Source organism: Eucalyptus grandis, chromosome 2 (assembly GCF_016545825.1).
Source record: "Eucalyptus grandis isolate ANBG69807.140 chromosome 2, ASM1654582v1, whole genome shotgun sequence".
Classification (NCBI taxonomy): Eukaryota; Viridiplantae; Streptophyta; class Magnoliopsida; order Myrtales; family Myrtaceae; genus Eucalyptus; species Eucalyptus grandis.
The window spans coordinates 7,564,303-7,634,377 of NC_052613.1; the positions used below are offsets into that span (position 1 = coordinate 7,564,303).

Genomic DNA, 70,075 nt, shown 5'->3' on the forward strand with positions numbered 1-70,075 from the left:
TCAATCCTTCACCTTTTGCAATAGGAGTGTCTATGGGTTTACAATCCCATATCATTCATTTCAAAGTTGGAAGACAACCAACTTTTGACAGTATTGACAAGCTCCATATTGCTTCTAGCAATTAGTATATCATCAACATATAATGATATGATCACAAATTGATCCTTGGATCTTTTGATATATACACAATGATCCTCATCTATTATTGTAAAGTCATATGCCATTATGGCATTATGAAAACGTATATACTATTGTCTTGACGACTGCTTAAGGCCATATATCGACCCCCAAAGTCGACATACATTTTCTTCTTGGCCTTCTACTATGAAATCAGCAGGTTGTTCCATGTATGTTCATTCCTTTAATTCTCCATTGAGGAGAGCAGTCTTTACATCCATTTGATGTAACTCAAGATCCATACTAAACACTATTGCCAGAATTATGCGAATCAAGGTAAATCTCACTACAGGAGAAAATGTATCTTCATAATCAATATCTTCATGTTGATTATACCCCTTCGCCATAAGGCGAGCCTTATGCTTTTCTATCGAGCCATCAGCCTTTCGCTTTATTTTGAGAACCCACTTGTTCCCAATAGCTCTGCGTCCTTTTGGAAGATCAACCAGTTCCAAAACTTGGTTTGATTTCATCGACTCCATTTCCTCTTCCATTGCATGAATCCATTTTCTTTACTAGGGCATTTCAGAGCCTCATTAATATTTCTTGGCTCATCCTTATCTCGTGGAGCAATTATAAAAGTTTCCTCTTCAATGTCAACGTCGACGGGGAATACTTTGGCGACTTGTTCGCTATATGGGAGAATGTACACTTAGCACATCATTCCCCATTATGCTCCCACTCGAATTAGATAACGACGATAGCATCTCATCATGTGGTTGTAATTTGAGAATGAGTTGAATTCAATTCATCACTTCTCATATTACTCCTACTTGGACGAACTCCACTAATATCATTATCTTGATCTAAGGTTTCAAATATGTAGTAATTCTCACATTTTTCGCCCTTCTTAGGAAATTCATCCTCTTAGAATGTGACATCCCGTGATTCAAATTCAGTTATACTCCCACTTTTCTACTCACCTATGAACACATACCCTTTCGAGTATTCAGAGTATCTCATGAAAATACTCTTATTTCCTTTTGGACCCAATTTCCCAAACTTGTGAGAGGACACATGAGTATAGGCAGCACAACCCCATGGCTTAAGAAAACTTAAGTCCGATTTTCTACTTGTCCATAACTCATATGGAGTGGAACTAACTGATTTGGAAGGCACCTGGTTAAGTATATAGGTAGCGTTAACAACGCATCACTCCAAAAAGTGATATGTAAGTTAGCATGCGCCATCATGGACCTAACCATTTCCAAAGTAGGGTTCTGTTTCTTCTCTCTCGCAACACCATTTTGTTGAGGAGTATATGGAATAGACAACTGTATTTCTATTCCTTTTCATCACATTATTTTCTGAACTCATCAGATAAATATTCTCGACCTCGATCGGACTTCAATGCTTTTATTTTCTTGTCTAATTGATTTTCTACCAAGTTCATTAAACCTTTTGAAACAACTTATTGTTTTAGATTTATGAGAAATCAAATAGACATATTCGAATTGAGTTTAATCATCTATAAAAGTGATGAAATAAACAGCCCCGTGCCTTCTTCTCACAGTCATTTAACCACAGACGTCAGAATGGATTAAATGCAGAAGAAATTCAGTTCTTTTACTTTTCCAAATGGTTTCCTTGTCATTTTCCCTACTAGGCAATGCTCATATATGGGCAAATCGACTTTTTCAATATTGCCCAACAAGCCCTTTTTGGCTAGTCTATTCATACATTATTGGCCAATATGACCAAGTCTAGCATGCCACACATTCACATCATTATCATATGAAGTAGAAGACGTGAAACAAGGGAATAACAAACATTGACATCACCACAGTCAACATTTAGTACAATAAAACCATCCAAAAAGTGATCACAACCATAGTAGTTTGTATCCAAAATACAAATCTACACCGCTATTACGGAAGTTCACACTAAAACCAAGATTAACCAACATCAAAACAGACACTTAAATTTCGACGAATCTCCAGAGCATATAGAACATCATGTAGGAACAATGTGCATCCACCACGCATGTTCAATTGGCAGGTGCCAATCCCTTTAACTTCATCTCTGGAGTTATTTCCTACATAGATCCACTTAGTTCCAGTTGGTACTCGTCGGAATTTCACGAAGGATCATCTATCCTTTGCTACATGGTCTGTCGCTCCTGAATCTATAGTCCACAAAGGATTGGATTCAGCCAATAATTCAAAACTTGACACATAAGAAAAGTTCTCAAATGTACAAGAGGTGTGTACCTTCTTTTGGCTCACGACAGTCGCGAGCATATTGACCCTTCTTGTCACAATTGTAACACCTCACCCTTGATATTTTCTTCACTTGAGGACGTTTTCCTCTCTTGTGTTGGTTAACTCTTGATCTTTTTGCAATAAGGACTTGATCATTTGCATTCCCACATATTGAACGAATCAATACGCTTGCGCTTAGAGCTCGTAGCCATTTATAAGCTAGAACCAGCATTGCAAATGTCTATTCTCAGCTCAAATGCCGTTAGGCGGTCCTCTACTAGCTCAAGGTGGCGCACGGCATCCTCAAGATCTTCCATAATATGGTCAAGAGTTTCTAGTGCTTCTTGCTTTTCCAGCACATATTGAATTTTTATATTCAATATTTCACAATTGTTGCCGTTCATATCAGCAATTACGTTCTTAGTTCCTGAAACCATTAATCTGAACACATCGGATATATATGCACGAATAATTAATGCCTATCATTTATGCATCCACTTTGCATAGACCCATCATATCAATAAACAATTTTAAGTAAGGTTTCAGAATCAAAATGTCACTATATTTCCAATCATTCTCCAAAAATCCTAACTCAAAATTATTATTAATATAATTGTCTTATGCAAAATAGATTTTATGAAATTACAAAAACTTCTATTACTACCCACAGCTAACTACCCACATCAATCAGCAATAACAGAAAGTAACAGATAATTGACATCCAATAAAATAATAATACTTTCAACTAATACAACAATCAATTACACTAAGTAATATATCCAAAAAGAAATATCAACATAGAAAGAGATATTCAACACTCAAAAAACATCTCAAACTAATCTAAGAAATTAATAGGGAAAGTCCATTATAATATATCAGTCAAAGTATCTGAGAAAACTGAAGGCACATTTGCCAACCATGGAAAAACTTTTGGAGAGCTCTCATGTCGCCACCAAGGCGCATTCACTTTGCGCCATGTGGCGCTCAATCTAAGGGTTGAAGTTTTGGCCAACTCAATCCTATAGTACTTTCTTACAAAAGCTTCCACTAGCCCCCTGTAATCCGGGACCACGTTGACCTCCCATAGCCGATCTAACACTGCTTGCCATTTAGGTGGAAGAGTGTTCATCAAGGCTGGCACCTTCTCAAAATCCGGCATAAGATAACCATTCCAGATGATTTCCTATATCATCTGATTGACCCTGACCACGTGTGATACTAAATCATCGTCATGCCACCGATAATCAACTAACTCTTTCATCAGCCTTTTCAGTCTAGCTCTTCCTTCGTCTGTTCTTGGGACTGCAGATATCCGTGCATAACGCATCATAGTTCCTGCAACAAATGTAGAACTAAAATTGATCACTTATAATCCATAATAAACAAAATGGAAAATACATAATTTTCCATGATTCATGCAACAAATGCAGAATAAAAAATGGATTACCTCTAACCCATATAGACATTTTTGAAAAAGAAACAAATCTTTTTTTTTTTTTTTTTTTTTTTTTTTTTTCGGGTCAACGGTTAGCGGTCAACAGTCAATGGTCAACGGGTCAACGGTCAAGTCGTCGGACCGGTCGGGCCGGTCGGGCCGGGTCGGACGAACCGACCGCACGTGTCGCGCGCGTGCCAGGCGTTCGCGGTCGAGTCGAGTCGGGTCGCCGGCCGGTGACCGCCCGCCAACCCGTCGCCGGCACCGACGCCGCCGATGACGTCATCCCAGCGGTTACCGACCGTTGGATGACGTCAGCACGCGTCGGTCTGCCGATCGGCACGTGCCGGTTCGCCGCCGGCGTCGCGCACGTGTCGGTTCGCCGACCGGTGCGTGTGGCGCACGCGCTGGCCGATGCCAGCGCTTCGGGCGCGTCGCACCCACGCGCAGCGGCTTCTGGCCGCGCGGGTGGGCGTGTGCGATGTCGTCCGGCGGCGCACGACATGTCGCCGAACTCGCCTCGACGAGCACTTTCACCCTATGTATTCAGAAATCGATTTCAACTTACGGAAACTTGAAAAAATCGATGAACAGTGCTCGGGTGTCGGGATTTCTTGCCCCGATCCGTGCCGGCCAATTTTCTTCGCGAAAATTCAATCAAAAAACATGAAAAGGGTCGGGAAAACATGAACCTGGCTCTGATACCAATATTGGGAATAACGGATCCCCGAAAACCGGATTCGATACTAAATTGAACCCCTAAAGCAATGCGGAAGACGAAGCCCGGGAAAAAACACGTATCACCAATCGTAAAGCACACCACGGATTCGAGCGTACCTTGTTAGCCACAGATTAGACACCAATGTCAAAAATCGAGGAAGAAATTCTAATCCGATGATGTCAATTCGCCCTGAAAGGGAAACGGCGTCGCCTTAAGCGTTTGGAGGGAAAGAGAGAGTGAGGAACGTACGATAAAGTGACCAAAGGGTGCGTTCTCTCTCTCTCTCATCCCTTTTATACGTTCCCTTATCAACGGGCCCTAATTCCGTGGGCCGGGCTTTTAGGCCCAACATGGGCGGACGGGCCTTAAGCCCATCTCATATAAAACCATCAGAAACAAATGCCTCGAGGCAAAACAATAGTACAGATAAGGCGGCCTTTATTCTTATGGGTATGCTTTGCCAGACGCCATTGGCATTCATTACTTACAGGGAGGGGCCTCTCCGGTTCTGCTGCCAAATGATCGGCCAACTCGCCATCTTTATCCTCAATTGACCTCACATTCCGTTGAAGCTCAGGCGTTGGAACGACACTCTTCCCGGCCTTCTCCTCTGCTTTACTTCCTGTTTGAAGTGGCTTTTACTCTAAAGGGAAAAAACAGGGGAGGATGCAATGCAGGAAACTATAGAAGCTCAGGTATTGGAACGACACTCTCCCTAGCCTTCTCCTCGGCTCTAATCCTGTTTGTGTTTGAAGTGGCTTTCCTGTTCCTGTTCCTGCTTGAAACGGCTCTCCTGTTCCTGTTTGAAGTGGCTTTTAATCAAACTGTAAAGCCTTTATTAAATATTTTAGGCGCTGTTGGAACACACATCTTACTTGGCTGAACACAACCACATGCAAATTCATGTGACACTCAACTCCATCAAGGACATAAGTTACTTCATTAGTGGGTAGGTTTTACATGGAGGAGCTTGTGTACTTGAAATACCTCATTCAGCAAAATTGTTTTGAGTTGTGCAATGAAACTCTGATTCTTTTAGTGCCATATCTTCCCCAGCAGTAATTGCAATATACCAAACTCATCCCCATATTGAATAGCATTGAGTAAGAAATGGACTATATAAGGTGGAGTATATCACGTGAAAAGAAATACACTAAACTAAACAATTCACTTCGTAAAAAATGAAAATAACATTTTAAGAAAAGACTGAGCTATTCTATATGTTTCTTCTAGGCATCGAAGTTTTCCCAATCATTTGTAAAAAAAAAAAAAAATTAACCATATTTCGTAGACTTGCTGCAAATATGGAACTTTCTCATATACAAAAAAAGGAAAGAAAAACTGAAAAAAGAAAAGAAATTGAGAAATATATATAAGTGTGGAGTGGGTATTAAAATAAGCGAGACCAAATTTAATTCATGTCTATTTGATTTTTTTTTCGATTTTCTATAATTATTACAAATCTACCAAAAAGTTGAATTCATATTTGTGGATGGTTGCGTCAAGAAAACCGAAAAGAAAGAGAGAGGGAGAATGGCTCAAACTCACCTTCTTGGTAAAGTTCTATTGATTTCAGCCTTGATTCAATTAGTAAGTTTTCATGTACTTCATACACGATTGAGTAGAAGTATTTTGGGAGTTAAAAAACAAAGAATCATCCTACTTAACAAATAGTTAAATGAGCAGAAGAAAATAACTCTACTTCACCTCACAAACAATGAGCAAAGTGTATTGTGAAACGAGTACATGATTCTTTTGAGTGATAAATACCAACCTTATCTCTATGATAAATAGTATAGGTAAGAATCAAAATTATTTTAAGTGAAAACAAAAACTTATCTGAGCAATTCACTCGTCATATGATGAGAAACTGAATGATGGCGTTTCTTCTGGATTAATGAAGTTCTTTCACTTATTTTGATACCAATTGAACAGATCCCCTAACTTATCTAAATTTTGGAACTTTTAAATGGACGGAGGGAGCAAAAAAAGGGGAGAAAAAGGTGTAGATAACAACAAAAGGAAAATGAGAAAACACGACTAGGAAAATAGAACTTGCAGGTGTGCCAAAATTTAGATCGGCCTTAGAATAAATGAGGTCAGTTCGAACGCATATTCATCTCTCGACGGCATCTTCATTGGTCCGATAGCAATAAGTAAACTAAAGTACCAAAATCTTTGTATTCAGGTAATCGAATGTAAAGTACAGGATAGAGAAAAGGTTCGGCGAGGCTCACGTTATGGTGCTTGTAGTACTCGAGATAGCCCCGAAAGTCTTCCCGGCGGCAACCAGAGGTATGTATGTGGCAGTAATTTGACAATTTCGTGCTTGATACATCAATCAGACTTTCCAACAATCCGCACCCATGAACTTGTAAGTTATCCAAAAACTCTAGCTCGTCAAGGCCCTTGACAACCTGCAGCCGTTCATTGTCCTTGATGTTCAAATCCTTGAGTTTCTTTAAGTTTGATAAACCATCAAGACTTTGCACATAAGGACATTCGAAAAGGCTGAAGTATTCCCATGATTCCGACATACCGACAATTTGTATCTCGAGTATCTTGGGGCAACGCCCCAGGGTGAACCTTCGCAGCTTATTTAAGGCTCTCAACGGAAGGATTAGTCTCCCTTCACAATTAGTCAAATCAGTCGCATACCCATTATCATTGTGCCCGGCTTCTCTCAGATAAGTTAGGCTTCCCAAGGACTCGCACCCTTCAATGAACAGTACCTCTAGTGATTCGAACACCAGAGGACATTGGATCTCAACTAGCTTTGGACAACTCACTAGGACCTCTTTCAACTTCCTCATGCCTGATGGCCTCAATCTCTCGAGATTTACATGGCATCGCACATCCAAATTCCCTGCACGCAGAACTCGAACCACACTGAGTGTCAATTCTTGCAACGGAGTCCTTTTCATTTGTGGCACTAAATCTTGCCATGGAGACCTACGAAGCTTTAATGGTGACAAATTTATTGGGATCAGAGAGAGTGACTCCGTCGAATTGGCATCATGAAGGGCTAGATATTGCAGAGACAAGGGAAGCTGCAGCACGGTTTGCACGTCCAATCCATGCAAATCAAGTTTCTTTAACAGAGGAAGGAAAACCAGCTCAGTAGAAATACGAACATTGCAAAGTCTCAGTCTCAAATTAGTCAATTTGGATAAATTCTCAATCCACCATAAATGATTTCCATAGGCTCGTCCTCTAACATCTAGATCCAGCTCAACCAAATTAGTCAAGTTCCTGAGATTCGAGACATAGTGCAACGATCTAGATGACACAATTAGGTGGGTTAAACTTGTTGGGAGTACCGGCAACTCTTGAATCTTATCACATCGCATCAACTTCAATCTTCGCAAGTGAGGAAGCATGTGAATGGTATTTGGAAGATCTTTTAAATAGCGACTACTAACTTGAAGCACTTTTAGATTTTGAAGTAGTCCAATAGCACTAGGTAATCCATCAAAGTCACCCTCAAAGTGTACCTCAAGTAACGATCTCAACTTCCATATGGATTCTGGGAGTTTTTTCACTTTACACCACAGTATAGAGAGGAGCTTCAACTTCACTAGGTCCCCGATTTGGTTAGGCAAATCTTCAAGACAACCGCAGCTACCAATCCTTAGCTCAGTCAAGCACTTTAACTTCCCAATAGAGCTGTCAATTTTCCTCAATTGGGAACAACATTCTAAAGTAAGCCTCTCTAAATTCAGGCATTCGGAGAAATTTGGTGTTTGGGTTATGTTATTGCAACTTTTAAGAGAGAGAACTTTCAATTTTCTTGCCATCTGTCAAAACGATACAATATTCAAAGGATGAAAAATAAGATATTACTTTAGAAAAAAGAATAAAAAGAAGTAAATTACGTACCTTATTAAGCCCTGCAGTTTGGAATCATCTATGACGTCATTGTCGGTAAATTGAAGAATGACCAAATTCTTTAAGTTCATGATGATTGGCTTAGACGTTTGAGGAGGATGACTCCAAATAAACCATCTTAATTTCGTAAGACAATTCTCTAAGGCTCTGTTTGTTTGTGTTTCTTTTTTTTTTGTTTTTAAACACTTTTTCTACTTTTTGTTCCTGGGAACAAAAAGGAAGAAACGCGTTTGGGTGCGTTTCTGTTTCTTTTGTTCTTTTGTTCTCGAAACAAAAAGAAACAGAAATAAGAAACACAAAATTTGTGTTTCTTATTTCTGAAACACATTCGAGAAACACTTTCTATTTTCTTCTTCTTTTTCTTTCGCCGGTCGCCGGCCTCGGCCATGGCCGGCGACCGGCCGACGAGGGCCGGCGGCCTCGCCCAGCCACGGCGAGGCTCGCCGGCCCCCTCACCGTCCCTCGGCGAGGCCGAGCTCGCCCGGGCGGGTCGGCGAGGCTCGGCCTCGCCGAGCCACCGCCAGTCGAGAGCTCGCCCAGACCAAGGCGAGGCCAACCTCGCGCCGGCCCGGGCGAGCCTGATCTCACCTGATCCGGCGAGGCCAAGCTCGCCCGGTCGGGCGAGGCTCGCCCGCCGGATCCGGGGCGAGTCGGCGTCGCCCGGGCGGTGGCCCGGCGAGGCCGCACTCGCCGTGGCCGGGCGAGGCCGCCGCCCCGTCGTCGCCGGTCGCCGGCCATGGCCGAGGCGGCGACCGGCCAAAAGAAGAAAAAAGAAAAAAAGGAAAAAAAAAAAGAAAAATAAGAAAAAAATAGAAAAAAAATAAAAGAAATAAAAAAATTATACAAATTTACTAAACGTGTTTCTGTTTATTTTTTATTCCCGGAACAAGTTTACCAAACGCGCTTTTTTGTTCAAAAATTGTTCCGAACAGGAAAAACACTTTTTTCTATTTCTGTTCCCTAGAACAATTTTTAAACAGTAAACGCAAACAAACGCACCCTAAGTTACCAACTAAGGTTCCCCCATTTAATTTGAGGTACTTTAGATGATCAAACCTTCCAATATCTTCACATTGAATGGGATTAAGATAACTTCTGCATAGATTAAGATTCAATGCTTGAACTTTCTTCATCTGCAAGTGAGAGCAAGAAATGAGTGGTATTCAGTATTCTATTTCAGAGGAAAATGATTCAAATGGGAAAAAGAAGGAAAAAGAGCATCCAAGTGCAACATAGAGGATTTTCTTGTAGAGGAAATATAAGTTTTTTCCCATGGCATTTTACCTTCTTTGTTGTTATTGTATTGAGAATTTCCTGTTGAATCCATAACCTACTACACTTTCCAGGATTTGTTGGATTTTCTTGACGAACAATTTCTCTTCCAAGATCTCTAAGTTTATCATGCATCCAAAACTTGTGCTTCACAATCTTTACTAAAGACATGTTAATGAGGACCTCAACTCCAGTTTCTACTGAAAACTCACAATCTTTCCACATGTATGTTGGATTCCTCCTATCCTCACCAATGAAAAAGCATGCAATATCAAGAAAAATTTGTTGTTGCTCTAAAGTTAAGGCATCAAAGCTAATCTTTAACTTTCTGAAAACATCCTCATGAGGTGCTTTCCTTAACTTCTTCAATGTCTCATGCCATATTTGTCGCCTTCTGTTGTAGAGGAACGAACCGATTATTTCAAGAGCAAGTGGAAGTCTCCCAGTAGCAAATGTGATGTCCCTTGAAAGATCACTATAATCATCTGAAGGAGAGTCGCTATCAAAAGCATGCCTAATAAAAAGCTCAAGTGCACAATCAATACTCATCACCTCCATTTCATATTCTAAAATATGATACTTTGATTTGTGGATTCGCAAAACGTCTTTATTTCTAGTGGTAATCAATATTCTAGATCCATAATACAAAGTTTTCTCTCCGACTAATTTCTCCACTTGTGTGCCCTTATCAATGTCATCAAGTATAATGAGGACTTTCTTGTTGTGAAGTACTTTTTCAATCCTCTTCATTCCATCATCACTGTTGTCAATGCTCCACATTCCTGTACGATTGCTGATTTCGGACAATAACTTTCTGTGCAACTCAACTAACCCATTCTCATGAGATGAATTTGCTCGAATATCTTCAAGGAAACAACAACACTTTCCAAAATCAGAAGAGAGTTCATTGAAAACGACCTTGGCGAGAGTCGTTTTACCGATACCTCCCATGCCACAAATGCTAATGAGTCGTACATCATGAGAGTTGACGTCTAATAATTTTCTCAGTGCTACTACTCGATCATTGATTCCGACTAAATAGTCGGTCACCTTCCTATGCTTTGTCTTTAGCTTTTTCACGATCGTTTCCACTACCACTTTGATCAATTTGCCATGTCTACCACAATGGAAAACCATCTTAGTCGGCGAGAAATGCAATTTACGGTTGCCTAATTGGAAGTGATGTTATTCAAGCATCGGGTAGACACGATGATCGGACAGATAATAGGAGCCTAGTGATTTAGAGGTGATCTTCTAGGAGTCCATTTTGAGCATTAATATCACTGCAAAGCATACTTTTTAGGCAATTGGCAACTTGTGCACCATGTCAATAGCATTCGTGCGAAATATATGTACAAATATCTATGCCTTTGAAATTGACATGTTATGATTTGGGTTTGAGCAACGATTACAGAAGTTGAACATGGTGTGTTAAAGAGGAGAAATTTTCTAAGTATAAAAAGATCAAATGATTAGACAGGAATATGCATGGCATTTTTGTTACCCCATTCTTTTTCCTCCCACTCCCACAATCACTCATTAATTAAGCTACCTAGCTATTAATATCAATATTCGCCCATTATATAAGATGACAGTGTTAAGCGGTTTCGCTTTTTTTTTTTTTGACAAATATAGCGTAGGTTCATCATTTAGTATTACTATGATAAAAGTCCCACCTCATTAATGGAAACGTCTATGATTAAGCGTTAATGAAATTGGGAAAACAAGTAATCTTGAAAGTCGGTAGCTTACCCTTTATACTTCTTCACTTCCCACCCCTTTATGGCATCGACCTCCATGAGAGCATCTCTCCACTCATCTACTTCTTCATTGCTCAACTTCTTTTTGTGTTTCAATTTTTGTATGGCATTACGATACAACGGAGTTTTCAGCTTGACATCGTCAGGATGCACATCGAAGAAAATAGGTAGGATGTCTTTATTCCCTTTTGATATGGAGGTATTTGCAACGATCTGCAAGAGCTCGCTGAGGCACCATTGGCTCGAAGCGTAGTTCTGAGAAAAGTTTGGTATGTAGATTTTGGAGTTGTGGATCGCCTGCCCAAGCGATCCATCGATCCTTTCACCAACACGAAGCTCTTCATCATCCAAAAAGACAGATTCCAGCATCAATCAAGCTATGAAAGAGGAAGTCGGTGAATCCCTCACGAGTGTCAGGACCTCTAAAGTTTATGAACACTTGATACTCGCTTTCCGATGACGTCCCTGCATCTGATCTCGCCATAACATTAATTTGCCTAGCTTAGAAGCTCTCTCTCTCTCTCTCTCTCTCTCTCTCTCTCTATGCGACCCAATGTTCTCAAGAGAGAAGGAGGCCGATTCAACACGTCAATGGGGAAATGATGGAGTAGGTGTATGAAACCAATCAAACGACAAAAAAAAATGTGGCTAAGTGGACGGCAGCGGAACGGAAGTCAGCAAACACGCAAAAGATGCCCAGCTTTCCAGACGAATGTAGGGTCTAGTCTGTTGAAATCAACACCAACCTTCACCGACAAAATTAAAGGAAAAAAATTTAATAATTGACTCGAACCTTGAAGACTCAGAGAAAGAAAAGTCCAAATTGGAAGCGCGCATAAGTTGCAAGAAGAACGAAGAAGGGAAAGACAAGTTGGCAAGCAACTTGTGAACGCAAGTGCGTTGAGTTTGTCCAGTTGGCCAAGGGAAATAAGGGACGCCATTTTTGACTTTGCTGGACAAATTAAGGAAAAGTATTGATAGACAATGGAGGTCTTTTGGTTGAAGGGTAGCTCCCAGTGCCAAGAGAAGAGGCCGCGCAATGCAGGTAGACATAGATTTGTATAGCAGTTTGGTATAACAAGTGATCTTGAGATGTTTATTATAATTTTCTTGTATTATCACCACAATGCTTTTGCATGCTCGATAATTGGCATCAGAGCCGTCTCTCTGTGCCCAACGCAATCAAGGGAAAATGGGAAAAGAATTCCGATTGTTGGTAGATTTCTGAAGTTATTTGGTAAAATTTCAGTACGGTCGACATAAAGAAACTATCATTGCAAATTTGATCATCAAATAATCCATTAAATTTACCGCCTTTCAATGGGACCGTGGGTTGATACCAATCTACTCACTCTCATCATCATTTCGATTTTTCGCACCATAAGAGTTCCTTATTATTTGAGTGATGGATGAAACACGATCTGCTATCAACTCGAATTAAAGAGAGAAATGGCCAATGGAACGGAAATATGTAGCAAAAGACTAGAAATGAGCCGCTTTTTACAAGTTCCGTCTACTTAGTGCGTTCATTTAGTGAAAAGTGAGTGATTTGGAATACATTTTTTTTTTTAAAAATGATTGTTTATATTGTTTAGAAAAATTAGTCAATGGAAAATATTTTCATTACAATAATAATCCATGTGATAAAATTACCAAAACAGTCCTAAATTTATTGTAATTTTTCCAATTCAATTATAAACCTTTTTTTTTATTAATTCAGTCCTAAATCTTTTGTAATTGTGCTTATTCAGTCAATTTGGCCAATTTTGGTCGGCCGATCGATTGGATAATTTTTAATAATATAATTTTTTTTGAATTTTATTATTATTATTTTTTAATTTTTGCTTCTTCTTTTTCTCATTCTTCTTCCTCCCTCCTCCCTCTAGCCGGCCGGCTAGAGGTGAGTATCGATAAGGTCAGCCTCGCTCGCTCCCATTGGCCACTAGCAAGGGCGAGCCTCACCATGAGGCCCCACCTGCCTTTGGCCTGGGCGAGCCTCAGTGACCATGGGTAGGTCGCAGCTTTGCCGGATCTGGCAAGGTCAGGCATTACCATGGCTAGCAAGGTTTGACCCTCACCACAGCCATTGGCAACCATCGCCAAAGGACGAGCAAGGTTGTGGCCTTCAAACTCGCCAGATTCGGTGAGAGTGAGCCTTGCCAGCCTAGCTTGCGACCTGGGCGACGTCGCCAGCCTAACTAGCAGCCTGGGCGAGGTCACGCAACCATGGCCAGGCTTCCTCGAGGCCAATGGAGGCCTCTGGCTAGTTGTCGTCAACGACCGGCCTGGAGGAAGGAGAAGGAAGTGAATAAAAAAAGAAAGAAAAAAGAAAAATGTAATAAAAATTTGAAAAATATAATATTATTTAAAAATTATCCACGTCAATGTTGGCAAGCCACCAAAGATCCTTGTTAGTGCCAGCCGCCCATTAGTTTTAGGATTGCATTGAAAAAAATCGCAATAAGTTTATGACTATTTTGGTAATTTTACCTAATCTATGCCTAACTATTTTCTCTATTCATTTATTCTTAGAAATAACAGAAGCAATCATTTTTCGAAAAATATCTTTCAAATCACTTATTTTCCACAAAACAAATGCATTAGTGCCTAAAACTAAAATTAGTCCTTTGAGACACATATCTCCGTTTATAGTTTGACCAACTATAATAAAAAAAATTTCAGTTTGCAATGGAATATCTTATCACTTAAAAAAAAAATCAAATCAAAACATTCCTATTAATTATGCTTGACGAGACATAGTTTACTTTCCCCCTATATAGGCTCTTTGTCGTTCATTATAGTCGAACTTCACAAGATTTCTTAAAAATCGTCGTTTATTTACCGTACAGTTTCTCTGTCATAAAAGCTATTAAACCAATACTATTAATGTAACATAATCGAAAAACTTAGATTAACAGAAATTGTTTTGGACTCCAAACTACTGTCAATATTCTCTCTCGATTGTTAATTTAGGCGACGGGAAAGGTAACACTGTGAACAAAATAAGTAATTCGTGCAAAAGTGACATCAGGAATTTAAGATAAGGTTTGGTGGCCGATAAAAGGTGGCTTGGTGGCCGACCCAAGATTGGGTCTTACTCCATAAGATTCTTTACATGAAGACGGACGAATATAAGGGCTAGTGGATTCAAGCCCAACTTTCGTTTTTGGAAGGCTATAAGGACAAATTATGAGAAGGTCATCGAGTGCTTGAAAATAAGAGAAATTAAAGAATATTGAGCATTCTTTAGGTCAATATCTTCGCTACTTCATTGTAATCGATTGCGTGTCGACTCTTAAGAGTTAGCGAAAGCAGCAAACTCATATGAAAGTCCGAGATAAGTGGCTGTGGTTGGAAAATATTGTTTCGAATTTGGGTAGAACAATAAAGTTAGACTTTCAATTATGATAACACTTTCTTTAAAAAAATATTTGCACCATAATATTGTTGATTGTCACTGGCAAATTTCCTCCAGGACACAATAAAATCTCCATTGAAAATACTAGATAGTAGTTCTAGTATTTCTTCAGGGAAACAATTAGAAAATAGTAGTTCTAGTATTACACTCACATCTTTTCGATATGAAACAAGGCACCTCTTAGTTTATTTTAAAAACAAGTTGAACCTTTATAAATCTCGTTTGCAATTTCTCTCTCTAATCTCTTTAATTCCCGTGTTACTCATTTGTAATTCACTTGCGTATAGAAGCAAACTTTTAATAAAGGGGTCAGTGGTGCAAAAATTCATTTTTTACTATTTGAAAAACCAAATCAGAAATCACCCCCTCTTAATCGTGTATTTGAACCTAGCAATTTCCTCACTGGATTTCCTACGTCGACTGCTTTAAGGATAAGGAATTACCGGTCTTGTGGAATAACATCTCTTTCTGAATGCGTAACCGCTCTTTGATAGAGGAACTTCTTGCTCTAAGAACGTGTCAAATTTTGTAATTCTACAATCACACGGCTTGCAAGCTGTGTTAATAACCGAGGAAAATGAAAGAAACATGTATGTGTGTATATATATCATGTAACATTTTTTATGAGTGGTTGGGATGGAGTTCAAGCTATAATTTTTTTTTTTTGGTCGAAACAAGTTTTACATTAAGTTTGCAATAATTGAGTTGAATCGAGTTCAAATCTTAAGTGCATATACTATAGTGAGTTGAGCTTGAGCATGGAGTTGAGAAACCGAATTTAGTCATATTCATAGTTCAAAATCGAACCATCAATTTCAAGTCAAACTTAGCACCAATAAACTACTTCAAATCAATGCATGGCTCGATTGCATCGTCAGCAGATGAATGAGGTCTGTGCCGCAATCATCGGGCAGATCCCTTCGCAGGGCAGGAGGAGTAGATCTGGTGCTAGCAAGTCGAGGAAGAACGGTGTCTGGCTTCGCATTAACCCCTTTAACAGCCCCTTCCCCAGGGTTCCATACGATGTTGCTCCTCCATCTCAAAGCAGGCAATATGCTCCTGAAAACAATTAAGCTCCTTTCTCGGCAACTGGTTTTGTCTCCCCCCCGCCGTTTCAACTCCTGCCCGGCTGCGCTTTTAGTGCTGTCTCTCAGGGGTGTCAACGGTTCGATTTTTTTGAAAAACCGAACCGAACCGAACCGTAAAAAAAATCTCCAAATCGAACCGAATGAGACCCGAACTAAATACAAACCAAACCGAAATTTCGATTCGGTTCGGTTCGGGTCGGTTCATTTTTTCGGTTTTTGATTTTCAGCTTTCGTTTTCGGTTTTTGCATTTGTTTTTTTTTTTTTTTTCGTTTTTTTTTTTCTGTTGTATATATTTTTCATTTCCAAGAAATAAGCTCTTATCAGTTTGTTGATTTGGTTCGGTTTGGTTAACCGATAAAAACCAAATCAATAAAAAAAAAAAAAATTGGTTTTTAATAAGAATTGAACTGAATGAAAACTGAACTAAAAAAAAAAAAAAAACCAATTTTTTTTTGGTTTGGTTCAGTTTTCGGTTCGGTTCGGTTAACAATTTGGTTTTTGACATCCCTACTGTCTCTACGTCGGTTTTTGCTCATGGTCTCTCTCTTTTCCCTCTTCAACTCCTGCCCCTTTCTCATCTCAAAAGCTAACTTAAATGGTGAAATCTTCATTTATATTTATAAACCAACCACCAACCCCTTTCACTATGAATGTGAAACAACCTCAACAATTTTGATATCGAGCCTATCAATGTGAGACAACCTCAACAATTTTGATATCAGAGCACGGGGTGTATTTCACACGGGGGTATTGCTCGAGATGTGTAAGGTGCTAATTATGGTAGAATCTTCAATTGGGCGTAGTCATAATTTAAGGGTGAATTAAGATAAAACTTTGCATCTTGAATTCTCTTTCTTGCTTTTACTCTTCTTTTTTTGTGATTATATGATGAATCCTAACACCTTCACCGACGATGGTGGAATCGGATCCTGCAGTTGTCGTTGCAATGGGCATTTGGAAACGACGAGGGATAGAAACCGCTGCCTCCACCTTTATATATGCCTTGGCCTCTCTTAGAACATGCTATTACTGCTCCCTATCCTATTTTTACAAACCCCCAAAAAAAGGAGTGAATATAAAGAATTTCTGTTTGTCTAATTAAAATTGCTAGTTAAAGTATTATAATGTAGGCTGGCTAAAAAAGAATACAAGAAAGAAAATGTGTAATATATGTAGTTTTAATTCATGTGAGTTCGACATGTGGAGAAACAAGCACATCGAAAGTTTTGCTGGATTTAATTAGATATTTTTTAAATTGGTAATGATATAGTCGAATTCATTATTTGATTCCATGTAGCGAATTATTAATTTTCGAACTTTATAATCTAATTTTCAAGTATCAAAGTAATAAAAGATTGCTATAATCAAATTCCAATAAAAACAAATGAACGATGTCTAAAGCGATGAAAAAAGGCATATTAATTTGTCATGCCCAGAGATAAGAATAGGTCTCAATAAATCTAACACCTAATGAACGCAAAATGAAATTGATCAAATGCAATGAATTTTTCTTTGTCTTTGGTGCTTATTAAGAAAATATTTTTCAAATTATTTATTTTTTGCGAAAAACTAACGAAACGTGGAGAGTAAAGAGTAGGAACCATGTGGGAGGCCCGGTTCGTCATCGTGAACCTGGGAATGCCAGGAGGCCTTGAGCCTGTCGAGCAATAAGACGGAGTCTGCCACTGATGCACTCCAAGAAATAATGGTTTTCTTAGAAGTTTGAGATGCAGAGGACCTTGGTGAATTGGGTTTTTATTGTATGTGGGTATATATATTTTTAAAAACACTTCATAAACCTATTATATTAATGCCAATTTAATCATTAACATTTTATTGATGCTAATTTAGTCTTAAACTTTTTGAGCCAATGTCAATTCAATCATTGCAGCTTAATTTGGTTGGATATTTCTAACGTGGACTCCAACCGGCTCACATGATATGCGACATTGATAACTTTTAATAATATTTTAATATTTTTTTAAATTTTTTTTTTTTTTCTAAATTTCTATTTTTTTCTTTCCCTTCCTTCTTATTAGGTCACCGGCTGAGGGCCAGCAAGGCTCTACCCTCACCACCCTAGCGTGAGGCCACCCTTGCGAATTTTGGCAAGGTTTGACCCTTGCCAAATCTGGCGAGGGCGAGCCTCGCTCAACTAGCGTGAGGCCAACCTCATGGCCTTTGGTGAGAGCTTGAGTCTAGCCTATCTCCGGCAACACTCTTTGTCCCTCACCTCTAGCTGGTTGTCGACTGGCGACTGGCTAGAGGAAGAAAGAAGGGAAGGGGGAAAAAAGAAAGAGGAAAAATAAATAGAAAATTCAAACAATATTAAATATTGTTTATGTCGGTATCGTGCCATGTAGGTCGGTTAGTATCCATGTTAGTAATATCTGGCCAAAATTAACTATAAAAACTGAATTGGTACTAGCTTAAAATGTTTATGATTAAATTGTCACTATCAAAAGATTTATAACTAAATTAATACAAATATAATAAGTTTATGACTTTTCTAACACTTTTCCCTCAATTTCGCATGTGCATCCAGATTAATTATTTTATTTGAACAGTTTTTACAAATATAAGAACATTAGTTTAAGCTGAAAATCAAAAGGGAGGACATGAACAATATTCGATTTGATGGATGGGGAACTTTAGATCAACCTTAAGTTCACGACACAGTGAGAACTCATGCGCTTGTGACAGATAGAGAACTTTGGATCAATCGTGCTATCATACTCCGTGATATTCGTCAATTGGAGTTCATTGCAACATTTTAATTATCGAAATGGATCGCGATAAACAAACAATGTCTAGACAAAATGTCGGGCCGATTCACCTAATAGACAAAATGCATGGGTACGGACAAGCAATTTCTTTCTTGACATATTTATGGAATCATGGGTGATCAGGTTCGATTTTTTAGACCTGATTATCAATTGGGTCATAATTAATGTCCCACATCTAGAACAAGTATCGCATGCACTCGATACTAGTGAGTCTACTCAATATCAACCATCAAATCATGACAGTCTCATGTAAATCTCAGCAATTCGATGGTTGAGATGGACTGGGCTCACGGAGATTGGGCGGACATTAGAATTTCTCCCCACGTTTGGGCTGGGCCTTTAGCCGAGTTGGCTTCTTGCGTGGAATGGGAGCCGCCCAATCGGTGCAGGCCACGTAAGATCGCAAGCTGATCCACGCGATCCCTGGTCTGTTCCCCCTCGTGGGTGGAGGAGCGTCCATCATTCATCGAGGCTGAGGTCCTCAGCTGTTCTTCTGGAAGTGTTTCACCAAAAAGAAGACACTCCCCCATCGCTCAGATCCTCAAACCCCATATAAGATTCTGAATTCTACCTATCGAGAGAGAAGGGAAGATTCCGATGGAAGCCGCGTCGACCGGAATCTCGGCGAGTGTCGCTCTCTCCGGCAATGCAGTCAGGGCAAGAACCGGGCTCGTCCGAGCCATGGCCGCTCAGAAGCCCTTGCCCTCCACCGCCAAGACCGTCGGCTCCAGGAAGGTCAGTCCCGACCCCATTGTTTCTGGAATTCAGCATAGTTTTTCTTCTGTATGGTACTCCAAAACATACATCAATGTCTGAACAGTGAAAAGTTGGTGTTGGCATTTGTTGTTGTGGTGAAATTATCACAGCAAGTTTCTAGACAACATGAATTACATGTCGAACTATGCAAAAAGTTTAGCTAGAGGCAATCGAAGTAGCTTCGTTTAGGTGGAAACGATTGATTAGAGGCGAGAAGAGAGTTGCCCGATGACGCGAATGCGAAGCGCAAGCGATGATGCCTAGCGGCGTTTCGGCTTGCGGTAACTGACCTCAGACGCTTTCGAATATGCAGAATGGAACGGTGGTGTTCCCTCTCGGAGAACCAGGACCGAAGACCATCTCTTCAAACAACAATGGGCCACCAATCAAGCTGCTGACAAGAGTGGAGCAACTGAAGCTGCTCACCAAAGCGGAGAAGGCAGGCCTGCTCTCGGCGGCCGAGAAGTTCGGCCTCTCCCTGTCGTCAATCGAGAAGTTGGGTCTCCTCTCAAAGGCCGAAGAGCTCGGAGTCCTCTCGGCTGCCACCGACCCGGCCACCCCGGGTGCTCTGTTCACGCTCAGCCTCGGCTTGCTGCTGCTCGGCCCTGCTTGCGTGTACCTGGTCCCTGAGGACTACCCCTGGGAAGTAGCTGCTCAGGTTCTTGTAGCTTTGCTTTCTGTGGTAGGCGGGTCTGCCGCCTTCGCCGCATCAAATTTGGTGTCCAACTTGCAAAATTCACAATGATTTCAGTCACCTGGATTTGTAAGCGAAACTAGGGACGTGTTCCCGCGAGTTTAATCAAGAGCGACTGTCTTTGCATCACCATCCCGACCTTCGTCTTTCGCAAAATCGATGTTCAAAAAAAGACATCTCCGTCATCCGGTCACCTTGTGGAGTTGCAACGTGCAACTCAAAAGCCAAAACAAAAGCGAAAGGCAAGTCGGATATGATCAGAAGAAGTTTCCATGTCTGGACAAGCATAGCGGTACAGATGAGCATGTAAATGGCGCCGCATCAAACGTGCAAGGCCAAGGGGGCAACTGACATTGCAAACATGGGAACGAATTCCCTTTCCCCGTGACCGAGTAACAAAGATTATAAAGCAACAGCAGGACAAGGAGTGGGGAAAGAAAAACAAATTAGTGACATGTTGCAGAAGAATATATAATCACAAAATCACCTCTCCTGTCACATAAGCTCTTATGAAATGCCCCAGCCCCAAAATTAGTTCTTATCACAAGCAGTCACAATTACCAAAGGGTAAGCAGGAAAGGGGAAAATAATCGCTTCCACTTAACTCCTCATCTTTTGTACTGCCAAAAAAATTGGTCTCTCAAAATGTGCATCCTAGTCATGTTGAAGGAGGCCCAGAGCTGCGGTTTCCACCGCCTTGACGACCACCTCTGCCTAATCCGTTCTGATTAACCCGTTGATAAGTTTCACCACCACGTCCTCCCGAGCCTCTCGGGCGACCTGAATAGTCACCCTGAGTTCTGAACTCGTTCCTACCGTAGCCCCTACCACCACTGTAGTTTCCGCGCCCCCTAAAGCTGTCACTGCGCAGATATCCGCCTCTATTAGAGTACCTGCCTCTACTGCCGCTGCTATTTCCAGTAACTGCAGAATGAAAGTGGCTTATCAGGGTTGTTTAACTTGGTCTATCACACAGAGAAGCCAAATATTATAATTTGTGGAACAAACACAACTTACCTCGAGTAGTAGTTCTTTTCACTTCAACGACTGCATTATGGTCCCCTATGGCAATTGGAGATGCCTGAAATTATTTTGATCGTATGCAATCAGTATCATAGTACACAAACCAAATACAGGCTCTAACAGGCGAGAAAAAGACCCCATGACTTTTTCTCTTAAGTATTATATGAAAAACCATTTTTTTACATGCTGTTGCTTCAGACGCTTTCAGTGTGCAACAAAACAAGTAAAGGAACCTCTAGTGCTCCTCAATTTGACTTCTCATCTATTTTCTCGCTCGTCTTTGAGGGGAAGAAAGGAGCTTCTTATACAATGACAAAAGAAACACCCACCTTCAAAAGGGGGGAAAAGAGGCATTACACAATCACCCAACCTAGCTGAGCAAGCTCAGGAAAGCAAATGGATCTTCAAAAAGAAGGTTTACACAAAACGAGTTTTTCGCAGTCCCTCTAGAAATCTATGATGGCAAAAGGGTAACATCACTGACCTTTAAAGTACAAATATTGCAGCCATCGTTTCTCACAAGCTCAGAAACAAAGATGGAAGGAAAAGAATCTTAACCAAGGAGTTAGACTATTGATCTGCAAGTAGATGCCAGCAATTTGGATGCTGCACACTTACAATTGATAAAGTTCGTGTAGAAGACAAACCATGTATTTCTAATCCATGAAATTGTCATGACCCAACTCATCCAGATGTAGGCATCGCTATCAGATTGGCAGGATATATCTCTCCTATCTCTCAAAGTTTATATGCCAGAAGTATTCGTTAGTTTAGGTCCAACAATCTTACAATGGCTCAAATGAACAGCCCTTCCATATCAAATCCTTTTTATCTTAATGCATAGAGATCTCTGTAAGCCAAGAATCTCTCTGTGTCACATTATTTTTTTTTCTTGATGAAATCAGCTAAGACAGAAACATATCACACTAAATCATAAAACAGAGAAAAACTATGCGGAGAAATCAGTAAAATATGAAACTAACAGAAAGCCATATCAAGTACCTGAAGTGCACTATGCATGGAACTCAATGCTTCAAACTCAACAAAACCAAAGCATGAACCCTGCTGTTAAAATACGGAACACAACAGGAGCCATGTAAGAACAATAGAATACTCAAAAGCACTGCATAAAACAGTTATATGAAGCATACCTTAGCACTACGGACTTGGATGCCATTAGGTTTTATGGACCCAAATTTTCTGAACTCTTCCTCAAGTAGTTCAACTGTTGCATTGTAAGGCAAGTTCCGTATATATATCGAGTGGCCTTCAACTGTTAATGCAAAGAAAACGTATTGGTTAATAACATAACTGGAGAAGGTAAAGTATACTGGACCAGGTTCTCTTTTAACAAGAGCTTCTAAGTTAATACACTGAGCAAAAGCAATAGATACCTTCTTCATTATGGTTGCTGCTTTCAGGAGCATTATCACTAACCGGAGCCGATGTGACGGGAGCACTGGGTTTTGCAGGTGCAGAAACAGTCAACTGCTGCACATTGCTTGTAGCTCCAACAGCCGCTCTACTGGGAGGTACATGAACAGAGCGAGATGCTGCATTACTTTGTATTGCTTTAAGCTACATAGATACAGCATTCAGCGTTAAACTTTAAAAAGGACACGCTTCTGAACAGTGTAAAAAAAGAACTTCAGAACCAACTCACAATGGCGGCATATGTCTTTGGAGTATCATCCTCAGCTGCAGGAGTGGATTCTGCAGCTTTATGAACTGGGGATTCGATGGTCTCTTCTTCAATCACAGAGCCTTCATTATCTGAGGGATCACAGACTTCAGCAACATTATCAAGATCTTCCTCCTCAATGGCAATCTCAGGCTCAGCAGCAACTTGATCTGGAGCATTTATGGTCCCTGAACACCACAAAGGAAATATACCATTAAAGATGAAAAGAACTTCTACCAAGAAATAAATCATACAAAGAGGAAAGAAACCCACCAAGTTCAGGGGTCAACGCAACAGCTGGAGCATTTTCAGTTGTGCCATTGGCCAATAATTCAGTTTCCCCAACATACCTAAAAACATCATTCAGGACAAAGTAACCTTTATCTTGAGGAGCTAAAAAGAATGTCTGAGTAAACTTCCTTTTGGCATTATCCCTTCCAGTCAGACACCCGGTGACAAGAACAATCACCCCATTTGCATGAGACTCTTGTGCATCAGCAGTTTTTATCTCCACTGTATAGTCTTTGTAATTCAGGGACAAAATCTTCTCATTGATAGCCTGCTCCATAAAGAACATTGCAGTCTATTAATCCACATGTTAACTCCTTTATAAACTGCCAGTACTAACTAAAGTTAATGTTCAAGTAATGACTAGAATGAACATTTTGCAAAAGCTCAGGAACTCCTGGTGCCTTTACCCAAAAGAATATTGACGAATAACATCCACCTACCCATATTCGGTGGTTCATGAGTGATGAAGAATTTGAGTAATTAAAACATCCATTTGGGTCCAAACCGATGGTTAAGAAAAAAATGAAACTATTGCATTCAAGAACGCTTAAACTACTTGGGTTTACTGTCTCTTTCACTATCACCTAGAACCTTTTCATTTTAAATTACTTGAATGCACTTGTAAATTGTTTACACCTTCTTCAATTTTGAAAAGAGCTTGGTCATGCAGCAGGAATAGTAGCATTGTATGTATGTTAACTCCGTGCCTATAACTTATGCAGAAAATAGAATATATCAGCATTCAAAATAATCCATAATCCAAATGAGCTAACATGTCAAGGGACAATGTAGACTATGCATTTGGCAGAAAAAAGTGAGGTAAGTTCACACTCCAATCCTAACTAACAGCAATTAGTTTCTCACACAGTGGAAGCTGGAATTTTAAACAAAAAGAGATCAACCCCAAAAGAGCATACTTATACAAGCAATTAAAAACGCCACTTATATACAACCCTGAGTGAAATTAACATACAAATTTAGAATAACACCAGGAACTTAGAGGTAGTAGTTTCATACAGCCTGTACATGTTACTGATTTACAACCCTGGTGAAAATAACAAGCAACTAGCAGATAACAACAGAAACTTAGGTGCAATGGTTTCACACAGCATTTCACAAGACTAAACTTTTCTATATCAATGACTTACAAAAATCTGATCAACAAAAACAGGATGCGCAGCAATGACTGTCAATGAACAGTTGATTTTGGTAAACAAGCAGCAGGAAAAAACAAAAGTTTCAGTCATTTGTGGGCATACTTGCATTGTTGTGACTTTAGTCATCACACCGTTAGCATCTGGTCGGCTCAGCAAACTTGAATCCTGGTAAAATCTATGCACCATTTCAGGGGACTGGTGAAGGATATGATAATATTGCTCCACAAAAGCATTGCCGACTACCTCCGCACTAGGCGGAGCAGCAGGAGTTGGTTCCTGTATTGCCATCTACACCAAAAATGAAATGTTAGAAGCAGAAAACATCAGTTTGACATATATGAATTTTTTATCAGCCATCCATGTCAACTCTTCTCATATAATGCCGGCTGCCACATCTATTCAGTATGTGTCACAATGCAAACTTATTTGAGCTGACTACAACAGCAGGACTTGCTTCCTGCATTGACACCCTCCTTTCTTACAACACTCGGTTATCAATTATCAAATTGTTCGTGATCTTTTCTGTTTTTCATACAAAACCATCACATAGTGATCATGGTGTTCCTCTCAATTAAACCTTCATTCTGTTCTAGTTTCAGCTAAGTTGCAGGATATGCGGCCGTAGATGAATAGCTCGTACTTTTGGCATCGTTAGACTGGGCCTAAGGTACCCCTACCCCATTTGAATTAGGATCTTGGCTTTATTTTATTTTATTTTGTTTATAGTTGAGCCGAAGTGTTCCTCTCCCTTTGCCATGTGACAATGGTCGGATAGAATTTCTCCTCGGATTTAACCACTTGCACAAAGCAGAGCTCCAAATTTCAGTTTCATCACGCGGCAATGGTTTTGAAAACAAATAGGTCTAAGATAGCGTGAAATTCAATTGTAACCTAGAATAGAGAGACTAATTCAGGATTCTCAAACAAGCGCACGATCCCCCACCTCCATTCCCACATAAAGAAATGGAACTGATGAGTTCACAGCTGTGAAATTCCCGAACTGCAACATGATGATTGATAAGAAAACAAAGAGACATCAAGAGGGCATTTTTTTTCATTCATTTTAAGAAGAAAGCCAACAGGGCCTTTTGGTCCGGCTTAAAGCCAAGCCAGACACTGCCTAAACATGCTTAAACAAAATGCAATTCCATATTCGGATCACTAATATGACTTGTTAATGAATGATCAAAGAATCAACATGGAAAGGGTACACAGGAGAAACTAAGAAAAATTAGACCAGCACAATGTAAAAAAAAAAAAAAACTGGCCATATCAACTTATTCAAACAATTTCTAGCTTCATCCCAAAAATGTGGATGTCCGGATGAATAGCAACTCAAAACAGCACTTCAATTTCTAGCTTTATCCCAAAAATGTGGGTATAAGTATGAATAGCTACTGAAAACAGCACTTTCCAGCCTATACTTAAGAACTATATGTGTGGGCAGTCACAATTATGAACAACCAGGCAATTAGATGTAATGAGCACAAACATTCACTGCTCTATGTCATTGGTTATGTATGAGGATAACCCAGAGTTTGTGAAGATCGCGCAAAATCAGAAGACCTTTCATTCTAAAAGACAATTCGTCAGGGATGAAACACAAACCTCCATCAAACATACCTTACAAAGCCAAGATAATAATCATAGAATAGCAAACAAAACAAAAACAACAAAAGTAGACTGCTAAAGCTACATGGGCCATGCAAACATTCAAAGGAAAATCCTTTCCCTCAATTGCTGTTCATGATGTCGCAGTCTGCTTACATCTTATGTTGTGCGGTTTACTAGGAACAAGAGCTCGCAAGACTCTTCTTTTTCTGTTAACACCGATACTATCGCAATGATGATCAAAAGGGCAGTTAGAAGGATCAGCACTTTGTGCGGAGAACAGGATGGAAATATATATAGAAAGACACGGAACCCTGTAGAGGTACTCCTAAATCCTCCATAAGCACGTAGCAGGTTTTCCTCTCCTGCATTTCTTGTGAATACAATTCCAGCCTATCGAATAAAAAAAAAGAAGAAGAAGAAAGAAACAGCCAAAGTTCAAACCTTTTCCCATCAACCCAACTCGCCAACACGATCCGTCGATCACCCAATACACGCTGGCGCAAACCGAACCCGGAATCGAAGCTAAATTCAGGCGCGCCGCATTCGCGCAACCAAGAATCGGCGCGCGGCTCTAGGGATCGGGGTACGGATCCTAACTCTAGCCGCGCGAACGAACCCTAAACCGCGAATCGGCCGTGAACCCGCGAAAACCCTCGAACGATACCGGCGAAAGGGACCGGCTCCGACCCCCCTGCATCGACCGATCAAGATTCCGATCCGGCGGGATCACGGACCGCAATGAGATCGAGTCGGACCGGGGAAGCGAGACGGGAACCTCGGCAAACCAAAGGAAGAAATGGGGATCTAGAGCTCGCGAAAGGGTACCTGGTTCGGCGATCCGGCTGAGATTTGGAGCGAGCGAGGAAGCGAACGAGCTAGAGAGAGAAAGAGAGAGAGAGAGAGAGAGAGAGAGAGTTGCTTTGGTTTGAAGAGGGCAGGCAGAGAGCAAAGGGACAGAACAGCGATCAAGCTTTGAGGAGAATGGAAATTTTGTCAAGAAAAGGGACAAAAGCAATTAGCAAGTGCCTAGAGAAATCATTTTAATGATTTTTTTAATGATTTTGATCGAATTCATTTTTCTTAATAAAATTGGATCTTTTTTCCTTCTATTTTTTCCAATAATAAAATTGGATGTTTTGCTTTGGGTCGCATAATAAAATTGGATGTCGAAAGTGGGGTTAGACCGAGGGGATTATTTATGGGAAGTTTGCTTTTTGGGCCTCTCGTTTATTTTTTTTATTTTTGTTTCTATTAAGGATTGATTCTCACAACTTGCGCATCGTGTTGCCTTTCCTTTTTTGCCTACGCAAAAATGGGCAAGAAAGGAAAGGGTTGCCTTACCTAAATAAAGAATGAGAAAGAAAAAAGATGAAACATTGTGTTTTCTAAGCAGACAAAAGATGAACTTTTCGAGTGGGATTAGCACTAAATGATTGCTCAAGATCCGCACATTTTAAGCAATTTCCTTTTCCTCACATGTTGGATTCTCGTTGGCAAGAGAATTGAATGGATTTACATTGTTTCCTTTTTTAAAAAGATAACCATTTTTGTTTTTATCGATTTTGCTCCGAAAATTGCGCACAACCACCTCAGTTTTTGAGTTGGAAATCTTTATGGAGTTTGTAATAGATCGGATGATTGAGTAATTTCATCATGGGTGTGGTATCCAATAATTTCCTCATGCACAAAATTACAATTGAGTATTTCTCACTCGACACTTGCTTTTGTGACTTTTTCACATACACACTAGGAGCTTTGTTTGACAAAACTAATAAGCAAGTACTGAAGAATTTAAGTATTGACTTTTAAGTGTTGGTAATAAAAACAAAATACCGTTTGATGCTATTTAAGAATTGATAAGTGAGAGATTATGGGTTTCGTACTATAAATGAACTTGCAATCATTAGGTAGGTGACAACAGTTTAATTGGCATCAATTGCTCTTTTCTCCTACTAACTGAATTATGTAGTCCCCTTCCTTACTTACCTCACTAAGTGTCGTTTTAACATTAATTGAATCCTTTAAGTCAATGTTAGTTATAGTAATCAAACAAGCTTAATCTTAGTGAGTGCTGATTTTGTAATTTTCGGCAATTATTGGATTATCAAATAACCCTACATCTTTCCTATATTATTATAAGAAGAGATAATGCAAATTACTAGATATTGAGTCATCGTGGGCATGCTACATGACATGGTCAACAATGAAATGTGGACAATTTTAGGCAAACAAATTGATGTCGTTTTGCTTTAAATTTTGAATTTGCTTTTTTTCCTTTATTTTTTTACTTTTCATCTTCACCTTCTTCAAATGAACATTACCACTATCTTCATGTTCCTATTAAAATACTGATCGGGTAATTTTCCTTCTCACATTCTTCCAATTAAGTATTGCTTCATTAATTTGTAATGTCCAAACTTTCAACTCTTATTATGTTAACTTTCAAAGAGAATAAATAAAAATGAATATCATGAATTTATTAATGACAATAGTTTTAATTCAAGTAAAACTATATCCTCGAATGATGCAAATCTATCTTCAAATGGTATGGTGTATTTAAGTCAACAGGATGTATCTAACATACAATGAAGGAAGTGGTAATAGTTTATTTGATTTAGCAAAACCTCAAATTTACATATTTATGTTTTATACATATGAAATTGAATTATTCTAACATGTTTTGCTTTCAATCTTACATGCCAGATAGTATTTAAACGAGGAATGAGGAGAGATGGTCTCGAGTGTTAACTAGCGAGATTGAATTACAATGTCTTTTAGAGAATCTAATATTTTATTAAATTCACATACTGTAAAATTAAAATACAATTGGATTCATCAAGAAGCTAGCATTATTCAAACTCTACTTTTCTGATTTTTCAATGACAAGTCCATTGTAGTCAGTCTCAAGTTTAAAATTTCATGACACATTTTATATGGCTGATTCTAAAATGTCTTTCCTTAGTAATTTTTATTAGGAGTGTGCATGGTCTAAGTGGGCAGTTCCCGATTTAGTGGCTAAGGACTAGTTCCGAAAAATTGAAACTATAATCCACTCATTAGTTGCATGGATCCACTTAGAAATCGGATCGTCGGTCTGGTCCGGTTCCCGAGTGGATTCATGGAACCAGTCTCATCAATAATAATATCATTTTTAAAATCCCGTCACGAGTATTCTAGCCCGAGGGGGTTCCTAGGTTTCTCGAAAGCTCGATTTTGATGTAAAACAACTTTGGTTTTCCACTAAAATTGCCGGTTCTTTGCCTAACCTATTCTTCTTCTCCTCTTCTTGCTTCTTTGCGTGCTTGCTTTTTGCCCACTAACTGCTTGGCATTTTGTCAAGGTGTGTGCTTTGGACTTTTCAGCTTTAGGATTAGGACCTCTCCATCTAGTTTGACTGGCATGATATTAGATTACCCACTTTAATTACTTTTTTAAATTATTTGATTTGGGTTAATTATTTAATTTGGTTTGTTAATTAGTAATTTTATTTTTTTAATATTAAAAATTAATATATTATTATTATATAATCGTCCGGTCCGAGTGGGCGGGTAGATGGATCCGCTCATGGAACAGGGAACTGGACTAGTACCCACCAGTTCTCATAAATTAGAACCAGGAACTGGATTGGTTCCCTAAAAAACCATCAGTTCCGAGCGGTTTTAGTCTGATTTCGGATAGTTCCAGTCCGGTTTCGGGTGGTCTGAGTGGGTTGTTCTTTTGCACACCCCTAATTTTTATGCTTAGTAGATAACAACCCAATAATTATACATATTCAACAATTATTTTTGTTAATAACAACAATGAGTGCAAATATATATGCACTGGTAACGTAATTAGTTTATAAAAATAACACTATATCCTTTATTTTGATTTTGATGAATTTTCTCCTTTTCGATTTTTATTAACTCCATAGTTGATGGATCCAATACCAAAATTTGATCTTCAAAGCCTAATAGTGGCCCAAAGGCCCACTCATTGAAGCCCATAACCAACAAATAAAAAATAAATTCAAGAAACAAATAAAAGGAGAAAATGATAGAAATTGTTTATGAATTTTGGTTCAATATATAATATTGCATTTGAACTTTTAACTCATTCAATATGATTCCTTAACTTTGATTAAATATGTAATATTATTTTCTGAATTTTTAATTTATTTGACATGATCAAATGATTAATGAAGTCCTTAAACTACATGAAATTGCTTAAAAGTTCATAAACTATATCAAATATTTACTAATAATTTATGAATCATATTGAATAAATTAAACATTTAAGAGCGATATTACACACTGAATTATAGTTTATGGATCATATTACAAAAATTGAAAATTTAAGGACGGTATTATTTATTGGGCAATGGAGCAGGTCAACTAGAGTAGCATATTGGGCCACAGCTTAACGACCATATCACAAATATTAAAAATTTATGGACAATATTTTATATTTGAATAATAAATAAAAACTCCAACCGATACATCAGAACAAATTTATCCATAATTAATTTTTTTACTACAAAAAATCACAAACTAATATACATTTGACAAATTTACAAAAACTAGTATACTTATAACAAATTTACTCTCTATTATATTAATTTTCATGAAATTTTATAATTATTAATTTGAATAACACATGAAAATTGATTGGTGTATCCGTTTAGGATTTTACTTTTCGTTTGTTGCGGTTATGCAATTTTTATGATTTAACGAATAATATATTTATCGCGGATGTATCAATTTAACGTATAATATATTTGTCACAGATGTATCAATTTATGATTTTTTTATGATGGAATAAATTAGTTTGGGATAAATACATCACAAATGTATCAGTTTGAGATTTTTATGGTTAGTTGGAATAAATTTATCAGATATATACCAATTTGATATTTTTCATGATCAAAGAATTAATTTGAAATAAAATTGTCATACCTATATAACTTAGAATTTTTAAGGGTATTAATCCTTTTATATTAGACCAATGTACAGGGACTTCTGTGCGATTATCCCAAAAATAAACAATGCGCATCGTCACTGTCAGTCAGTGGAGCCGCTCGGTCCAGGTCGTACCTCTCGGCCATGGTGGATTCCAGTCTTCGCGCTTCCGATGAACCCGCCGGACGTCGTTGACCGGCGACGCCTCCAGTGCTTCCTCGAGCGCGCCCCCGTCTAAGAAAGGTACAGAAAACTGCGAAATCTCTCAACTTTTTTCCCGTTTCGGGTCTCCTTGTAGCTCGCTCGTTGCGTGGTCGGAATTCCCGCCTGTCGCGCCGTATCGAGGAGCCACGCTCGATCAATGCCGCATCTTTTTCGGACCCAGATGGCGATCATAAGCAATGTGGAGTTTCGCCGCGTCCTGGTCTGAGTCGTTGTCTGCCGAATCGTGGGTCGTTTGGTTCTTGCGGTTTCGTGGGCTTCCGATGGTCTGGGATGCTTTGAATTCCGTACGTTAAAGGATCGAGCGGGACCAACCCGCGTCGATCCGGGGTCTCGACATTGCCTGGATGTTCATACAGAGGTCATGAGCATGAGGAGTAAACCTTAACCCGAGTCGCGGAGTCGCGGAATTCAATGTATAGTGATTTCCGTGGCTTGTGTCGGAGGACGGATTGCCATGATTGGTAACAATTAATGGTGCCGGAAAGTATGGAATGCCATACCAAAATGATGCTGGGAATGTTTCAAATGAGTGGATAAATAAAGGGTTTGGATACGGGGAATACGAAGAAAGAGACTAGGTGATCTGGGTCTCCCTTTGCCGAATCGCCACCTTAGTAGGATGACAAGGAGACGATTCCTATTGCCATGAAGGAACTTTATTCATTTACTCGAAAGATTCAGGGGTCTTACAGTTTTGTAAAGATAAAAGCATTGCAAAAAATAAAAATACACTTGCAGATCAAGAAAATATATTCTATTCCTTGAGATCAATCTCGAAATCTTCAATTAAGGAATTGTAATGTTCTTGCTCTGCGTCAATATTAATATTGTCTTGTTATGATTTGGACTTCTTTTTTTTTTTGTGTGTCTGCTCAACGGTTGTCATGGAGTTCACTTGATACGATTGTTCAATAATATGTTGACTACACAACTCTGTTCCTCCGCACCATCCTTTTTTCCCAGCCACCATTGTTTTCACACATCTTGACCATCTAATTTTGCTGGTACCGTTTCGAAATATCTGTAGTGGGGAGCATACACTGTTTCTGTTCCTTTTTTCATTTGGCCATATGTTTGTATGACCTGACCGTATTGATTTCCATAGACGATTGGCACACAGTCTTGTGTGAATTATGTTGTCTTATGTGAAGGTATCGCAAGTACTGTCAATATTGCAAATAGAATTTGTCTATGCAACAGTGGGTTTGGCAAGTCTGGAAGGATGGACTTTGATTTTGAAGGTTAAGGATGCTAGTCTTGCAGTGCAATTGAGAGGAAAGTGGCAGGTACTGCTGAACCCTTATAAGTCTGAATGGCTCATTGGTGAAATTTCTTGGTGTAGCTTGTGGACCACATAGATCAATTTGTTGATTCATCCTTTTAGTGGCATTCTCAGCCCAGTCTGTGTGGCTGGTTCCAGCTGAGTTATTTCTGAACAACTCTTCTTGAAATTTTGATTAGGAGGATGATGACATCAGAAAATACAAAGACAAGACCATACCCCATGCGTATTAATGAGACTAAGGCATGTGCTTGATAGACTGTTTACTCGGTTCCTTGTCTAAAACCTCTGAACTTACTGGAAAAAGTTCATTTGAAATTTCACGAGATTGCAGTGATATGTCTTTCGTTTTGCCATATTAAAGTCCTTTATTATGGCCTCCTAAAGCGTGGACAGCCTGGCAATGCAGTTGCCAACTTGTCAACTCTTTTATGATGGACCATCTTCAATTCTTCCCTGTTTTGCCTTTGAGTGACTTGGGTTCAGATAGTAAAGCCTTGCATTGTGTCGGCAGGAAATTGGGGTTGCAGGCTTTGTCTGTGCTGGTTTTCATCTTCCGTAATGGATACAGTTATCAGCTTACATAATATGGAATTATGATAATGGTCTATATCATGGGAATGGGACAATATCAAAACTAATCCCTAAGTTGCAGAGAAGTTCTCTTCACAGTCATGCTTATTATAAGAAGTTGAATTTGATGTAAGTTACTTGTCTTAACCATGGCACGTTACTTTTTTTCATTTTGATTTTTGAAGTTGTGCACTAGCCACTTTTTGATGCTAAGAAATGTAGCTGTTCAGCTTAAGTGCAGAAGTTATGGCAAAAAATTTGTGCTGCCTACATTTTCTGACGCAAATGATTTCAACCTCAGCCTCATGGCCAGTCCTTCAAGTTCTGTTGTACTACCTTATCTGCCTAAGAGTTATTGTCCTTCTCACATCGCATTGCCAAAAAAGCCCACCACTTTTCTTTCGCATGGCCTATTGATGGGATACTTCTGTAACAAGCTTAAATTTACTCTTGCCTCTTTGTTCTTGGGGTTACATGTTCATGTTTAAAGAAAAGCTCAAGGACAGTCATTGCGAACTTTTGAACTATGCTTGAGTGCCAACTCTTGACTGCATGGCACATCAAACCCCACAGTAGGAACCATACTTCTTGCTTTTTCCAAAACTTACAACTAATGATGCTTGCAAGCACACAAGATATCTCCATGCTAGTTCTACAAATGTGCTGAAAGTGCTCATTGGCTCTAATGTCTGCTTAAGAGAGGGATATTATTGTAATCTGCTGTCATCCATCCCTGGAATATATCTACTTCATTAGTAGTATCTGGAGGTTAACTACAAGAGTTTATCTTATTCAATTTCTTCAGTTCTTCTTACACAGTGCATCGCTAAAGTTTAGTAAGAGCAGTTTAAGTTCCCTCTCTGAGGATGATGCATTAATGATTTTGTGCAGGAGACTAAGACAGGTCCGAGGCCTGTTTCTTTCATCTACTAGAAGATAAAATGACGAAAGGCAGGGAGGACACATGGGGAGCAGAACCCATCAAAATGGATGAGCAGGACAGTGCAGCAAGCGACAGCATTTGTTACTTCTGGACCTCATTCTGATTGATCATTGACTTATGCTATATATGCAGCATATTGGGGCCTTAGCAACCGTCAGTGACTTAAAAGTCTTTTCTGAGCACATTGATTATATATGTACATCCTTGTGTACATTTTTACTTTTGTACATAGACATATATTTTTACTTTTCCTTCTCTGTTGATGAAAGAGTGCCAAATGAAAGCAACACTCGTGTTTTGAAGAAAAGTTTACCTGGCAGCAGCAGGAGTTCGAGCATTTCAGTCAGCTGTTTCACTGTGATTGACAATTTGTAAACTGGAAGTTAGCAGCTGGTGAAAGAGGGGTCCTTCTCCTGTTCATATAGAATTGACTGATGAACATGTAAAAGAGTCGACGTATTCCATAAGGGTTAAATCCTGATCATGTGGAATATGCTTAATTTTTTATTTTTCACTTTGCTCTGTATGGTGGGATATGCCGTTATCTTGCTGGGCATGCTTGTGTCGCTTAGAGTGAAGGTAAATGGTTGCAGCAAATCACGCCAATTGCCAATACTGGAAGATTATGTTGATCGATGATTCGATGATTGCCATCGTCATTATGTACTACGAGGAGAGAAGAGCATGGCGAGATGCGAAAAGTAATGCGACCTAGTTTCTCAATTTGTGTTCAGGAGAAAACAAAAGTTAATCAAGAATACTAAACTTTGTGCGTGACATTATGTCACTTTAGATATCCCAAGCGGGGCCGTCTAGGGTTTTTCAAGAAACTGATTCCGGTCGTTTGTAACTAAAATGCAAGGAGCAGTAGCACGCACACAGCAGAAAAGTTCTCAAAATGAATGATTCGGATCCATTTTTTTATGATCCAACGGCTATCATCTTACGGTTTATGGGGAGATATTAGAAGCACCTATTCTCTAAGCGTTTATACAATGGGTATCTGCGCATTTCTATGGGTAGCGACTTCTGATTGTCAAGTCTTTTTAGCAGAGGGAAATTTAGTAGCTTTGGAGGTAAACTGCAGAGAGGAAAGAGGTAATTCTGTTGTTTGTCTCCTCTGCTCCATCTGTGTAAGTATTTATGATCTGAACGCATTTGTCTTGCGCTAGATCACTGCTGGTTTACTCCTTGTTCTTTTCTGAGCTTTACCTGTCATTTTCTTGGGCATGTCATAGTAATGGCCATCAGAGAAGATGGGGACAGAAAGAGAGTAGGAAAAGCCAGAATCCACGGATGCTCCTTGAATTAGCAAACACCATGTACACATAAATACTTTAATGTATAAATACTTTTTTTTCCCCTTTTTTTATGCCATACCCTATGATTCTTTCATCATTTTGTTATTCCATATCCCAGTATCTATCCACCCCATTATTCCCTTCCAAGAGACAACTAGACTCTGGCTCTCTCTCTCCCTCTCGCTCTCCCCCTCTGATGCAACGATGAGTCATGATGATGACAGTGATGATGGTGACAGTAAGTTACGGGTAGAAGCATCTTGAGGTCCACACTTGCTGAACTTGATTTAACAAACATCTTTCTGTTTGAAAGGCTCGATATCAGCACCTATGTATGAGAGTTTCTAGGTGGTGTAGATTCTAGGTGGTGTTCTACAAGGAGATCTTGCTTTCACTTAGATGAGAAGGGTCAAATTTAATCGCTGGGTAAGTACAATATTAGTGCCAAAAGTTATGTACGGTGTTCATTTTGATGCCAAAAGTTTCCGTTTGATCATTTAAGTGTCAAATCGGATAAAAAACGATCACTTTAGTGCCATCGGCAAGAGATTTCGATCAGATTAATTACGTGACTTTTATATTAAAAAAAAAAAAATTGCGATGGCTTTTAAACAATGATGTTTTCTATTCTCCTCAAGAAACATTGTCATTTTGCCATCATATATGGACATCCTTGCAAAAATGACGCCGTATAGCTCATATGTGGATTGAAATTAAGGTTTCTTTATCTTCGCCACTCGACCACCGTTGTTCGCCCGCCATTGCTTAGCCACCGTCGCTCGGCCACCATCGTAATTGCTCAACCAGGTGAGTGAGGGGAGACTGAGATTTTTGCTCAAGTAAGAAGTGGCTCAAGCAAGAAGTGGCAGGAAGAATAGGAGGTAAGGGCGGAGGAGGAGGAGGAAGAAGAGGGGTCGAAGGTGTCACTGCTGGTGTGCTGGTGGTGGTGGCGGTGTCGTTGCTAGTGCCGTTGCTGGTGTTGTTGCTGGTGCCATTCGCTACTGTTGTTGCTCTTCAGGGAAGAAGACGACATGCCTTCTCTCTCCCCCTCTCTCTCAATTTGGGGATTTAGGATTCTAAGTTGGGGGAAAGACACCAAACGGCGTCATTTTGTTGTTTGGATACTGACTCAACTCTTCGACGAGCCACGTTAGCTTAAAACCAAATTGATTAGCGTTGGCACTAAAATGATCGTTTTTCAAATTTGTTGGTACTTAAAGTGATCCAAAATAAACTTTTGGTACAAAAGTGAGCGCCGTACATGACTTTTGGCATTGACAATGTACTTATCCCAAGAATAGCCTGAGGGGTTCATCTCATTTAGTTTTAACTACCAAGGGAAAGAATTTTTGCTAAGCTTTAAGCTAGTCAAAGATATATATACTAAAGTTCCGTTTCCAAAATAATTCCTTGCCAATTGGTCGGTTTGAAAGGCTGAACTCCCTTCCATCAGTTATAACTGAGAATGGTTCGTTTGATTGGAACTACACTATTCCTTGAAGCCCTCTTTCAAGGGTTGTGGATTATTGGTTCAAGAATTCAAGAAGAAGCGAGAAGTCTCTGCATTAGAAATAACATTTCTTGAAATTAAATGGACATCATCCTTTGCCCCATTAACTTCTGCAGATTAAATAAATAATTGATCAGTCAGCATCGTTTTTCAAATTCTTTTCTGGCTTGAAAAGGCAAGAAAAATTGGGAGAACTCATGATTGAGGGGAAGATTAATGTCATTATTTTGTCATTTGCAAAGCAGCATGCCTGCTTCGGGATCTGCCAATGTAGGGACCATGTCTCTGTGGTGCCTTTGTAGACAACAGCACGGAAAAATGATTTTAGGTGCAATGAAAGCAAATTCACTCATAGTTCTTGGAGAGAATTATATGTTAGAATAGACAATCTGTGAACATTAGCTAGCTAAACTCATTTAGATCAAACTGATGATGATGTACATAGTGGCAAGTAACGATTGAGTCCTTTCGATGGAATATGCAAATATTAACCATCTGCACTAAAATCAAATCTCATAAAATGAAGCTTAGGGAATGTGGTTTACTGTATTTAAGAGAGAGAGAGTAGCCAAAAACAGAAAAATGGAAGTGTCACCCAAATCTTGCCAGTGTGCATGTCTTGGATCACTATTAAAGACAGAGGTCCAGTTTTTTTTTTTTTTCCTCTTTTTGGTCGCCTGTTATAAGACTGAGAATAGAAACAAGAATCATTTCTGATTGCTTCCTAAAAGCTGCAAATGGCACAGATCTTAGGGTTTTTCTAGGGCTTTCAAACTTTACAAGATCACTACGGCTCCTTATTTCAAAGGAAAAAAAAAGTACTGGGCAAATAAAAGTCGACCGCAGCTTTTGACTGGAACGACTGCAACTATGCGTGCAAATCTCTCAGCTTTTCAATTATTTCGGCGAAGATTCCATTTTTTTCCCTTTCTTTTACTTCCAGATTATTAAGGTTTGCTCTGAAACATCTCTCTATGCATAACAAAAGCAATTCTTTAAGTTTTCTCTTAGGGCTTAGCTGAGATCTTTCCATTACTCCCTGAACTTTATAATTTGGGTTCTCACCTCTCTATGAAGGAGCACTGCACATGTATTGAACCTGAAAAAGCCATGTTCCCATACTCAAGAAGCTATAAGAGAATTTGCTTCTCCATCTGTAATTTAATTAGAGTGACTTACTTACCGTAAAAGAAAGAAAAAAGAACTTTTGTATCAAGAACCATATTTGCAGTCAGATCTACAACAATAAAAAATCCGTTTAACTTAGCAGTATATGCTAGGAAAGCATGGAGAGAAACAAAAACAAGGCACAAGAAGATATACAGCCGCAGTTTTCTTGGGTGTAGTTAGAATTAATCAGGTTTGAGATCTCTGCGTATATGGACAATATGCGTATCTCACTGCCAAAACGTGTGGTCCATCTCTCTCTCTCTCTCTCTCTCTCTTTCTCTCTCTCTGCACACTGAGTGGATGCTTTAAAGAACCCATTTTTCTTTTGGTCCCTCCCCTACAATGTAGACAGAGCTAGAAATCCATCATCTAAATCCAAGCAGTTTTGATGAAAAACTTCTAGTTCTGCTCACACCACAACTTCGGAAGCCACAAGACGATTATGTCCCATCTCTTCTCTGACTTTTAATTCACTTCACGCACACTTTCTTTAAAAGAAAACCACTCTCTTTCAATTGATAGCAGTCACGTTCTCTCATTCATTCTGAAAGCGCGCAAACTATCTTGCTTCAGCTAAAAACAAGATTCCATGTGTGCGTTTTTGCTCTCTTATCTATAAATATTTTCCAAGATCACACAAGATAACAGAATTATAATTCTGTGGCATGATGATTTTCACTATCTTGCTATCTTTTTCACTTAGCTACGCATGCATTTATCATATCATGCTATATGGAGTGCACCCCATAAAGCTATTCTCTTCTCTTGTTGCGTCAAATAAAGTGTTGGTCTCCCTCCCTCCTCTCTCTCTCTCTCTCTCTCTCTCTCTCTCTCTCTCTCTCTCTCTATCTCTCCCCTCTTTCCTTTTCAATTATGTCTTTGCAATGGTCCCCTGCGAGTTTATAACCTACCCTTTTGATGGGTTTGTTTCAATTTTTAACTGATCTCTTAATGACAGGAAAAAGAAGAGAAACAACTAAGTTGTATTAATACCAACTAATCTTGACCTATATAATTGCAATTCGGTATACATGATAAATAATAATTGTTATCATTTACAGAATCATCTGGCTGACGTGGCGACTTCAGCAGATGACACATGGAAGCAAGATATGCCATACCTCTTTTCACATCTTTCCCATGCAAAATATACGCAACATGCCATGGTTAAATATTCGGCATCTTTCTGTTAACCATTCTCCAGCAAGGAGTGAATATTTCTTCAATTATACTTATATTGTGAAAGTACAGTTTACTGTCTGTAGATTGATACTCTCTCTCTCTCTTGCTCGCTCGCTCACTTCCACTATCTCCTCGGACTCGTCATCCTCTCAGGCAACACATATTGTTCTCGTTGGCAGTTCTGGGGAAGTGAAGGGACTGATCTTGATCTGCTATCAAGATGGTTAATGCTCTCTAGCTGAAGTAAGTTCATGATCGAGTGATTTACATATTTTCTTGAGAATTTTTGTTGAGTTTATATATGCTAAAACATTCTTTTCAAAAGAGGATGTGCAGACACTAGCTCATTATGTTGCCTCAAAGTAGGTTTCCTTCTTCAGAATCAGATAATTGAACTCAAGATCTGTTGACAGATCCAAGATTCTTTCCTCTTTGGCCAAAATTAGGTTCTACTTTCACTTCAAGATGCTCAAGGATCGTTCATTAGGTTTTCAAATTGAGAAACCATGCATTTAGCAATCAGGAGATTGTCTTTTAACCAAATTAAATGGTTGTTTGTTGAGTACTCGATTAAAGAATTCTTGAGTCATCGGAAAACAAAAGTCGCTTTCTACACCAATTCTTGATTTGGGAAAGCATACTTGTCATAGGGTTCTTCTTTCAGTTGCTTCAGGTCTTAAGAAGAAAGAACATGCTCGTTTGGTGATATGTTTCAAGCTGTTATCTTTTCTTTTTCACTCTTGTTAATTAATCTGTAGTTATTGCATACTGCTGCAAATCAATGCATGGCAACCTAAATCAGCTATCTTGTGCTTGAGATTATATAGAGGAAAGGAGGTGACTTTACAGGTTAACAATTTGACAATTCTTATCTCAGCCAATCTCTAGCATCCTAATGATCATGAGAGGAGTAAGATGAACCCAATTCCAAGAGGAGGAGGAGGAGGAGGAGGAGGAGGAGGAGGAGGAGGTTTTCAATCAGCGAAGCAAGAGGAAGAAAAGAATGAGACCAGCAGGAGTCTGTCCCGCTTGGCACCACCATCAACTTCCAGGCACTGGTCAGGTTTCCGAAACCCGAGGATTGTGCGTGTCTCGCGCTCCTTTGGAGGTAAAGATAGGCACAGCAAGGTCTGCACCATTAGGGGTCTGAGGGATAGGAGGATTAGGCTCTCCGTGCCCACAGCAATTCAACTGTATGATCTTCAAGACAAGCTAGGGCTCAGCCAACCCAGCAAAGTCATCGATTGGTTGCTAGATGCCTCTAAACAAGACATCGACAGGTTGCCGCCACTCCAGTTGCCTCCGAATTTCGGCCAATTCCACCAGCAAATCCTATTCCCACATGAATCATCAAGTGCCAACTCTCAACCTTCCTTGATCTCTCCGTTTCTCCCCACAAGCTCAACAACATTCTTGAAGCATGGGATCAAGATCACTGAGAACAGTGTTGATCACAGGGTTAATGATAGCGAATCTTCGGCAATGGCAAGGTCAAAGTTTTGGAACATTGATACTTATAACACACTGAGAACAAAGGACAAGGAAGTTGAAACAGATGATCACAATGGTCAGCCTCTTTCTGAGAAGGGCAAGTGGATTGAGAATGATGCAGTGCATGGCCATTTGGGATCATCAGTCAACTCTCACCATGGACAAGTATCTGCTCAGAACTTCTTCCCAATCGTTAGTTATTCCTTGAGTGGCAGCACCTTGCCGTACTCCTATAATAATCAATGGGAGCCTTCGAATTTGTCATTGTCTCAACTTGGGACTCACGGCTTTCAATTGCTACCGGATCAAAATCCCCTAAATTCCGTGTCAGTTGCTTCCTCTTCGGCTCTTCCATCCGCCACTCCCCAGTTATACTTCTGCCCATCTGCGGCAATGACGCCAATTTTTCCTTCCTACCCTTCGTATCTTACCCCTACTGTTGAGACAGATGCGAGACAACTGAACCATCTCCATCTATTGAGCTCGAGTTCGCAGCAACACATCTTGCCTACTTCCCTCCTGCCATCGCTTCAATTGATCAGCTCGCCGATGGGATTGCCATTCCAAACGAGCACTAGTGCCAAATTTCTTCATCGGCAAGATGATGATGAGAGCGAAGAAGATGTGGATGGAAACGGTTCTTGAATCTCCAAATATGAGGAACACCCTCTCGCATGAAGATCACTTTGGACGATGATCCCCCCAAGATCTTTTAATGAGGGTTTATAATTCAATAATCTCTGTGAGAGATTGCTGCTTTTAGGAAATGGTATGAACAAGAAGTTGCATTTTTCTTGAAAAAAGTACATGGACTAAAAAAGCAGCAACATCGTCAAGGTGGCGACATTTTTTCTACTGCAGATTTGTCTCCCACAAGCACATAAGTGCCTCGTCATCATCAAATTCTGCAACAGAGTAAGGTGCTTCTATTTAATGCTTCTTTTGTACCTGGTATTTTTTAGAGCAGCATCTCAGTCATATATCATGGCCAAATTATTTGAAGAAAATGCAACAATGACTCATACAGAAACATAGTATTTCCGTTTGTTCTCTTTTTTCCTTTTTTGGCCTTGTATTCGAGCGATTATCATGCATAAGATACCTTATACACGGGATGTTATAGCCGAAAACTCCATATGTTAAGTTATGCACATTTATTCGACATGCGCCGTGTGCATCATAGTGTAAACTTACTTATGTCTTAAATTATCCGAAGATTGATATCGTTTTTTCTTCCTCTCTTGGATCCCGCTTAATTATACTTTAATTTAAGTGTCAACTTTTGGACATGCTTATCATGTTGTCAATTCTGGGGCACGCTTATTAAGTAGCTGTCTTAATGCTACTATGCGATTAGCAAATTTTTATAACATTTCCTTGCGAATTAAAACATTTACAGCTTAATGTTGTCATAGATTAAGCAGTATGTTAGGAAAAAGCAGCACTCATAAACAGTGTGAAAAAAATTAACGCATCTATTTTATTTTTGTGGTACATCCAGTAATGTCTAACGATCATATACCTCATATAATAATCATACAACAGGAGGTCCATATACAAGTGAAAAGTGCATCAGCATGAAGCAAAACCAGAATAATAATGAACGGGAAAGCTACTTTATACATCATTTAAATTTGACAAGAACGAGTTAAAAATCAGTATTTCAGCTATAACTCGTAGCGTGTCACCTCCTGTTTCTTTGGTTACAATTTAGTTTATTAATAGCGACAATACTTCCCCCACTAAACCCGGCATGCTTGTTATCATGTCTTGAAATCTACAGCAATTCGATCACAGTTACCTAATTTAGAAAAATTTCTTCCATGAGTCAACCCCATTTTGCATCACATTATGTCGAGTTGTTTTTCGATGGTGATCTCTAGTTCATAGAGAGTTTCTCTTCGTGTGTTGCTTTCCAAACTCAGGTTAGGATACCGTGATGAGTCTGATATGCTTGCATGGTGTATGTTAGCCAACATGGAATTTTCTGTCCTTTAGCAATTCGCAACCAGTAAAGTTAAAGCTGAATCACTATGCAAAGCTATTTACGTTCTCTTTGACTTCGGTCCATCTACCTCCAATTAATCACAGCTACGGCATATAATGAACCAACCCTAGCTAACTGTCTCGAAAAGAAGAAAAAAATCAGAAGAAAGGAAACAGCCCTAGCTCGTTTTTACTGTTGAGTCTGACAATTCATCAACCCCTTCTTCCTTTCTTTTGGGGGGGGTGACTTTTGCTTTGTTATTAATCCTTGATTACATTGAGATTATTCAACCTCACCTTTCGACTAATCTTGAATTCCTTCAATTTCTTTTTCGGGACATACGTGATAATGAACTCATTTTCAGTATCTTGATACTTCTTTTGATATCTACTTATGTTATAATGTTTCTTGCTCACTTCATTATCTATTCTTTAATTTCGCGTGACTTTTTATTTGATCAGCACATAAAAACAGATGTTAAAGCGATCCCTCATCACTTGATCATAGAAAATTATAACAAACATCAAGCTTTGAACTCAAATGCTTCGGCTTGATCATAAGCGTTTCATGAAACATATATATGAGTGGAGGCTATATATAAAACTTACCCTATGTTGCTATATTCCCAAGGATGAACCTCAAGGGGTTGCAATGGATTGCTAGGCCTGAGTGTAAACCTCTCTTTTGAGGTGGCGTTTACATTTCGCATGGACTCTCTTAAATCTTATTGATCCCAACTTGATTTCTTGTTTTTTTTTTTTTTTTAAATTAATCGAATGAGGTTATAGTCAATACTAACCTTTTCTAGACCATGAATAAGAGTGCAAGCAATCAAACTAACTCACTAAACATATAGTTAAAGGAAATGTAAACAACCCGAGCCGTATTGAGGGGAAAAAAATACATGCCCTTGTTCTAATGCTCTAGGACAGGCCCTGTGAGTTTATGAATGGAAAATCTTAAATATACTGATTTCTCATGAAACTAAGATTAAACATATGCCTAGGATGGAATGCAACTATTCTTAAACATGTGCAAATGCATCCAAGCTAAAAAGTGTATAGTAGTTTTTTAATCCTTTTAGATGTTCGAATTGTGCATTAAGAAACTGGGAAAATTACCTAATCAGTCCTAACCTATTGTACGGATGCTAATTTAGTTCTAAACCCTTAAATTTTACCAATTTGGTCTAAACCTTTGTGTGAAATTCCAATAAATCATTTCATTCAATTTTCATCAGAAATCACTAACGTGACGGTTCAGTTAATGCCAGCTATCCTACTTGGCATACCACCACATCAACGATTTCAAGCAAAAATTGACTGAAGGTACCACATTGGAAACCGACACAAAGGTTCAGGATTAAATCGGCAAAGTTAAGAAGTTTAGGATTAAGTTGGCATTCGTACAATAAGTTTATAATTGATTGGACAATTTTCCCAAAGAAACTTGTGCAACTAGGACTTCGAATTCATGGATACCTAAAATATCACGTGAGGAATTCCATATGCTTCAGGTGATGCTCGTGTAGACCTAGCTGCCGATGAGACTAGCTCACGATCAGGTGCATTAGGCCGAGCATGAGGCTGTTTAGTCAGTGTTCATATCGAAACTAAGTCAGAATAGTGAGCGAAAATGCCTTAACTTTGGTCCATGAATCGCTTCCCAAGCCACTCGGTCCATGGTCATCGAAATGACTTAAAACTGGGGTTGCATAGTCACTGTTCAGGTCAAGAATCACACGAGAATGTCTCTTCGCCCCTTCTTATGTTCTCCTTTCAAATTGCCAAAAAGCACCCCTCCAATCATGGAGATGGCATCATGCGAATGCCTTTTTATCCAAGAATTCTTTCCAAAACTAACGAAGAAGCTGTCCCATTTCTACGGTGGTGCTGCTCGATGATTCCAAGAATGGAATCCTCTCTCTCTCTCTCTCTCTCTCTCTCTCTCTCTCTCTCTCTCTCTCTCTCTCCCACCCTATCAGAAGCGATTCTAGTTTTTGTAACATGAAAACTACTCTATTTGAAACTTACCTTATTTTCCAAATCAGGATCTACTCGAAAACTTGTTTCTCTTATGTTCCTTTTTTAGGTTTCATTTTTCACAGCCAAATAATATAAGTAACAAGACAGTTCAAAGTAAAAGATAAATAAGTGCAAACCACGAGCAAGCGAGTAGGAGGGTGAGTTGAGAGAGACGGTTCAAAATAAAAGATGAATAAGTGCGAGCCACAAGCAAGCGAGTAGGAGGGTGAGTTGAGAGAGAGAGAGAGATTGGAAAGAACAAACAAAAAGAGAGAAAAAAAAATAGGGTTTTAAAATTTTATGAAATTGACTCCAAATTCGATTTGGTCGATTCGATTTTCAAGTGGTTCTTCAATCAGAGTTGAGAACTAAACCAGTTCCCACCACTTCCAAAATTTTAGAACCGGAAATTGAATCGATTCCAACAAGAACTTGGAACCGAACCGATTTTGGGGATGGTTCACTTTAGTTTGCGCATAGAACCGATTCGATTGCACAGCCTTAATGGCATCTAGCACTATTTTTTGCTATTGAGAGAGGGGGGGAGGGGGTTCCAGTTGAAAATGGATATGGGTTGTGTGGATGAGAGAGATCGAGGTTCCACTGAGTTTTGCATGTCCACGGCAAGCTTCGAGCTAGTTTAAATTCGGTGCAAAAAAAGATTCATGACGGGTCGTATTTTAAGCCAGCCCATGAAATCTCACTGTCTTATTGAAAAAAAGTTCCCAATTTCTAGATGTGGAAAAATGCATTAAAGAGTGAGGACATGGGACTATAGATGGTTTTTTTCAAGGATCAAATTACTAGCAGATTTGATACCTAATTTTCATGAAATTTGAAAGAGACTTTTGGGACGGAAAACTTAAATGTCAACATCCTAGTTAGCTCTTTATTATTGGTGTGTCTCTTGATAATTTTTTTTTTTTTTGTGATATATGTACGACAACGTAATTAATCGAGTGAATGCTCTGCCATGAAAGAAAGTCAACTGCCGAGGGCCAGCCCTTTTTTTCCATGTCCTTTTGCGGCCGGTCTATCAAAATACCTAACTGATTGCAGACGTCTAATTAATTTTTTTAAAACAGAAACAAGAGGAAAAATAAAATAAAAGAAACAAGCATGTTGAAGTAGTGCAACCAAACCCTAACTAAATCTGGTAGAAATCGTTGATTTTGGCCCTTCAAATGTTATAGAACCATGTTTTAAAACCCTAGCTATTTGGCTAATATTTCTACAAGTCTTGCAATAGCTAGGCTCTTAGAGGAAGGTTGAAACTTATTAAATCTCTACCCCCACACAACACTATAAGGCCAAATTACTCTCTATGTTTGGTCTAACGTCTTTAGTCATCACTTATTTCCGCCCGCAAAAAAGAACACACTATATAATGCACATGCGACTCGAACGAAACTTTATGGCACGCCATACGATCGATTGGCCCAATGATACAGCAGATTGAGAATATGTTCCTCGATATATTACAAAATGGTCTAATCTTTTCTACTTTTTTTTATGTACCCGTGATTTATAATTGAAGGCTTGATGTTGACAAAGGTGTGAAAATGGAAAAGAAGAAGAAAAAGAAGAAGACGAACAGAACGCAATTTTAACCTATTTGTATAGCTACCGACATCAGTCCCCTCTTCACACATGCATAGCACAAGAGCATAAAAACCATGCGCATGCAACGAAGCACGCCGAGCTAGTGCATGTGATCACGTCATTGTATAAAGTAGGGCTGCATTATTTCACATTGCCAAGGACAGTCGGTCTATGGAGCCCCCCATGTAGATCCCACAAAAGCCCTACATTTACTTGCGTGAGAGCGAGAGCGAGAGAGAGAGAGAAAGAGAGAGAGAGAGAGAGAGAGTGACCCCCTGCAACATTTAGAAACCCTAGAACATGACAAGAGGCCTCCCTCTATATATTGTGTAGACTACAGAGAAACAAATTTAACTTCATGATGGTTAGTCATAGTCTAAGGAGAACAATCTCGTGTTAGAACTGAACAAGAGGTTAATATATTATACACACGTTGCTGGAATAATAATAAAAAAATCGCATGTAGATCCGCATAGTGATTGCCCATATAATAAGAGCGATTCGCGATACCACTTAGTGCAAACAACATCATATTTTGGCCATTTTACCCGAGTGTTTAGCTCAAGCCTTACCTAACTTACAAGGTTAATGAGGCGTTTCATGGGCTCGAATTTATTTATCCAAGTATCTAGCTAGCCAAGTGGCAATCTTCCTCACCATCATAATAGAAAAATTATCATCCTAAAAAATATGTTAGGACATGTACTTTTTGAGAGGTCTAGTTTCAATGGGTCCATAGTCTTCTCGAGATATGATTTGATTTAATCTAGTAAAATCAATAAACAAGATAAGAGATCACAATGTACATTCCAATTGTCCTATGACAACTGAAGTTTTTTTTTTTTTTAATACGTGGTTGTACATAGAACTCTAAGTGGTACCAAAGTCAGGAGGTCTCAAATTTGATTCCTCATATTGTCCGGAGTTACTTTTCATAATGCATGGTGGGTTCAACAAATCTTTCGCCGGCCCGACCATTGGATTCTCGCGCGCTGAAGACCTTCATCGCCAAATCAATCTTTGTCGAAGAGAGTTAAGATATGAAATCGACGTCACGCTCAAGCGGTTTGATTAAAAGAAACACAGTTGCACCCTCAACCTCAAAATCAAGGGATGACTTATCTGCTCACTCTTTTTGTCTGTGAGGACGCATAAAAAAGGCCTTATGTGTCATTTTCTTTGGGACGCTTTACTCCAATCCAACGGAAGATAAGCATTTGGCATGAAAGAATTCACAGCCAAGGAAAAAGGGGCTTGTGGGGCTGTAGAACATGCCATTCTCTCCCCAGACTGGGACAGATGAAAAGGATAGGAGGGAGAGAACGAGCGAGAGCTGCAGATAGGGACTGAATTCTGAAGCAGTATACATCCTCATCTCTCTCTCTCTCTCTCTCTCTCTCGTGTGACAGGGTCACAAGATCCAAGAAGAACATTAAAGGATTCCCCAGTGGCAAGTTGGGTTTAAAGTTGGCTTCAAAGAAAAGGTTTCTTGTGGTGGTCCTAAAGTTAAAAGGATAGGGTAATACTTACTCATATCCACCTCCAGAACAAGATAGGGCAATACACGCATGTATATATGCATCTGCATATACGTATTCCTGTCGAGTGAATGAAACGGAGCGTCGCAATGCCACGATGCCGGGGTACAATCCTGAGCCGTTCGTCCTTCATTGTGTCGGTCGGGGGAATCTACAGTAGTGTCCTACCGTCGGGAACCTGTACATTGCGGTCTTTTAACTTGGGACCAAATTCAGCCTGACATATTTATTTGCAGGGATGCAGAGTGCATTAGGTATTTTAATGGCCGACTAAGTAGGACTCGCTTTCGTATCCACGAGTTACTCGGATTATATCTTGGTATCACCGATAATCTGAACTAGATGTGTCCTTCATTGACATTATTTTTGAGCGGGGCCAAGCCTAGCAGTCCCATCATACAATGTAGACAGGCAGATGTACTATATCAGTGAGATTTTCTGCTGCATAGTATCTATAGGTGTGGTCCTATTTACGAATAAATTGCTACGTACACCGGAGGAACACGTGTGAGGTATTTGTCTCCGTCATTAGGCATTTGAAAAGGAATTCCATCAGGGGCAAATGGAACTCCCAAGCAACTCAATGTTGCTTGGGTGCGAGAAGCGCGAGATTTAGACCTATGCTATCTAACAACAGACGAACAAAAGATTTTCTATCTGTTTTTTTTTTTTTTAGAACGAAAGTGTATGTCAAAGATATAGCAAAATCCCTCCTCAAACTCGAAGCGAGAGCCTGAACATAACCCCCGACCGAGCACCCACTTGAGTTCGCAATGCTTGGTTTCGATCCAATGACCCATTTACGGCGGTTTCGAGCGGCAAAGATGCCCTGCTGCTCATCACAGACTTTGCAACTGATCTTCATTATGGTCATCCGAACGCAAACGGTCCCGAGTCAAGCCATTGCCTTTGCCAATCCAATGACATTGGGACTGACTCGACGAGAACAGAAGGACAACTGTCCGACAGCTGAGAGAAAGGAATGAGGAGGCTGCAAAAATCATGTGGAGGCCCATGTTGGTTGGTGGGTCGACCCAAGAACCTTTGTCAAAGGGCTCTATGTTCTCACCGAGACCAGACCCAATGCAAGACGTCGCAAAATAGGGCACGAGAAGCGATGGTTTCTGCGCGAGGGGATGGGAAAAACCAGAGGAGCTTGATCTGGGGGGCCAATGCAATTTCCATTTTCTCAGCAGAGATGAAGAAGACGAGGAGGAGGAGGGTAAAGAATATTATATTAGAAATTTAAAAAAAAAAAGTCGAATGAAAATGAAAATGAAAACGTTTAGTGAAGATAGCCCCCGGCGAGGATCGAACTCGCGACCTTTCGCTTACGAAGCGAACGCACTACCACTATGCTACGGAGGCCCTGTTGATGTTTCTTACCTAATAAAATTATTAAAAACTTTCTCCTCATGTTGCAGTTACCAACTAGAGTTCGTTTGCTTTTAAAGCTCGCGCTCTCTCTCTCTCTCTAAATATATACCCTTTTTTTTGTTATTTATTTATTGGGAAAATGTCACAAATGGTCCCTATACTATTACTTAATGTGTAATTTGGTCCCTAAACTTTCGATTGGCTCAATTTGATCCTTAAACTATTAATAAATATCCGATTTGGTCCCTGAACTTTCAATCGGCTCAATTTGGTCCCTGAACTATTTGATAAATGTCTGATTTGGTCCCTGAACTTTTGATCGGCTCAATTTAGTCCCTAAATTATTGATAAATATTCGATTTAGTCCTTAGTTACTGTTTTTCCTATTTTATTTTTTATTTTTAATTTTTTTTGCTTATTCTCTCTTCCCTCCGCCGACTCCGGCGGAGGGAAGCCGGCTCCGGCGAGGCTCGCCCTCGCCGGACGCAGGCGAGGGCGGCCCTCGCCGGCGTCGAGCGAGGGCTCCCTCGCAGATCTGGCGAGGCCCCTCCCGGCGTCGGGCGAGGGAGCTCCTCGCCCGCCCCTCGCCGGCGTCGGGCGAGGAGCTCCTCGCCCGCCCCTCGCCGGTGTCGGGCGAGGGCTCCCTCGCAGATCTGGCGAGCGAGCCCCTCGCTCGATGCCAAGCTGCGAGGGCCCCTCGCCCGACGCCGGCGAGGGGCTCCCTCGCCCGACTCCGGGGAGGGCTCCCTCGCCAGATCTGCGAGGGAGCCTCTCGCTCGATGCCGGCGAGGGCCGCCCTCGCAGATCTGGCGAGGGGTGCTCCTCGCCCGACGCCGACGAGGGCTCCCTCGCAGCCCGGCGTCGGGCGAGGGCTCCCTCGCAGCCTGGCGTCGGGAGAGGGGCTCGCTCTCTAGATCTGCGGGGAGCCCCTCGCCCGACGCCGGCGAGGGCTCCCTCGCTCGACGCCGGCGAGGGCCGCCCTTGCCTGCGTCCGGCGAGGGCGACCCTCGCCGGAGCCGGCTTCCCTCCGCCGGAGCCAGCGGAGGGAAGAGAGAATAAGCAAAAAAAAATTAAAAAATTAAAAAATTAAAAAATAAAAATTAAAAAATGAAAAAATAAATAAAAATAAAAATAAAAAAAGGAAAAACAGTAACTAAGGACTAAATCGAATATTTATTAATAATTCGGGGATTAAATTGAGCCAATCAGTTTAGGGACCAAATCAGACATTTATCAAATAATTCAGGGATCAAGTGGTAATTGAAAGTTCGGGGACCAAAATCGGATTTATCGATAGTTCAAGGACCAAAGTGGCCGTGAAAGTTCGTGGACCAAATTGCACGTTAGGTAATAGTATAGGACCATTTGACGTTTTTGTTATTTATTTATCAAGGCCTGAAGGGATTTTTTTCCCTTTTTTTTTTTTTTTTTTTTTTTGAGTCTTCATCGGATTGGGGCTCTTTGTGGCCACACCTGAAATGGGTGTTTTTGAGCCACTGATGAGAAGTCAAATTCAGTATCAACGCTAACCTCTGCATCATCCCTTTCACCATCAAAGATGCCCTGTCAATTGGGTCATTCTAACGTCCTCTCCTTTCCCCTCCTATAGTGTCGGTCCAAAAATGTAACCTCCTAGTCCTAGGCTTCCCTGGTCCCGTCCTATTCGCGCCCCGCCGGAGCTGCAATGGCCACGCTCATTCGACTCCGCGTCTCGGATTCACGTGCTTCGCGGTTTGCTCGTTGCCAGAGCCCTCGCGACGAGGGAGTTCTACCTATCTATGCTATCCGGCCATGTTGAACGTTTCAGGTTCACATCATCTTTCATGCAACAGACTAAATATGCGTGTTCGGCAGATTGGTAGACGTCAAACTTCCTCCAGTTACGGGCCAAGAAACGGCTTTTACAACCTGTGGAGTGTTTCAGGAATCTCATGGATGACTTGCCATTGAGAAGACATGGATCAGAGCCTCCAGTGAATGATGCAATCCTGAAGTTCAGAGTTAAACAGTGGATTGTATATTGCTCATTTTACAAAGATGTATGACATAATGTTCCAAGACAATCACGGATTTCTTGATCATCCATGGATAAGAACTTTCTCACACCAAATATTATGCTTTCAAAACAAACATCCAAAAGGAAAATCAGAAAAGAAAAGGAGGGAAGAAAAAGGATTTGCCAAAAAGAATGAGAACCCAAGATATCAGCAGCCAAACAATTCCCGGCGCCTACTTGGCCTGGCTCTGGATCCCCCTGTTTCGCCTATCACGACCTCATTGATCAGGTCTTTGAAGATGGAGCGCTCGATGTCTAATACCATCCCAGATGTCTCGCTGTTGAACTCCGTCCAGCTCTCGGACCGGTGCAGCACATCCTCCCACAAGATGCTCTTTAGACCATCGTCCTCTTCCTGAAAATCGTGCGATGGTTTTTTGGCCTCGAGCTGCTCGACCTCCATGCACAACTCTTTCAAAAGCTTCTGTGCAGTGAAGGTCTTACGTGCTAGCTTCTCTGATTTCAACCATGGGTCGTGAGAAACGCCCAAAAACGATAGCTTTCCAACAAGAATCTCATTTACGGCATCGAAGATGAATTTCCTGTGAATTTTCTCCTGGTTCAGCTTCAAAGTTGCAGCCTTGCCACAGGTGGGGTCTTCTCTTGTTATAGCCCTTGATTTCGTTTGTTCTAAAACCGAGAACAACTCGGGGTTTATGGGGTGGCCTGATGGGTGCAGCTGAAATGCAGTCATACTCGATCCAAGGTCTCTGAGCAAGAGGCCTGAAGCTAGCAATATCTCAGAAACATATCGGTGGTCAGGGTTCGTGTTCTCACAAAGAGAGGCAATGTAATCTATTCTTTCTTCGTCATGGCTCGAGTTGAGTCTTCTAAGCTTCTGAACCAACTGCTCAACGTTCTGCAACTTCCTGCGATTAACCTCGGAGGTAGCAATGGTGCCCGAGCCATTTGGCTGGAGGCTCTCTGTCGTGTTCCACTGATCATGGACACGATTGTAGTCAGACTCATAAGCAACATTATCTGCACCATGGACAGTATTCCAAATGAGATACACAATACAATGTTGGTGCAACAATCACAGTTGCAAACCTATAAACAGCTAATGGTAGCTATTATAATCATTCAAATTGAATTAACAGTTCAAAAATCTAGATAATAAGCTCACTTGTACTTGAATGTTTTGAGTGTAGAAGCTTTACCTTCGAAAGAATTTACCATCTGCTTTATAGGAATTGGGGCATCTTCTGTGCGTACCAATGAGTCAAGGACTGATACTGGACTGTGATATTCTGCAGCTGCTGTATTAAGTTCCGCCAATGTTTCATCTTCATCCACTATGAGAATTGACTTCTTTAATCCATATGGCAAAGTAAGATGCTATTAGTCAATCAGCGATTACTACAATGTGATAATCGTTTTAGGGATGGAAGTAACAACTGGATGCACAGGCACCTACCTTTTGCTTTGGCTCAGTGTCTGAGTAGCTAGAGGTCTCCATGCATGGACTCTGGCTGCTCTTCTCCAGAGTCAGCAGTTCACTGTTTAAGACTTCTGTATCAATTGTCGACTCAAAGATGAAACTACTGTCTGAATGAACAGACACGTCATCTCCTTGATAACTTGGCGTTCTTGAATCGTTACTAATTTCACTCAGTTGGTCATCAGTAGAATGCAGATTGGAAGATCTGTGCCTGTGTCTTCCACCTGGCGAACTAAATTCAGTACTCTGCCGGTTGGACAGCTTTCTGGGTTTATTTGGATCAGGTGGAGGAGTGGGTGGACGAGATCGTCTCTCCAAGTCCAGCTTCTTCTGCTGCAATCTGGGGCTCACTGAACCTGAGCTTTTTGCAGAACTTGCGGGGTTCTCTTTAGAAACTTGCTGAGGCCTTGATGATGTTCGTGTAGATTTTGTATTCCTGCCACTGGCTTTCTTATCAGCAGAGCTGCTAGTGGACTCTAAGCGACCAGTCTTTCGAGACGGATCTTTAGCTGGCCGGCTAGAAGTTGGATAGTTTCTAGAATCTGCGTTGCTCTGGATTTTATGCAGACTGGAGAGTGTGTCCAATGGGATCATTGAGGAAGCATTGAACCCATGTTTCTCAACAAGTTTTGCAGGTTTCATAATCACGATTGGGGATTCAAAAGACCTTGAACTTTCGGATCCCTCAATGTCTGGAGCAGTTCCACAGTTGCTCGGTGGATTCTGTTGCCTTTGCAATCTCGAGTTCTGGTTGAGATTTCTAGATTTTCCCATGGGGTCCTTTTGGGTTCCAAAATGTGAAGCTTGCTCTTCTTTCCTGGTCTCCAAAAGTCCCTTAGCCTGGATTGCTTCCAGAATTTGCTTCAGAGCTCTGAGATCCTTCCCAGACTGTTTAAATTCAAGATCTTTCAACCTTTTCTCGATTTCACCATAAACCGAAGGATAGGGGTCAATGGGCTTTTGAGGAGCTTTGGTAGGTTTAAATGGAAGTTTTTGAGAAGTTCGATTGCCATCCATCTGCCTCCAAGGCGCTGGTTCATTCGGAGACCTTGAAATGGGTTTCATGACAGCATCATGATTTCTCCACCGTGGCGACTCAGGCTCTTTACTTGAATTTCTTGACGACTCGAAATTTCTGATAGGTCTGCCTAGTCCGTTTTCTTTCAATGTTCTTGACAATGAATCCGCAAGTTCAGATGAGCTGGATTTGATGGAGCCAACCAGAGCATCAGCAGCCGAGGCAGAATCTGGCAATGCCTCCAAGCCCATCAACTTTGCTACAACACTAGGTGGGCGCTTCTGAGACTCACATGATTGTGGTGGATTTTGGGCTCTCTCGTGTGAGTTTCTGCTACCCTTCGACACACTTCGTACAAGATTGGCTTTTGAATTAGAGTTGGAGCTCAGGACTGAACTCTCCCTACTGTCAAGTGAAAGTCTGGGTCGCTCTTTCAGCTTCTGGGTGGATTTAATTGTCTCCCGTGATTCAAAGGACAAACGATTTAGCTCTCTTCCATCGTAAGACAATCGAGCTGCATCCTTTGATATCAGATGCACAGCCCCATCTCTTGCTTCATACGTCGGTCTCGAAGGCTCCCGAACATCGTTGAAGTACCAAGGTGCTTGTCGGAGTTTTGTAAGAACCTTCAGAGATTCATTAAGATCTGCAGGCACATTCTGCTTCACCTTGAAACCATCTACTGAAGAACCTTCAGCAGGTTTCGGTGGTTGTAATGGCTTCAGTGAGTCTCTATATCTCGCTTTGCGTCCGGTTACTTCCTCTCTAGCCATAGAATTAACTGGTAGACTTCGAGCTTCCCTATACATTGAATCTTTGACTACATCCCGTAGATCCAACGACTTGCGGCGTAAATTAGGAGAGGAGCTTGATTGGCTCACCATAGCATCCCTTGAGGGAGCTTCAGGAAACGTGATTCGATCAAAGGAAGAGGTTTCGGGTTGAACTGCTCTGCCACATTCCAGGGAGGACATGGAAGATGAACAAGTGGACGAAAAAGAAGCTCTGGATGATTCAGTGGAAAATCTCTGTTTCTCAGTCCCAGTTTTATAAAAATTTACTTCCTGCCATAAAGAACGTCAATCAATTCTTAATACCACTGTCCAAACCACAAAATGAGCTGAACACCAAACTGTGTGGAAGGCCAAATTGGAGCCAGACTACTATGTCAAAGAAAAAAGAGAAAAAGAAGATAGAATCAAGAAATCTAAAGAACAATGCCATTTCTTGGGTTTATTTACAACATTGCATATAAACACGCAAGAAACCTAAAATAAAGAACTTATACTTGCAAAGATAATTGACGTAGTGAATTTTCATGAGCCATTGGATATATAGTTAATGCATGAAACTGTGACCAGGGAAACAAATATTTGATGGACATAACATTGTTTGAATATCCAAACTCAAATTTCCCTTGTCTTAATCAATTTGAACAATGAAGTAGCAGTTGCAAGTCCTTTACGGAAATGGGATGAAACAGATATAGAGAGCTTACATCAGGTGCTTGCCGAAGGTACATATTCGCAGATTCTCTATCCATGCCGAGATCATTGGATTGAGAATTTCCTGGTAGGAAGAGATACATTAGATTGCAAGTGTGTGAGTTCCAACGGATCTTGGGTAATTAGTACTTGCAAGTTTTAAGCATTCAGAAAAAGGCAAACATTTATCAACAGTTGATACATAAACATAGCAAGATACATGGAAAGAGTATATATATACACCACTGGCATGAATAGATGTTGACTTGCATGATAAAATTGCATTACAAGTCAGTAATTTCGAATGGCAAAATCTTTTGGCTAGCTCCATACCGGGCACAATCAACAAAAAAACTATATTTTACGACTCTATAAAGAAGAAGAGGACTATTATCATTCTATGAGAAGCTCTCTCTTGTGCCAAATTAAATTGTACATCGGCCTCTTGAGCATAGAGTCCAGTCGAGTACTATTAAAGTTAATCAGAACATAATAAACAGCCAAATTTGAAACAGTAAGTGAGGATGCTAACTTTTCAAAAAAGGCATCGCAAAAGATTGATCAAAGTACTAATCAGGATAAGCTCAGAGAGTTTCCCAGCAAAGGGTCGGAAATTACCAGGAAGAAGCCTTTTGTGGCTATAGCGCCTACCAGCAACCATTTGGTGACGATCGAAAATCTGGAAAATCCCGGTCATGCATCCGATTTGTTTCTGCAAATCTGGGTTGTCGTCCGCCAATGTTTGCAGAAGCTTCGCAGCCATTTCCACCACCTCTCTTTTACTTCACAGAAAAAGATGATAAAATTGATCTCTCTCGATCTCAGGAACAACCTATCTCCTGTTCAAAGTTGCAACATTCACACTCCAATTCCAAAAGAATCTGACCATATGCTCTCCGACAATTTGGGCATTGTTATGAACAAAACAATACTTGGAGAATATATCGGATATTCAAGTCTGAAAGCCAAAAGAGCAATGCTGTGCCTCTCACACTCTTCAGCAAAAGTAGCTAGAAGCAAGAAAGGACCATGAAAGAGGCATTCATGCATTTGCTTGAACCACAAAAGAGGAGAGCACTTTCCACACTCATGTAGCTCCCGAGATGGGGACCGCCAAATATAGAAATTTCCACAAAATCAAGTCATTTTTGCTTCAGAACACATACAAAAGAAAGCCACCCGAATTTCTCTCTTGAAGCTCCACTCTGTTCCAGCTGATTACGGCTTAAAGGCAGATTTAGTCTCCTCTTGCAATGAGAAGTCCATTTTCTCCTGCAATTGGACAACCACCCTCAATGGCATTCCCACAAATTCCTCCCAAAAATTCAGTCTTTATCAGATACAAGGGAAATTCAAGCTCGAGAGTGCTATACAAATCAAAAGGAACGAGACTACTTGAATCTGATATCACAGGACCAATGATAAAACTCTTTTTTTTTCCTGAGAGGGTTGAAGATAAGGAGATTCACCCAAGAACCGATACAATGTGCAGATAAAAATCACCAATTGTTTTTTGGCAGTATTACCTCCAACAAACACCACCAACATAAATGCAGACCCAGAGGCGAGAACATGTAGGAATCTTTGCAGATCCAAGAAAGGAGATGTTTTTAGTATTTATCCTTAGCAGAGGAACAAAAGGGAGAGACCAAGCAGAAGAGATGAGACAGGGAGAGTTTGTCTGTTATACCAAGGAAAATGTGATAAAGTAAGCCAATCTGGTGAGAGAGAGAGAGAGAGAGAGTTGGCAAAAGGATATATTTTAATGTGGGGGTGTGGATTTTCGTGGGTCAAAATGCAGATGTACTCACACATTGCACTCTTTGGCTCAAACATCCATGTGGGTTGAGTTTGTGAGTGGGTCTCAGGCTGTCCGCGTCTACATGTGATCTTGTCACAGAGAGAGAGAGAGAGAGAGAGAGAGTTCATAGGGTGGACATGGAGCAAGCAGTTTCTTTATCTGGTGTTTATCCACCATAGAACCCATCAAGGAGGGCATTTGATGGGCGAAAGTTCTGGTTTTTCTTTCCTTCTGGTAGAAAAGATCAAAGTCGATCATAAGTGGAATTAAAATTATTTGTGGCGCAGTACGAAAATCCCCTACTTTTTTTATAATTTGATGTTTCATTCTTGAATTTATCGTGATTTTGATTTTTTATTGACATTTTATAATATAACATTAATCATTATACAACCCAAATTGCGATGTTATGACAAAGTTCAATGATATTATATAGGAAGAATCTTTATTATAATGTATCAATTCGCGACTTCCCTTTCGCTATAAATGAGACTTAATTTTTGTTAATCTATCGTACTATTATTATCATTCTTTTATACACAAGCCAATTTGGTACATTTCATGCATGTTGATGTGGGATGTGACAGCCCATTATGATATTCGCCATAAATCTTTTGAAGCCACACACTTTAGGTTAATGCGAGACTTGATTCTTCTTGAACAACATGGCAATATCGAAATAAAAGATAGACCCGTTTCGCCCCCCACTCTTTCCTTCTTTTTCTTTTTTCCCAAATTGAATATGAATGAAGAGTTAGGCTTAAAATCTTGAGCTTGGTTTGATGGATCCGGTTCTGCTTTTGTCTCACGTAGCAACCTATTCCTATGTCTTTCATGTGATGTTACGAGTTCACGTGCAGATAGTATCGCTTTAGAGCCCTAATTGTCAAGCAGAGTATAATGTCTCTATCTATATGTCCTGGACCATAAGATATGGCCGAATGAAAAAAAAGACAGATTAATATTCGTGGTTGCTACATATTTACCCCTATATTCAATGTGAATGCCAACTTGCACAAGTTGGGAAAATGAAACCACTTGACCCAAAAAAAAAAAGGGGGGCTTTGAAACTTTTCACTTAATAATCTGAGAAAAAATGAATTTAGGATTAGACAAACTTGATGGTAAGTATTTGATTTCAGTAATGTGTATATCACAAGGACAACCCACGAATTTGAGAATTAAAACATGACCCCACTTTTTCATGTGACAAGATTTTACCAGTTTGGCAGATAGGTTGATGAATTATAGCTTTAATGATGAAGGGCGATACTCAATCGTCCATGCGAGAAATTGGAGAATTAGAAAGCTTTTTTTGTTGTTGAATTGAGCCTATTTTTCCACTCATAGGACATAGTGGCCGACACGTAATTGAGAAGCAGTTGGACTATATTGTTAATTCCAATAATTATCTAATTATTGGGACCACTCAGCCAAATTATTATTATATTTTTTAGAAAGAAGCATTTAGTGCGATCCGTAAACAAATCCTTAAAGAGAGGTCACTGCTGACAAGAGAAGTGCAAAAGTATTTACAGAGAAATATATGATAGTTCAGCTCTTTGTTTTCCCGTTAGAGGCATTATAATAATTTTTCGAGACGGATATTAATTATCTAAATCGCCTTTTACATAAGGACACTTTGATCTACCTGAAAAATTCAGAAGAATAATTCTCTGCATGTTCACTTCTATATGACTGCTCGGTCCTTCCAATTTCTTCTGTACTATTGCTTATACCTATATCTATATTAAAAAAAAATGTTTTTTTATAGATCGAGGAAAAAAAATAAAAAGTGACAAAGAGTGGTATTTTTTTTGTTTTTGTCATAAAAGAGTGGTATTTCAAATGCCTGTCTTTTATTTTTTATTTTTTTATTTCTGGCCCAAGAAAAGGGCTTGTGGAGATTCCCAAGGCATGTGGCCGCTCTTGTCTTCTACCCTTCACCTTTTACCGTCAAATATCAAGATTCTCTCTCTCTCTCTCTCTCTCTATACATGGAGTTCAATTACTCATTGATAATATATGGATCCATTATAAGCTATATATTAATTTGATATGATCTGGAAGACTTAGACTAGCATATGCATGTCGAATTTTATATACAGTCAACCTTTGCAGCTTGAGAATGGAGGAAATTCTTTAACTTGCACATGATCTGATTCGATTTCATTTAAATTCGACAATTCATAACCTAACAAAATTAAAAATCTAATTGACTACTTGGAGTCTTAAGTGTGATCCATCTAGATGGGGCTTCACAAAATGACCTGCCCCCATCAACCCCACTTCCCCAAGAAAGAAAAAAAAATGCAAGTTCAATTATGATCGAAAAGGAAGAAAAGAGAGAACAGAGAAAGGATTTGCTTGAAGATGATGAGGCAATAATAACTAAACCCTGTCCCAGAATTGCCTAAAAAGGCCAAGGTTTTGGGAGGCATAAAAGAGAATTTGCTTCCTTTAATTGGAACAATGATGCCTTACTATCCAAGGATCTAAAACCCCACCAAAATCATTCTATCCATTGGTCACATCATCGTGAGGGAGAATCAATATCTGTACATTTTGCATGGAATCACACCCTACATCATCTATCCAATCAATTATTTGCAAATTTCCTTTGTTGCGTGCGCGTCTACACGTGCATTTTGGCAAAAGAAGATGAAGTAAATATGCAAAATTAAATGAATTGACATACATTAAAACATCATGTAAACAAATCAATAACCTTCGAGTGAAATCGATACACTAAGATTTATAGGCTGATTTAAAAGAACATGGATAAAAACATGAGGATGAACCATAAGGAAAGTAAGAGCTGAATAGAAGAAGTTCCAAGCCTTCTTGAATATCATCCAAAGGATTTGTAATTAAATGCAATGCAAATAACAGTTGACATATATATGTATTGACACATACGTGTCAGTATATGTGTTATTTAAATAGTCAGGGGACTTGATTGTTTAAAAAAAATGAAAAGCAATTCGAGGATTAGATTATTCACTTAGGGCACTTTTGGTAACGTTACTATTTTTGGAACAATTTCTAATTAAAAATGATTTTTTTATTCTATTCCCAAGAACAATTTCTAAGTATTTTAAACCGTTTGATAATTGTCCAAAATTTCAATTCCCGTAATAGAATTATGTTTAGTATTGTACTCAAAATTTCTACTCCAAATCATTTTCTTTTAATTTTCAAATAATTTTATTACTTTTTCCTTTTTTCTTTTTTTTCATTTCTTTCTCTTCTTCTTCAAATCACCAGTCGCCGGCCTTGGGATGACTAGCGATCAGCTAGACAAGGGTCGACGACCTCACCAAAGCAGCACCGGCCCTCGGTGAGGTTGGCCCTTGTCGGCCAAGCCATGGTTGGGTGAGCAGCCTCGCCCAGATCTGGCGAGGTCAAGCCCCACCAGTGGCTAGGCGAGCCTCACCAAGGCTGGGTGAGTGTCATTCAGTCAGGCGAGCCTCATTCGGTCAAGCGAGCCTCGCCGGTGACTAGGCTTACCTTTAGTGAGCTCACCGGATCAATTGTTGACGATCGCCGACGATTGCCGACGATTTCGCCGGCGGTGGCGGCGGATAGTGGACGGTGGCGGATGGCAACCGTGGCGGTGGCAACATATGAAGAAGAAGAACAAGAGAAAAGAAAAGAAAAAGAGAAAATAGGTGCTTGATTCTAGAATTGTTTTCGGGAACAAGAATTTTTTTTTTTTATTCTTGATTTTACTCCAAATCTGTTCTCAAAAATAAAAATTTTACCAAACGCAATTCTGTTCCAAAACTACTCATGGGAACAAAATAATAGAAATAAACACTGTTTGACAAGTTAACAAACATGCCCTTAGTAAGACTTACGAGATCAAAATTAACTTACTCCGATTGACTTCAATAAAAGTTATTCTTCAATTAATCTGCAGTTGAATGTACCGAGTGACGCTTTAAAGGGGGAAAAATCATATAAGTATTTCTTCACTTAGCTATGTATTTTTCTACCATAAATTTCCTAAGTATTCTGGTACTGATTTCTTTTTTCTTTTTCATTAGATTTCCCTTTCGTGTTTCTGCCTTCTTCTTTCTTCTTTTTTCTTTCTTCTTTCTTCTTTCTTTTGTTTCTTTTTTCTTTTTGCCCGGATTTTCAGGTTGGCTTGTGGATTAATTAAAGAAGTTAGATGAGCTCAATTAGTGGCGACAACTGATCATGTGCCTGCAAGCGTGTACATGCACCAACGACCAAGTGTTTGGTTGAACTTTAAGACCAACATGATGGCCTCTCCCTGATGACCATCGCTGTCTCTTTTATTAGCGTCCCTTTCAACTGCTTCATTAGGGAAATGATAGGTCCACTCCGGAGAGGGAGACTATGCAATTAATCTTTAAGACTAGCCTCGACGACAGTGAATTTACTGACTTTCTAATCATATCGCCTGATATGCTGACTTGATATCAATAGGCCAATTGAGTACCCTCGATTCGAAGCATCCTCAATTGTTATCATCCCGAGAAAACAACATTCGATTGTTTTAAGATATCGACTTTTGATAGAAGAGTTGCTTTATGTGATATACTTTTGATACGAGCATCACTTTATGTGATGTACTTTCTCCTGGCCCGAGGGTCCACCTCCTCGTGTCATGTGAAGTTATTGCCTTTTCAAGTAGGGGGCTGTGCCCTAATAAAGGTCATGACCTAGCTTTAGGGCAACTCCAAGTCACGAAGTTGAGTTGCCAGATCACTGGAATCAGAAACCCCCCATCTGATTGCACATGACCAAGTTGATGGAAGTCACCGACCATTATATTAATAAGTTGGTTGGGCATGAACATACGAATGCATGAAACAAAACACTTACTATCAAACTAAACAAACCAGATGTCCATTTTGCCTTCTGGGAGTTTCTCCACCTGCCTTCATGGGCCCAACACTTAACAAAGGGTCCATTTTGTAAGCCAATGATGGTGGGCCTCACCTGTGGGCCCAACAAATATTCACAAATATCTTACTCCTCCTTACCCAAATAACTTATGGCGAAATACATTTTAAATCTGTTCATTTGTTTGGTATTTCTTTCCCTTGTACCATAGGTATGACGTGAAATGACAGATATCATGATACATGTGGATGAGGTTGGAGAATACTCTGGCAAATTCAGATGACACTTCACGCATGAATGCTCAGAGCATGTGAAATCTTACATGTTATGGTGGTTGGGCACAGGATTGCAGAAAGATGCACACCAACTACCTTCTCCAAGAAGATGTTGACACAGGCGAGTTTGGTACTACATTATATTTTCCAAAAGCCAAACAGGTCACATGATCCTCCCAACTGAACAGTTCCAGGTCATTAACATACCATGTAGGACTGAGCAATCCAAAGTCAAGACCTAAAATTAGAAGATGATGCAGGAAGAAAAGGCAAAAATGACTATGCAAGAGAAGCTTTCCTTCCATTCCCACTGAATCATGGAACAGACGATGCAATTGCATCAATTTAGTGTAGGGAACATTCTTTTCTTATGTCAGTACAGAAATAGGCTGAATTACAAAGACTAAAGTTTATTGTACACAAGCAACTGGCTTGAAGTATCCAAAAAATTTTCATCGCCTATAAGATAGACACCATCTATAACTTGACTGTCAAAACAAAAAGTTTTTCTCACCCTAAAAGCCAAAAGATTGTCGATATGACAACAGCTACAACTATTCTAGGTGAACTTAACACTTCCAGGGGCTGTTACGCAACATGTACATGCTTGTTTAATTCTTAAAAAAGCTTGAACAAAAAAGATGTTCAAGTTGTCAGAAATAAGCTGTCATCCAAGCGAAGGACGAGAAATGTGCTCACTTCAATATAGAATTAGCATCTTCAGATGGGTCTGAAGCTAAAACCCTCTTATAATAGTTCCAGGATGGATTTGAATTTGTGATTGCTCTTTGACCAAATGGATTCTGCTCCACATACTTCCTAACATCGTCAGCCAAAGCTAAGCTTTCTAGGTAGACCCGCAGGTCACCTCCAGGTCCTGCATAAAGGATTAATTTGCGAACGAAATAGTTAGAGCACTGATGAAAAACTGCAACAACTGAGAGAATGAGAGCATTATCAGCTACTGGATGATCTTTTTCCAAGAAAGATATAAAAAGCCTAACGATACAGTAAACAGATAAGAGGTAGCAAAATAATGCACAAGGTGACCTGTTGACTTGCCAAATTTGCAAGTATTACGATAGGCCAGAGAAAGTTTGATCTATAGCTTACTCAGCTGTGATCATAAGATTCCATGAGCTTGGGGAAATCTGGAAATTTTAGGGACAACAGTAATAACAAATTTATGGGCAGACAACCGAGTAGATTTGCACGTCTGCTGACAAACAAAACTTTCAACAGATCAAAAGGCGATATCTCATACCTCTGGCACAGTAAAATAAACAAAGTGCCAACTATATGAATGTCCAGGATGATGAACTCAACAGGGTAAGAACTTGACCAAGTTTATGTCTCTAAGCTATTCCCGGTCAGATTATACATCAAAAAACTAAATGAAAGCATCCGCCATCGATTCAGCTATCTATTGCACCCTTTTAGAATGCACAACAGAATAGAAATTAGAGCATTTTCAAAAAAAACTGTCATCTATTTAGCCACCTGCTATGGCTTCTTCATGAGATCATTCATGATCCATGCATCCTAAATAAAACATAAAAAAAAAGAGATCCATGCAGAGGTGCCTTAAGAAATAATGTTGTCGATATTTGTAATTTCTAAAACAGAGAAAATACATGCATATTTTAACATCTCTCACCTAAAGAATTGTCTTTGGCATCTGTATAGCGGTATGAGTAGGGAAATATTCCAGTGTTTGCCTGGATGAGGATAGGTCCAACAGGGATAAAGCGATGTCAGTCATACTGTTTGAATATGAAAGAAATCAGCTGTAAAGACGAGAATGCTTATCTCACTAACCGGATTGCGAAGGGCTTTGTACGGAGAATCATCCAACAACAAAGTGTTTGACTCATTATACACTCCCTTCTCCCATGGAAGATTAGGCTCGAGCTTATCCCACAATTTCCTAAGTTCCTTCAAAACCAGGGGCTTATCCCTGTTCTCGATGGTAGTGAACTTTGTTATGGTACAGTGAGACTGATCCTGTACTAAATCAATCTCCATTATAATATGACTGAAATAAACTAGAATCTAATAACAAAAAATGACTGCAATAAACTAAAAATAAAACTGATATGATGTCATAAGATGCATAGAGGTTGAGACATTTACTTTTTAACTAGAAACAAATAGCTACTATAGGTACAATTACTCGCAATAGTTTAAATATATACTTTTACTAATTAGGCATTGTAAGCAAAACTTTAATGTAATTATGCAACTTAAACCAAGGATCTAAGGGAAACTACAATAAGGGAAAGGGGACATATCATGGGTACAAAGTCAATTTCCAACTTAACCAGGGATGTTATGGATTCTTATTAATGTGAAAGACTAAAATATCATAAAGTTGAAACAAACGGGTGAAATGTGGCTCGCTTCCAAGGATATACCCATATATTCTCAGGATGGAGCAAGGCAATCGCAAAATTGAAAGAGAAAACTTATTCATCTAATTTACTACTTGACAAAGTATATAATCACAGGATAAAATGGACAACTTGAAACATCAAGAGAATATAATCAGTTGGAAAATAAATACTTTCCATTTGAAAAAACAGGAGGCCACAGGATAATGGAAGCAAACATAGAAAAATTTTCATGCACTCTTCGGCTGAAATTAGAGAGGCAGATCCTACACTTAGGCTCTTAGTCCCATTAAGCTTCAGAGATCAATCTTACACCAAACTGATGAGGAACTGAAAAGTAGCCCTTATACTTTCTTAATGGTCTGCAGTCAGTCCCCATCCATGCAAGATGAGCAATGGGACAAAATGGACACCAACATAGAAAAGAAAAGCTCCATGCGAGAGCTGCTTACCCAACAGAAAAGCAATTTCCCTTTGGAGTCGCCCATAAGAAAGTCTACAACTGGATCCACATTTCTCCTGTAAAATGAATAACAAAGACCATATAATGCACAGTGAATATTAAAGCTGGGCAACCTTTATCGTGAAGTGACACACACCCACCCACAGAACACTAGGTTGTCAGGATTGGGATCCCAAGTAGGATCCTTTTGCAATCTTCAATGATCAGATCAAAAATCGTAAGATCCTACAACTTTATTGAAATGACCCCTAAAATGTGAAATTCTTAGTTAACTCCCTGTAATTAGATGCATATTAACTTTAGAAGGAGATACTGAAGCTCAAAGGTAGGGTTCCCCTGTGAGAGAACACTTGGGTATAAATTCTTGGTTGCCAGTTTTTCAACTAACAGTTAAAGTCAGACCAAAAAAAAAAAAGTTACAGCACTATGTCAAGAAAATTAAGAAAATGTAAAAGAATGAAATCTCCTTCCCCTAGTTTTTCTCTTATGTTTTTCCCCAATTGCCATTTGTCCATCAGCTTCACTTGAGGTGGATTAAATAGGATCACAGCAATCTCCATGACAATCAATAAAAAGGCTGCATAAAAATAACTTTCCTGCAATTTCCTCATATTTAATCCTTCATTTTGTCCTCCTCTCTGGCGAAACACATACCTTCTTGCAGGATAAAATTAATCTCGGACCCACACTCTCTGATTTACCTCTTTCTTTTATCCTCTGTAGCATACCTCACTTTCACTTGCTATTCTAGGGTTTTCAGTTCTTTAGCCTTTAGCTTAAGAGGTCTAATCAGTAAACATCCAAAGAAATTACACTACTTCGCCAAGTAAGATCATGTGCCCATTTCTTATGGATGTTCCAGAGTTTATATCTCTCATCTGGTTGCATAAGGATGGAAGCCTTGTCTCTCTTGTCTCCAAAGGACGGTACAATTCAGAGAGCCAGAGGTAGTTGAAACCCGTCTCATCATTGACTCAAGAATGAAGAAGAACAAGAAGAAGTAGAAGAAGGAGATGGGTGTATCTGCTCTGCTTTGTTTTCTACTGTGCCTTTATCTCCATCCTTTTTTCTTAGATCTCCGAGCCGTATATTTTCCAAATGGGGATTGAAAACATTATTTAAGAAGAAAGTGGCCCACATGGGCTAGGAGGAAGGAGGTCCAATTTCATGTTTGCTCCACCTGAAAAGACAGAATTGCCTTCTAAAGCTGGATAAGTGGAATTGTAGTTGGGATGGCAATCCTAACCAATCCTACAATCAGGATCACGATCCCAACAGACTACAATTTTTCCTAAGATCTGGATTGTACGACCATGATCCTACGATCTAAATCGCAATCCTGACAAACATACGCACACACACACAGAGAGAAGAGTCTTGTGATAGTGCTAAAGTTATTACAAGTACAAGGAGACTGCAGGTCATAGACTGAACGACATACTTTGTCCTTGAAGACCAAACCCCAACAGCAAATTTCTCAAAGCAAAACTGTACAAAATCATCAACAAAGGGCCTTTTGAATACTGCAAGAATAGAAAAAAATGAGTTAGAATCGTGTTCTTATATTATATAAGAAAAATCAACAACCCTTCACCAATTCTCAACTCTTTTTACCTGCTTTTCTTGACACAATTAAGTCTGGTTTACATCCTAAGCCAACATCTGGAATTATACTTGCCAAGAGTCCATTCAGATCAAGTATAAGAAGCTTCTTTCTAGAAGGTTCAACACTAGTCCTCTCTGACGATATATCCGGAATTTGCCGAGGCATGCTTCCTTTGTTGATATTAATATCTGATTTGATATCATCTTCAGACACCAACAATTCTGACAAAGGATTTCCTTCATCGATCTGCCTATTTACCTTGGCACCATTCCCATTTGAGTGCTCACACAAAGAAACAAGCCCAGAATTAACTGAAGCTTCTCCATTGCAATTGGATGCAGCTTCAATTTCTTTATCAACATGAGACACATGCTTTTCTGCCGTTTGAACCTGGAAAAGCTTTTCAACATTCTTGTTTTCTGTAGCATTGGTCACAGCCATACTTTCAACCAGAACGACTTCAGCAAAACCATGTTCTGCATTATGCAGCTTGATAGTCTCAGGTTTCTCCAGAAGATCAAGCCTCTGCTCTGGATCATGAACAGAGGCTTCTGCTTTCGAAGTTCCAATGGAAACCTGTGCTAATGTAACCTGTATCCTTTCTTCCACTTGTTCTGGTTTACTATCTGAAAGATGAGAAATATGAGCTTCATCAGAATGAAAGGAAGCCTCTCTATGAACGAGGTCCTCAGAAAAATCCACAGTTCCTGTTGTTAACCTTGATGATGGCTTTTTCCTCCTATCAGTTTTGAGTTTTTTGACACTTTCTTCTTTGAAGAGGTGCTGAAATCACTCAAAAGGTTATGAGCTTTTCCATGTACATCTTCTATTTGTAGTGAACACAAATTCTTCTCAAGCTCACTTTGCTCACCGCAGGTTGAGGAAAATTCCTTCAGAGAACTTTCATCCAATTCAGCAACTTGTGAAACATTATTTGGGATTTCAGCCAGTGTATCACTCTTTCCAGAGACGTTCTCCTCAGCTATTGCCTTATTCTTCTTCCTCAACCTCAACTTTAGCCTCTCCTGATTTCTCTTTTGCTTCTTGGTAAGGCAGTTTGTTTCAACAGTTTGTCGGATCTTCTCATGCTCCACACTTTGACGGGAGTTGCCAGAGGAACATGTTATATTAACGTCCGGCTCATTAGCTTGTAGTACAGAACATGAGACTTCTGCAACAGTATCACCTTCAGCAGTGCTTGTTTCCTGGATCTTTCTTTTCTTCTTTTTCTTCTTCTTTCTGTTTGCAGGTAAAGGATTTAATTCATTGCATGGCTGAGCCTTAGAATTATCCGGGGCTGAGCTCGAAGCAGCTGGGGAAGGTAAAGAAATAATCACATTCACTAGCGAATTTTTCTCTGGAAGATAATTCTCTTTATCCATCCCAAGATTCGAAACATTTTTATTACTCTTCTCCCTCTTCTTTTTTCTCTTCTTGTCCACAACTGAGCTACTACCGCTGCACGGCTCTGCCTCCATAACTTATTTAAGAAAAACAATTGATCCAAATCACTGAACTATTACTCCAACCCAAAAGCCCAGCATCCTAACTTTGCAGTCTGGTCCCTCATGACATGATAACGGAGATTTGTCCACATGCAATGATCTCTTCTTTCAAAGCAGGGCAAGAAAATTTTCCCAGAGATGGATATTTAAATTATTTCAATCCTTAATGCCCCTTTGACTGTTCCCAAGCTGCAACATGAACGTGAACGAAACCAACACATAAGTTTGATATATATATGCCTTTAAATACGTTCCCCATGGTGAGATGCAATCAGTCAGTTCTACTAAAACACCCAATTCTCTGATTGGGAAAAAATACAACAATGGAGAAGACTTAAAGCAGTAAACTAGACCAAGAAATGATGTTAAATCTATAACAAGGCCATTCAAATATCTTTTCAATTAAGCAACTATTTCCCGCATGCACATTATCCCTTCTTGCATCCATACCCATACGCATGAGACTTAATCTATCAAATGTAGCTTATCCTAACATGACGAACTGGGAATTCAGAACTCAGGTCACCCTATAACGATAACTTGAATCTGATTGACATTTTGATGCACAGAAAATATTCTCATTAGTAACTGAAAATGATTAACCGAATCCTACTCAGATAATTTATAAAAAAATAAAATTATCATACCAATACTAATAGCGGTTCTTTGTCGTCTTTACTGCCTCAAAGTATTTTCATATTTGATTGACATTCTGTCACCTACTCAAACAATTGAAGATATTGCTTCAGCAATGGACAAGTACAAAAAGCCACCCATGACCCATATGTGAAGCCACAAGCACTCACACATCAGTCTGAGGAACCTTCACATGAAGATCAAAGAAAGAAGCATGCAAAACACCCACCTGTAGCTAAACTAAAACTTCTTTTCAATTACCTCAAGTGGCAACAAAGCGCGCTAAACTAGCAACCGCATATCCCACACACGTAAATTGCAAATTCTAGCAGCAAAACGCCGAGATTACAATCATGAAGATTATTGCAATCTCCTACTTCCCCAGCTCCTCAGGCCCGCCATTCAAGTTCTCAAACACAAAAAATCAAGACAGACTCGGAATTGAACAGGAAGTAGTCGATTTCTTCACTTCCCCCAAGATTTGGTTTACTCACATGATGAAAGAATCATTCACACTACGAAGCGACTGAATCTACTCGACAATATCAGCTACCCCAAAACAAAAAACCAGTCAAATCCAAGATGCAAAGCAAACCCAACTGAGAGAATCATTCGCATTTATGAAGCGACCGAATCTACTCAACAATATCAGCTACCCAACAAAAAAAAAAAAAAAAAGAAGTCAAATCCAATATGTGAAGCAAACCCAATTCAGAGAATCATTCATATTTATGAAGCGACTGAATCTACTCAACAATACCAGCTCCCCCCAAAAAAGAAGAAGAAGTCAAATTCAAGAAGCGAAGCAAACCCAATTGAGAGAATCATTCACATTTATGAAGCGACCGAATCTACTCAACAATACCAGCTACCCAGAAAAAAGAAATTCAAATCCAAGAAGCGAAGCAAACCCAATTGAGAGAGGGGCAATGCCATCACGAAAGAACGCTCGAGACGCAACACCCAGAAGACGCACAGCCACCAAAACCGGAAAAAACAAAACGCAGAAGAGAAGCCGAGCAGAACCCACCATTCTTCGCACAGCAGCAGAGGTAGAGAGAGAGGAACCGCGTGGACGTGAAGGATCTTGCTTGCCTCGAAAGGAAGTAGAAGCGCGCCGACCGTAGCCGAAGAGGATGAAGAAGAAGAGCAGGAGAGAGAAATTTCGGACGGGCTTCGGGGGTAGAAAACGTGGGACTTTCGTCTTGCCTTTTGAGAATGCGTGTGGAGTAGGGTTTTGTCCGTTGAAAATTCTTGTGCTCTTTAACTTCCTTCAGGCCCACCACAGCTTTTTAGGGATAAGTACACTAATGGTGCCATAAATTGTGTATGGTCTTTCACTGGTGTCAAAAGTTTCGTCGGATCACTTAAGTCCAAATCGGAGGAAAAACGCTCACTTTGGTGCCACCCAGCGAAAAGA

The 70,075-nt window shown here is 39.8% G+C and overlaps 6 protein-coding genes, 1 long non-coding RNA gene and 1 other non-coding gene across 17 annotated transcripts; 3 read left to right on the plus strand and 5 right to left on the minus strand.

Annotated features, from left to right (window-relative positions):
* Positions 1–4,931: 4,931 nt before the first annotated feature.
* Positions 4,932–11,973, minus strand: LOC104420629 (disease resistance protein RUN1-like). 5 transcript variants are annotated; one of them, XM_039306176.1, is made up of 5 exons: positions 9,707–11,263; positions 9,423–9,555; positions 8,414–8,561; positions 6,772–8,331; positions 4,932–5,333 (listed from the first exon to the last, which is right to left on the minus strand). In XM_039306176.1, exons 1-4 carry the CDS (start codon positions 10,829–10,831, stop codon positions 8,316–8,318), a joined length of 1,422 nt encoding a protein of 473 aa, XP_039162110.1. In that variant the 5' UTR covers positions 10,832–11,263; the 3' UTR covers positions 4,932–5,333; positions 6,772–8,315. The 5 variants fall into 5 exon arrangements, with proteins under 5 accessions (XP_039162110.1, XP_039162109.1, XP_039162107.1 ...); XM_039306175.1 differs by having other exon boundaries at positions 6,772–8,561; XM_039306173.1 differs by lacking the exons at positions 9,423–9,555; positions 9,707–11,263 and having other exon boundaries at positions 8,414–8,560.
* Positions 11,974–19,192: 7,219 nt separating this feature from the next.
* Positions 19,193–20,327, plus strand: LOC104420646. The gene is made up of 2 exons (XM_010032451.3): positions 19,193–19,482; positions 19,817–20,327. The coding sequence occupies exons 1-2, from the start codon at positions 19,345–19,347 to the stop codon at positions 20,246–20,248; spliced, it is 570 nt and encodes a 189-aa protein (XP_010030753.2). The 5' UTR covers positions 19,193–19,344; the 3' UTR covers positions 20,249–20,327.
* Positions 20,328–20,620: 293 nt separating this feature from the next.
* On the minus strand, positions 20,621–26,952 carry LOC104420656 (nuclear transport factor 2). 2 transcript variants are annotated; one of them, XM_010032472.3, is made up of 9 exons: positions 26,789–26,952; positions 24,452–24,637; positions 23,175–23,460; positions 22,884–23,089; positions 22,615–22,798; positions 22,372–22,493; positions 22,223–22,282; positions 21,215–21,278; positions 20,621–21,121 (listed from the first exon to the last, which is right to left on the minus strand). In XM_010032472.3, the coding sequence occupies exons 2-9, from the start codon at positions 24,635–24,637 to the stop codon at positions 20,856–20,858; spliced, it is 1,374 nt and encodes a 457-aa protein (XP_010030774.1). In that variant the 5' UTR covers positions 26,789–26,952; the 3' UTR covers positions 20,621–20,855. The 2 variants fall into 2 exon arrangements, with proteins under 2 accessions (XP_010030774.1, XP_010030762.1); XM_010032460.3 differs by having other exon boundaries at positions 22,223–22,285.
* A 4,011-nt stretch (positions 26,953–30,963) lies between these two features.
* LOC104420680 lies at positions 30,964–34,437 on the plus strand. Of its 3 annotated transcripts, XR_001983871.2 has the most exons (4): positions 30,964–31,143; positions 32,277–32,411; positions 32,922–33,109; positions 33,872–34,437. It is a non-coding gene; the product is annotated as an uncharacterized LOC104420680 (long non-coding RNA). The 3 variants fall into 3 exon arrangements; XR_720894.3 differs by lacking the exon at positions 32,922–33,109; XR_005548049.1 differs by lacking the exons at positions 32,277–32,411; positions 32,922–33,109.
* Positions 34,438–39,125: 4,688 nt separating this feature from the next.
* On the plus strand, positions 39,126–41,584 carry LOC104434364 (transcription factor TCP5). The gene is made up of 2 exons (XM_010047302.3): positions 39,126–39,329; positions 39,964–41,584. The coding sequence occupies exon 2, from the start codon at positions 40,002–40,004 to the stop codon at positions 41,220–41,222; it is 1,221 nt and encodes a 406-aa protein (XP_010045604.2). The 5' UTR covers positions 39,126–39,329; positions 39,964–40,001; the 3' UTR covers positions 41,223–41,584.
* A 7,440-nt stretch (positions 41,585–49,024) lies between these two features.
* Positions 49,025–49,096, minus strand: TRNAT-CGU. Its single transcript has one exon. It is a non-coding gene; the product is annotated as a tRNA-Thr (tRNA).
* Positions 49,097–51,099: 2,003 nt separating this feature from the next.
* LOC104420694 (protein LONGIFOLIA 1) lies at positions 51,100–56,973 on the minus strand. 3 transcript variants are annotated; one of them, XM_018867696.2, is made up of 7 exons: positions 56,631–56,973; positions 56,271–56,376; positions 55,723–55,943; positions 55,119–55,189; positions 52,579–54,684; positions 52,322–52,472; positions 51,100–52,142 (listed from the first exon to the last, which is right to left on the minus strand). In XM_018867696.2, exons 3-7 carry the CDS (start codon positions 55,865–55,867, stop codon positions 51,310–51,312), a joined length of 3,306 nt encoding a protein of 1,101 aa, XP_018723241.2. In that variant the 5' UTR covers positions 55,868–55,943; positions 56,271–56,376; positions 56,631–56,973; the 3' UTR covers positions 51,100–51,309. The 3 variants fall into 3 exon arrangements, with proteins under 3 accessions (XP_018723241.2, XP_018723242.2, XP_039162622.1); XM_018867697.2 differs by lacking the exon at positions 56,271–56,376; XM_039306688.1 differs by lacking the exons at positions 55,723–55,943; positions 56,271–56,376; positions 56,631–56,973 and adding an exon at positions 55,393–55,414.
* Positions 56,974–62,335: 5,362 nt separating this feature from the next.
* Positions 62,336–69,866, minus strand: LOC104420802 (probable C-terminal domain small phosphatase). Its single transcript, XM_010032585.3, has 7 exons — positions 69,686–69,866; positions 66,523–68,208; positions 66,350–66,431; positions 64,898–64,964; positions 63,874–64,059; positions 63,713–63,773; positions 62,336–62,932 (listed from the first exon to the last, which is right to left on the minus strand). The coding sequence occupies exons 2-7, from the start codon at positions 66,953–66,955 to the stop codon at positions 62,751–62,753; spliced, it is 1,011 nt and encodes a 336-aa protein (XP_010030887.2). The 5' UTR covers positions 66,956–68,208; positions 69,686–69,866; the 3' UTR covers positions 62,336–62,750.
* Positions 69,867–70,075: the final 209 nt, after the last annotated feature.

Coding starts and splice junctions, on each gene's coding strand:
- LOC104420802 (XM_010032585.3), bottom strand. CDS start 66,955: ATGGCTGTGACCAATGCTACAGAAAACAAGAATGTTGAAAAGCTTTTC. Junction 66,432..66,522: donor AATTGTGTCAAGAAAAGCAG/GTAAAAAGAGTT, acceptor CTATTCTTGCAG/TATTCAAAAGGCCCTTTGTT. Junction 64,060..64,897: donor GGAAATTGCTTTTCTGTTGG/GTAAGCAGCTCT, acceptor GATTTAGTACAG/GATCAGTCTCACTGTACCAT.
- LOC104420656 (XM_010032460.3), bottom strand. CDS start 24,637: ATGGCAATACAGGAACCAACTCCTGCTGCTCCGCCTAGTGCGGAGGTA. Junction 21,279..22,222: donor CCATGCATAGTGCACTTCAG/GTACTTGATATG, acceptor AAATAATTTCAG/GCATCTCCAATTGCCATAGG. Junction 21,122..21,214: donor GAAAAGAACTACTACTCGAG/GTAAGTTGTGTT, acceptor TTCATTCTGCAG/TTACTGGAAATAGCAGCGGC.
- LOC104420629 (XM_039306173.1), bottom strand. CDS start 8,331: ATGGCAAGAAAATTGAAAGTTCTCTCTCTTAAAAGTTGCAATAACATA. Junction 5,334..6,771: donor AGTACTACAAGCACCATAAC/GTGAGCCTCGCC, acceptor CACTTCAAACAG/GAACAGGAGAGCCGTTTCAA.
- LOC104434364 (XM_010047302.3), top strand. CDS start 40,002: ATGAACCCAATTCCAAGAGGAGGAGGAGGAGGAGGAGGAGGAGGAGGA.
- LOC104420694 (XM_018867697.2), bottom strand. CDS start 55,867: ATGGCTGCGAAGCTTCTGCAAACATTGGCGGACGACAACCCAGATTTG. Junction 55,190..55,722: donor CCACAAAAGGCTTCTTCCTG/GTAATTTCCGAC, acceptor TCTTCCTACCAG/GAAATTCTCAATCCAATGAT. Junction 52,143..52,321: donor GATGGTAAATTCTTTCGAAG/GTAAAGCTTCTA, acceptor TCCATGGTGCAG/ATAATGTTGCTTATGAGTCT.
- LOC104420646 (XM_010032451.3), top strand. CDS start 19,345: ATGGAAGCCGCGTCGACCGGAATCTCGGCGAGTGTCGCTCTCTCCGGC. Junction 19,483..19,816: donor AGACCGTCGGCTCCAGGAAG/GTCAGTCCCGAC, acceptor TCGAATATGCAG/AATGGAACGGTGGTGTTCCC.